Below are 72,089 nucleotides of genomic sequence, written 5' to 3'. Positions count from 1 at the left end.
GGTATACGATAAGGTCTATATTGTGCTCAAAAAGAAGGCTCGGTTGGGAAAACTGTAAAACACTTACTCCTGAGGTTATTGCATGACTCAGGTGTCAATATGTACAATGCATAGTGATAGCTAGAACAATATCAGTTGTTCCCCTCGCTACTTCAGTGTTCTATAATTTATGAAATATATTACACCGCTATACTTTATAAATAGTTGATGTCTGAATTTTGATGTGCAGTCTTATGTACATTCCGGTTATATTATGATTCATGAGAGTGAAGAAATTTAACCCATAGTCGGCAAACATCTAGTGAGCAAATCTTTAACTTTCAATCCTAAATGAAACAAATTCAACTTAATTAAAATAAGTATTCAGACTAATCCCTTCTCTTTTTACCAGATGTACTGACAAAATGTGCGGCCGTGGTTAGGGAAATGTATATATCCAACTGGTATTGCTTGCATGTAAGATATTCGAAGTCTTCCGACGATATTTTGTATATGGAGCTAAGGAACACAAAACTTCGTTAGGTAAATAATTCCAATTTAGCTATTTTTATGATAATTGGTAATGACTGTTTACATCCCAACAAACCTGTTCACTCTTTCTGTTTATTATACTTTAACATTTCTCATAAAAAGTTATCAAATTATCCGTATCCGGGTGCTAATTTAAGGTGACACAAAGAGCATATACTGATTAAAATCACGAATATATTTTTCGCGCAGCATGGCATTAAAAAAATAATATTATTATAGTTAGGTTAACACGTGAGTCAAATCACCACATTGGAATGCTAACGTGAGAATGGAACTACATTCATATTTCAAAAATGCATTGGTTTCATGTTCTCTTTTTCGTCAGGTAATGTGAGTTGTCTTACAACATTGGTCATATATGACGGCATGTGACTATGAAGAAGTAAACACCTGGATAATATACATGAAATTGTCTTTGTTCTGTTTAATAGTGTCTGTTCTCGCCAGAATACGTGTACTATTTCGCACAGTCTCACCCTTCAAGTATGTAGATTTCTCATGGAAGCAGAAAAAAGTAACGTCGTATTGAGGGACAGGAGAAGGTCGAGATTGCGATTTGTCATCTGGCTTTTTTATGTTAGACTCTAATGTTACAAGGTTACCTGTTTAATCCAGTTGATATTATATGCCTGACATTGCCTTTAACATCTCATGATGACATTTTATGTATTGGGATAATCTTACATTTTATATGCTGGGGTATTCTTTTACCTAATGAGCAACATACCATGTCTAAATAATCGCATCTTATGTTAAGTAAAGGTCACCGGCCATACTCCAACATTTTTCTTTTTACATCAGATTTGCATTACATGATTAAAGGTAGTTATACTCGCACGAGAAGAACAAAATAATTATAAAGTGTAAAGAAGAAATAATAATTGAATTACTCGAAATGGAAGTATTCAAGGACGTTACTTTCCCTGAGCTAGGATTTCCCATCTGTAGAGGACGTCGACCAAAAATAACGTACATTTATCCCCACAAGATGAAGTACATGCATCTTCTTGTCGAAAAATAAAGCATTATAAACTCTCGATAAGGAACAGTTAGATGAAACTACTGAAACCTAATTTACTTTTCAGCCTTAAATTGATATGCATCCAAGATGCATTAGATTGTGTCGCTTTCAACGCTTGCTTACCTATGTCGACTAACTTTATATAAAAGAAGAAAACGGCACACTTAAAATAATATAAAGGAACCAAATCTAGCTTCATTATTTCGGCCGACGTCATCAGACAAAATCGGCACACGTCAAAGATACCAAAGACAGTTTCCGGGGTTATTTTGCTTTGTAATAAAATAATCATGTCAGTAAGTTTAAGCAAGGAGTTTATTGCTCGCTGCCAGTTATGTTCATCACCCGAGCTTATATTTGTTTGATTTACAGGGCAAATAGTATACAAAACAATACATTGCTTTAAAAATACTTTTGTAATCCATGCTGGCGAAAAGAATATCATTTGCACTCACAGTGAATGTTATTTAAAATAATAACTTTAATTTGCTAGATACTGTCGTATATTTAACGCGGATACAGTACAATCTTTGTCCGTTTGCACCTTGTAGCTTATCATGCGTGAACGTCAGTTGCATTCATGCGATTGGGTGATAGTGTCCTCAAGTGACACCATCAGAGGGGTGACACCAAATTGATAGTCGATAAAATGTTTGCATTTTTGTTTAGGAAGATGTCCATGGGGTGACACCATGAGTACATGAGTTACTGCACATGACTGTCTGTAAACGTTTTAACTGTTTGTGCAAAAAGAGGGTCCATGGTGGTTACACATGAGTTACCGTACATGGCTGTCTATAACATTTTTGAATTTTTTGTGCAGAAGGAGGTCCATGGTGGTGACACTACGAGTTACACTAGATACTGCCCATGACTGACTATAACATTTTTGAATTGTTGTGCAGGACGGAGATCCATGGGGGTGACATCATGCTTTACCGCAAATGACTGTCTATACATGTTTTAAATATATTTTTTGCAGGAAGTAGGTCCATGGGGCAAACACAGTGAGTTACAGCACTGGGTGACACTAACACTTGGGACGCCACTGCAAGCTTTCAGTTTACGCGCGCACACACTAAGACATCAACGTATAAAAAAAAACAATATAATTAATTGGTAAAAGCTTCATATTGCAGCGCTAAACACTGACAAAATGCTTAGCATTATTCTCTCATTATTATTCATTATTATCATCCTGAACATTATTAATGTATTATATACAGCAACGTTGCAACCAGAAACTTATTATTAAATATAATTGTTATAATATCTCATGTACACTACCCTTAGAAAAATGTATAAATATTCTGTAGAATATTATTAGTTAAGTATAATTGTTTTATAAATCAATATTGATAATTTGAACGGAAGATTTAAATTGAGAATGTCATTGCGCAGATGCATATATGGTTTAGCCTAAAAATGTATATAAATATTTTAATTAGAACGAGTAAGATATGTCAGCTTGTGTTTGCTCTCATTTATATGTACGTTACAAAGTATGGTTATTTACTGTGAAAGTATATCAAGATAGTTTGTTTAAATATTTTTCCTAAAACCTGTCTTACATTGTATCTACTTGTTGTTTGAAGAAAAAGAACTTGTTCAAACTATTGTTAAGTTAGGCCAAATTTTCTTTCGATTTGGGTCGAATTGTCTTTGGACCAAATTGACTATAATCCGGCATAAATTATACAACTTCCCCATCCCTCACCGTATTCGATCCCACAGCTTGAATGCACCTTTTTCTGATAATGAGGGTCTTTCGAAAAAAAGAAAGAAATGCATTCCCCATCATCACCTTTTTGGTTACATCCATATGCAACACAGTGCACCATATTTGCTGTGAAAAGCACGATCGTAAAATATATCACATATACATTTACTTGGGGATATTGAAAACTTGAATGGCTAAGTTGAATGGAATGGATAAATGTACGTCAGATCCGTTTTTTGGCACGCGGAAACTACTGATTCTTTACGGAGAGTGCAGAAATAATATTTCATTTAAAAAACGGATTTTTAAGTCTAATTGAACATTTTTATGGTGTGCAAACATAACAAGTGCGTTTTGTTTATGACTATAATAATATCAAACGTTTGTACAGAATAGGTGGTCAGTGACCTTTAACTGCGTAGCAATAAATTCTGCCCCTCTCCTCTGCAACACTTACTTCTAGGGCCGCCTCTCAATAAAATAAGTAGTTTGATAGGAAATCTATGGCCCTCACCGGACGTTATGGATCTACCATTTTCGGAGATGCGAGATTTCCATGGACGTTTTCTACGCCATTGCGTTCATAAGAATATACCCTGGGATATCTTAAAAGGAAAGATCACCGCTATGAGAAAGTACATGTAAAAGCTGTTTGAGCCCGACGATTTACATGGATCCAGCTACATACACAGAAGAGGATAACGTTTCGGGTGTAAATGCTAGTGTTGATAAGCTCTAATGCTAAATATTGACTTATAATAGAATACCTTGTCAATTAAGTCAGTTGACATACCTAACAACCCTAACAAGCCCCAAGGCGCCAGGCTAACATATCATTATGACACTGAGTCTCACGTGAGTATAATGCATTCCATCTAGGTAACGATGGATCACACACCCAGTTTTTAAAGGTCTCGAGCAGGGACATGTTACCTAATTTCCATGTTTAGGACGAATATAATACATGACAAAACAAAAGAACGTAAAAATGCTCCATAGATAGCCAACCATTGTCATAGATATTCAGACATAAAGAATACATAACAAAGCAATAGGAGAACAAACTAAAATGTACCATATATAGCCTCCACCTATTCCATAATCATCAACGCCACAATTGCATTACCAGCAGATGTGGAACATGCTACTAATTGTTGGTAGGCTGTGGCAAAAGCGTGCATTTGGAGGTGTGTGGTGGATTGTAAATCACTGTATGTAGATTGGGGTGCATATAACCCAGAAACCAGTATATTTACCCGGTCCACATTATCAACAAACTTAAATTTACATCAGTTATTATTGCGATGTTACTGTAAAATCGGATGTGTATCTGGATTGTGTGATGGAAGAGGCATATTTATTGTATTTAACATAAACTCAATAGCGTCTTGCGGTTGATGCATAGCCAAATAATACCTGGAAGTTAATATCGAAATATATATATTTACCCGGTCCACATTATCAACAAACTTAAATTTACATCAGTTATTATTGCGATGTTACTGTAAAATCGGATGTGTATCTGGATTGTGTGATGGAAGAGGCATATTTATTGTATTTAACATAAACTCAATAGCGTCTTGCGGTTGATGCATAGCCAAATAATACCTGGAAGTTAATATCGAAATACTTCAGCTATGAATCGGTTTAGGACATGTGCAAAAATGTTGTCGTTCGCTTTCGTCGCATCAGCCAATTTCGCTCTATTTGTAGAATAGTTATGTTTTATTTTTATAGTTCTTATTGATCGAGTGATAGACGGAATGCTTATTGGGTCATCTATTAGATGGGATAGTTCTCTTTTATTTTTATAGTACTTATTGACGGTGTGATAGATGGAAATGCTTATATGGGTCCTCTAGTAGATGGGATATATATGATGTGCTCGTTTTAATAATGAATGTGTTTTCCCAAAGTCGGACATTGTAGATCTTATGTTTTCTTTTATGTGACTTTTCAACAAAACAGGTAAATATCGCCTCATTCTAATGCAGACATCATAATAGATCGAATGACATCCATATCATTTGTTTTGCATAGTCAGCGTCAGTAGATAATGTTTATCTTACAACAGATCTCTTACTGCGTGCTGCTACTACCTAAATGGCATGACCATGACCTTTCTGTGTTGCTGTTATGCCTATTTGCACCAGTAAACGAATATTATTTTACTCATGGAATGTACTGATGTCGAGTTTTTGCTCATCACCGGCTCTAGACAACGAAATAATAGCTTCTGAAAGATAGTTACAATGTACAACAGTAAAATGTATGTATGTATGTATGCATGAGATGGCAGTGATCCGTAACGGAGAGAGCTTTAGACCACTCGGGGCCCCTCTATGAAACGTTATCGCTTTATTATCTTTAACATTTCGGTGTATGTGTTTATAACTCAAATCGTATTTTTACAATTTTGTTATGTATGTATGTATGTATGTATATATGTATGTATGTATGTATGTATGTATGTATGTATGTATATATGTATGTATGCATGTATGGATGGATGCATGTCAATTTACAACAGCCGAAATTCATGGAAGCTCTGCGATCGGAATTTGTGCTCCATTAATTATAAATCTTGTTATCATCTATACTTTTTGTTTTGCTATTTATAAAATCAATGTTTGTGCAAAAGCTCCAAACAAGACAAGTTTCCTCTTTACGTCATTCCAATGTCGTAGGTTGATTCAAACGTTCACATATCGTCCTTATTTTGTATTGTACATATATATAGTTAGCTTTTTCTAACTGAGGACCTTACATTTACTTTTTGCCGTGTAGTCGACATGACCTGATTTCATGATGTTATGACTTTCCATATACAGTTTTGTGGTTCTCCGTTTTACGTATAAAAATGTTAATGTATGATAAAGGCAAAATATTTGACTAATCAATTTGAAATTCAGCACAAGATGAACTTACAACAAGGTTTTAAATAACTGACACTCTGCAGTTGCCTGAAAAATAGCGTGATAACGGTCAAATGTAATAATGGTATGGCCACATTATCGGAAATGAAAACAAACGTGTTGCATATATTTGAACAATATTTCAAAGCAGATGTCACAAAAAAGCAATTGCTGCTGCGCAGTATATTTTGTACTAGCAGTGAGAATTGTCAGCACGTATTGCGCAACTATATGAAACAACAGAAAAAACATATCACAACCTTGGTGTGTACCCTTTCAAAAAAATTAAATCTAATAGCTGAGCAATTCTGACTGGACTAATAATTTTCAATGTTACTTCTTCTTACTAGACTAGGACGTTTAGCTTATTTTCAAAAGACCATCAATTTCAACTTTTATGCTGTCCTTGCTGAACATGTTTTACGGGCTAGAGAATATACAGTTTCTAAACCAATGCGAATCTACCACGATAACAATATGCACACCTTTATGTGCTCTAGATGTATACACACTTTTAGATCACACTAAATTATATTCATTTCTCTTTGAACATGTTTGATTGCTTCTTGTTTTTTTGTGAATGTCATTCAATAAATGCAAGGTACAATTTCTAAAATTATATTAGTTGATTTGAAAGAGAACAGAAATATATACATTTTGGGATTTTTATTTGTTTCTAAATTTTCAGCATAACTTATGAGAAATAAATAAATAAATCTGTCAATGTATCTATCTATGTAACTATATATATAATAAGTTTGGTTATAGTGCCCCGGTTAAAGGAATTCTTAAGTTTGAGTGATTACTCGTGTGATTATTGGAATTCGGTGCAATTGAAATATTCTTGCCCAAAATAATTAGCCAAGTGCGTGGTGCAAAGGTTACGGAGTGAAGTGTTAATGAGATTCCATGATGCCATGGTTCAATAGTAGTGAATCCAGGTCAAAACTGAATGAATGACCCTGTACAACATAGTCCCTATTAAAATCTATTAGTGTACATTGGTGGTGTGATTGCTGTGGCAGTATTTACGTTAGGAAAATGGTATATTACACATTTAAATCAATAAGAAATTACCCGGCCGATACCATTTATGTCACCATGGTGGCAAATGTAGTGCAGTTATTCTGGCAAAATGTGCCTGGAACCATACATTGACAGGCCTAAGTTGGCGGACTTAAAATAGTTCTCTGCGTTAGGGGAGAGTTGTATAATTTCTATGGCGAGAACTGCTGGCGGTACGGAAACCTAGAGAAGAGAAACCATGCATATGTGCGGTTGATAGATCTCTGACAGGTTGAGATCTGTGGTATTCCATTGATTAGATTAATTTTTTAATATAAAACGGACACGTCGAGCTTTCTGATTTACAAATGAAGTTGCATGGAAGTCTTTGGAAAGTGGAGGTAAACTTATGACTTCTAGCGGGAATCATGCCAGGGTTTGACACCGCTCTGTCAAGTAAAGACCCCTGGCTTGTAACAATATATACATACATACATTTGGCATTTATGTACTATTATTATTATTATTATTATTATTATTATTATTATTATTGTTGTTGTTGTTGTTGTTATTTTTTGTCACAGATTGTAGCGTATTTGCTTTGCACCTCTGCGGTCGTTGGTTATTTCTCCGGCTCCGGCATGTGCGAGGGTAAAGTAGTTTAAAAGGGATTCTATTGTTTCTTAAACAATAAAAGGTCACAGAACGTGAACAGCTGAACAATCGAAATTGTTTATCATAAGCAGGGAGAAGAAATCAATAGAAGATAACATAAGTTATAACGTATAAATATGAATTACTTTGTATCAGGAAGCTAGTTTAGGCATACAAAAATACGTGTACGCATTTAAAGATGCGAGTAGTGAATGGGGGCACTAGAGCGACAATGGGAATTAGCATTAAAAACACCCCTGGGCAAATATAGCGACAATGGAAATTTAACATGGAGAAAAATCGTGGGCAAATATAGCGACAAGGGGAATTGAACATGGAGAAAAAAATCTTGGGTAACTCTAGCGACAAGGGGAATTGAACATGGGGGAATAAAGTGTGGGTCTATCTAGGGACAAGGGGGAATTGAACATGGGATTTTTTTTTTAAAAAATATTCTTTTAAAAATTTAAAAAAGGGGTAGGCAATTGAAAGTCATTCTCTTTTCGAGAAATATGGGTGGCCCTGAAAAGGGCCTTTGGGTTTATGTTAATGTATCCATTAACATAAAGGGCATCTGCGGCATCTTCTTGTCCTCAAGCTGCGTCTTACTCGAGGGCCATAAATCAGTGTCCTCTTGAGGCAACCTTGTCTTTCCACATACACTCTTCGTATCCACAGACTGGTGTCTGACTTGTCGACAACGGTCCACTTGGACCGGACATACATGAGCATGTCCGTCCTAAACATCATGGAAGACACAAGGGTGGATGATTCGACTGTGGTCCACATCTTGAAGCGACTAGAACAGGTGAATCAGTGCAGTGAACTGCGCTTATTTATAGGTAGAGGAAGGATTGAAACGGATTGAGTTCATTCACCAATCCGAACACGTGTTACAAAATTCAGTCAGTCCGCATCCAATCCGAAGAGAGCAGTCTGTGACGTCACGTGGTCTATATAGATTCGCTAGCGCTTGTGTACAGTCAATCTATGCGACAGTGATTCAACATGACGGAAACTCAGAAAACGATTCATTGGGGTGCACCAGCAGGGGAGACTGCCCAAGGGAACCCGGACTTACTTTCAGAAGAGGTGAATTGGGATTTTGTGGATTTTCTTACCTCGCAAGAATTTGTTCCGGAACCTTCGTTACCTTCTTCATTACCGCAAGTGGAGAATTTTAGACAGAGACAGAAAGAAGAAATGGAGAAATTTATACAACGACAAGAGGAAGCGGAACAAGCTTTTCTCCTACAGCAGCAGCAAGAAGAAGAGGTAAGAAAAAAACAACAGCAAGAAGAAGTAGCAGCAAAGAAACAACAGGGTGAAAATCAAACGGTCACGGTACTGTTGGACATTTTAGCGGAGTTAAGAAGTCTGAAACAAATGTATCAGACTTCTTTATTACGACCAAAGAGAATACGACCTTCCCGAGCTAAACACGTTAACCCTGTGACTAAGCCTACCGTACCACCCTTAGTGATTTCAACGAAATCATCATCAACATTACGCAGTCCAGAAGTAGGCCTTGGCCGTGGCAAAGGCTTAAGGCAGTTTAAGTTGATTGCTTAAACTCATCCCTACACCAAAATAAAAAGGCCCTTTTCAGGGCCACCCACATTTCTCGAAAAGAAATACAATTTCAATTGCCAATAACTCAAAAAACAACCCATTTTACCCCCTATAGTACGTGTCTTTGTATGAGTGCATGAGTGTACGTTCTTATTTTAAAATCATAACTCAAAGACACTTACCTTGTATCATTAATTTATTCTTTTCTTCATTGTTACAATCCAATTCACAATTCACAACAGAACACTTTAATTAAAAGTTCATTGACTTCTTCTTTCTCCTTGTTTAGTCTCTCTGTTTTTTGAATATCTTCACCGTGTTTTTCTCTTCTTTCTCCTCATTTTCTTCCCTTCTTCTTTTCTTCTCCTGTTTCTTTGCCTCTTGTAAATAGAATTGTCTTCTTTCTTCCTCTTCTTCCTCTGAAGAATCCCTCTCTTCCTCTGAAGAATCCCTCTCTTCTTCTGAAGAATTCCTCTTTTCTTCTTACTCCTCTTGTTTCTTTTTTGGGCAATCTGGAGACCAATGTCCTTTTTCTTTACAATAATAACAGGTATCTTGACTTTTGTCTTTTTTAGCCCTTTTTTTCTTTTTTGACGGTCTGGACACTCTGAAGACCAATGCCCTTTCTTCTGACAGATATATCAAGTGTCTTGACTTTTATGTCGAAAGGAAGGAGAGTAGTCCGTCGGCTGGTCTGAAGAGAATTTTCTAATGACCCCTCGCAAAGCTCTGACGAAACGTTCGATTTGGTTAGTCTCTTCCATCGTTGTGCTCGGCTTGAGAGTGAAATGAATAGTGAAAGGAAAAGACACACACCCTTTTATATACGATGGTCTGCCATGACTATAAATTAGTCTATGGTGTTTAAACTTGAGTCATTTGACGTTTTTCACTCAAGATGAAACGATCCTATTCATTCGAGAAGAAAGAAGAAGAAAGTAAGAGGCAGAAACGTGATCTATCGCCTCGTACCAGGGCTGAAATCTTGGCACAAATTCATGCCAGTGATTTTGAAGAGGACATGAGTGAACCAGAATCCGAACCCTCTAAACCAAGTTCACCACCCTTAGTCAACCCTGAAAAAATACTATTCCATTCGAGAGACGGAAAAGCGCTCCTCTAGAAAATTTAGAACCACGGCTTACAAATACACGGTGAAGTTTAAAGATTTCAAGGCTGAAGTGCCGTTAGAGAAAGCAGAAGTGTTCATCACTGGGGTGTGGGATTCTTTGCTCACGGCACTCAAGCGACAATGTCAACCCAAAGAAGACGATCGCTTGAGACTTTCCATACAACATGACGGTTTGAAATCCCCTGTTTGGATCGAGTTTAGCACCCCTGCAGAATTGACCGCTTCCAAGGTCATGGACAAGATTCAACACGTGTAACAATCTAATGACCAGTTTGACATCACCGATGGAAAAGCCACATTGGACATGACCCACGTCTCTCCTCCTCAAGGGGCCGGACGCAAAAAGATGTTATTGGTGAACGAGCTTCGCAGCATTAAGCGTAGCCTTGTCCAAATTCACAATCCTCAAGACCAGATGTGTTTAGCTCGAGCCATTGTGGTGGGACGAACCTATGCCAACAAGAACGACACGGTAGAATGGAAAAGAGCCTGGAAAACTATTCAACGATCCGATCGAGCCAAACAGCGAAACGAAGCAGAACTCCTGTTACAACAAGCCGGACTGTCCAAAGACACACCCTGTGGCATTCCTGAGATGCAAAAATTGCAAGATGCCCTAGCTCCACTCTACACCTTGAAAGTGCACCCTCAAGAAGTGCGCGGGTCTCTGTTGTTTCGAGGCCAAGACTTTAAGGACGGAAAATACATTCATGTCTATTATCAGGATGAACATTTCGATACCATTACCAGTATCACCGGATTCCTGGGATACAGTTATTACTGTGAGAAATGTGACCATGGTTATAATAATCGAGAGCAACACAAGCATTGTGGATTGAAATGCTCAGGATGTTTGGCCTCTTCACCCTGTCTGAGCGAAGGACCAGTGCCTTGTTCAATTTCTCTGCGCACGTTTGTCAGCCCTACCTGTTACCAACAACATCTGAAGACGCAAGGTTCACAGCAGAAATGTGCTTGTCAACTCCTGAGATTGTGCCCTACGTGTGGACAAGGCATACGTACCAATAGTACCAAGGCACACGTATGTTCAGGAAAAAAAATGTCACATTTTTCATCACATCGTGGACTTGGAACACCAATGCTACGTGCAAAATTACCAACCCCCACCAGAGAAAGAGGACGGTCACAAGAAGAAAGGCAATTTCATCTTTTTCGATTTCGAATGCATACAAGAGACCGGCATTCACATTCCTAATTTCTGCGTGGCTCATCGAGCGTGCGAGAAGTGCATTCAAGAACCTATCTTCAGTCATTGAACTCACTGCAGCAAGATTCCCGGAGGGCGTGAAAAAATCTTTCGGGGACCGAACACGTTAGCCGATTTTGCCCAATGGGTTTTAGACCCCGTCGACAAGACGTGGAGCCAAGAGGACATCGAACGTTACGGAGATTGTCATCGTCATGCCACGGTGATGGCTCACAATTTCTCCGGATACGATGGACAGTTTCTTTTGAGATACTATACGGAACAAGGTACCGAACGTCCTAAAGTGACTTTGAACGGAGCCAAAATCATTTTCATGCAAGTGGGACAAGTGCAGTTTAAAGATTCGATGAGTTACTTGGCCATGCCTTTGAGTCGAATGCCTAAAACGTTTGGAATGACAGAAATGGCTAAAGGGTACCTTCCACACTTTTTCAATACGGAAGCTAATCAACACGCCGTTCTACCCCATTTACCTGAGGCCCACTATTACGACCCCGACAACATGCGTACCGAACAACGAGAAGCTTTTTACGCTTGGTGCCAGGCTCACGCCTCGGACTCTTTCGACTTTCAGGAAGAAATGCTAAAGTATTGTCGTTCCGACGTGGACATTTTACGGCGTTGCTGTGGAAAATTTCGAGAACTGTTCATGGAACACGGAGGGGTCGATCCTTTGAAAGAAGCTTGCACCATTGCCAAAGCGTGTTCCTTAGTGTACCGGCAACGATTCATACCTGAAAACACCGTGGCTGTCATTAGCCCTCAAACGACCCACTTTGTCAAACGTCAATACTCGGTCAAAGCCCTACGCTGGTTACATTACTTGTGCGACAAGGAAGACAAATGGATTCAGCATGCCCGCAACGGAGGAGGCGAAAAGACCATCGGAACGTATTTGGTAGATGGCTGGGACTTAGAAAACCCCAAGATCGTGTACGAGTTTAACGGTTGCTTATTTCACGGATGTCCCGTCTGTTACCCTGACCGTGTCACTAAAATCAGTTTTTGCAACGGACCATGGAAGACTTGTACCAGGACACTTGTCAGCGGCGCCTAAAGTTGGAACAGGAAGGATACCAAGTGGTGGAAATGTGGGAACACGAGTACGATCACTGTATGAAAACCGATCCCGAGTTTAAACGCCTCGTGGAAAGTTACCAGTTCATGGACCCGCTGAACCCGAGGGATAGTTTGTACGGAGGAAGGACCAATGCCACATGTTTGCTGTACCAAGCCGACGAAGAGAAAGGAGAAGAAATCAAATACTTGGACGTGTGTTCGCTGTATCCCTACGTGTGCAAATATTGTCGCTTTCCTGTAGGGCACCCGCAATTGTTGACGGAACACATCGACCTGAAAAACATTCGACAATACGAAGGCTTGATCAAGTGTAAACTTTTGCCGCCCACGGACTTGTACCATCCCGTGTTACCTCACCATTGCCAAGGCAAACTGATGTTTCCATTGTGCCGTACTTGTGCCGAAACGTGCAACCAAGACCAGCCTTGCCATCACACCCAGGAAGAACGTGCCTTGACGGGAACCTGGGTCAGCGTAGAATTGTTCAAAGCTCTGGACATGGGATACCAACTGTTAGAAGTGTACGAAATTTGCCACTTTCCCAAGACACAACAATACCACAAGGGTGATCCCAGTCAGAAAGGCATTTTCGCTGACTACGTGGATGCCTTTTTGAAACTGAAACAAGAAGCCAGCGGCTATCCTTCCTGGTGTCACACTTCCGAAGACCAAATAAAATTCAAAGAGAAATACTATGAACAAGAAGGCATCTCTTTAGACCACATCGAGAAAAACGAAGGCAGGCGATCGTTTGCCAAAGTGATGTTAAATTGCTTGTGGGGTAAAATGGCACAACGACCGTGTTTACCCAAGACGGAATATTTGACAGAACCTTCCCGCTACTTCCAGATGATTCACGACAAAACCAAATACATGAAACACGTGGACGTCGTTCGAGAGAATTTGATCTTAGTCAATTACGAAGAAGATCTGGACTTTGTACAAGACGACCCCTTTGGAAATGTCATCAATGCGGCTTACGTGACAGCCCATGCTCGCTTAAAATTGCACGAAGCTTTAGAACTGTTAGGGGACCGCGTCCTGTACTTTGACACGGACAGTTGCATTTAAATCCATCACCCGAGTCAACAGCACCCTGACATCGAAGGAGACCGTTTAGGAGCCTGGACAGACGAGCATCCCGACGACAAGATTCTAAGTTTCGGCAGTGGCGGTCCCAAAAATTACGGTTACGAATACCGTGATAAACAAGGAGAAGTGCACACGACGTGCAAAGTGAAAGGACTGACTCTGAATTATCGTACCAGTCGTGTGGTGAACTTTGGGGTTTTGAAAGAAGCCTTGCAATCGGGAGAGGATGCAAACTTTAAAGTGACCACCTATCAACAGAACAAGATTGTACGTTTACCCGCTCACCACATCGTCAGTCGGCCCTTGGAAAAAGTCTATCAAATTGTGTACCAGAAGCGAGTTCGACTTCCCAATCATTTCATCTTACCGTATGGACACGTCGGTATTGGTCTGTATATAAAAAGGAACCCTAGGCAAGATCGATAGTTCATTGTGACTACCAAGACCAAGCGAACAAGATGAATACTTTGAAAGAGACATCGTTCCAGTTTGGGGATTGTAAAAAAGTTGTATCTTCCTCTAGTGTGACTAATATGGGATGGATAAGACCCATGCATTGCGACGGAAAATGTCCGGAGGGAAACTGCGATTGTCCATGTGGTTACCATTGTAATTGCGTAACGGAGTTTGCAGACGAGTGCGATTGTGAGCCTTGCGATGGGAACGATGCTGTACGCTGTGACCTTAGCGATGCCGTAAAGCATCATGGGAACTTTGTTCTCACTACCCCTATCATGGAAAGTGATGCTGTGCGTGTCAAACCTGAGGGATGCGAAAGTGATGACACTCGTCCTCTTGGACATTTTACTGGGTTTCGTTTTAAAGGGGGATGTTCACCTTCACGTCTACCCCCTTACGGATGTCATCCAGCCCTGAGCAAACTCCTGCCCATGTCACTCAACCCTCATCGAAACGAACCTGTGAAAGAAGAATATTCGTTCCCTTTGCGTTTGACGGAATAGTGCGACTTTGAAAATCGTCTTGAATCGTTCAAAGGAAAATGGCCTAAGTATCTGGGAGGACCGACCCCCGAAGAATTAGCCAGAGCCGGATTTTTCTACTTGGGCGAAGGAGATAAAGTCAAGTGCTTCAGTTGCGGTGTGTCACTTCACCACTGGGAACCGCAAGATTCGGCCTACGTAGAACATGCTCGATGGTCACCGAATTGTCATTACTTACCCTTAGTGGGACCGAGACATTGAAGTAACTTACCATAATCTGTTCATGGATACTTTACAAGAGAACATTCGTGCTTTGCCTGTGGAGTTGAGAGAACGCATTTACCGAGAACTGGTCAAAATACAAGTGAAACGTAAAGAACAATTGCATCCGTTACGTCACCGGTGTTTGAACCACTGGTACATGAAGGCTATACAAGGATTGATTCAATTGAAAGTGTTCCATTGGACAGACATTGATCAACGATCCCCTAGTTTTAAAAAGGATTGGTTTGTTATGGACGATTATATCTACTACATCGTTGTAAACATACTGCATCGAATTCCAGAGGAAGAGTTAATGAATTACCAACATCTTGAACAAAATGTCAACTTAGTGAAAGAGGAAACGTCTGAACGAATTGTAATGTGTAGATTAGTGACTAAACGATTTAAATTCGACACTGAAGTAAAACCATGTTTGTGCAAAGAGTACATTTCTTGTGCCAGACCAAAGAGGATTTAGTATGACCTATTCATGGATACTTTACAAGAGAACATTCGTACTTTGCCTGTGGAGTTGAGAGAACGCATTTACCGAGAACTGATCAAAATACAAGTGAAACGCAAACGCAAAGTTATTCAACCGTTTTTAAATTATGCTCTGTTCCAAAGTATAAGAAGACTGATTATGAGTGGATATTACATCAGGCACAAAGGTAAACGAGGCTATTGGCCACCACCCAAGGATTCCAAAAACAGTGTATATACTTATGGATACTTTACAAGAGAACATTTTGGGCTTGCCTGAGGAGTTGAGAGAAAGGATTTACCGAGAACTGGTCAAAATACAAGTGAAACGTAAAGAACAATTGCATCCGTTACGTCACCAGATCTTTAACCACTGGTACCTGAACGTATTGAGGAAGACGAGTTAAAGGATTACCAACATTTGTTACATGGAATCTGCTTAGCGGAAGAGGAAACATCTAGACAAACTCTGACGTTTCAGTTACAGTCTGTAACATTTAAATTCCCTACTGGAGAACGAACATGTTTAGTTAGAAATTACCTTTATTGCTTCCGAAACAAAGGCACTATAAAATCAAGTTGCCATGCCACGGATTATGCCACATATTATTGAACAGATTCCGTGGAAGGAACTCAATGACCATATTGAAACCGTGGATCATTACCATCGATTATTACAAGAACTGTATTCATTCAATTTGGGACGACAAATGGTGTGTGTCTTAGTGACTTGTTTTCTGAGATTTCGTTTACCAGCCGATTCTTTGTGGACTCTTTACCATCAGTACTTACCACCTCAATGGCCTTAAATGGTCACGAAAAACTCCTTTTGCTCAAAGCCTTGCGTTTTCATCTGGATACTTCTCGACCTTTACGGGAAAAAAAGATTCGTCAACTTTTAGCTACCCAAGACGTGTATGACGATGTGTGTGTAGCTTGTGACTTACATCCCCATGGGACAGATGTCCGTGCCTGGAAAGAATGGGATTTTGAGGCTTGGACCCAAGAAGTGGCCCAGTATGCACGAGAGTTGTTCAAGGAAAAAAGTTACTTTTCAACCCGTGTTAGTGACGGTGACAGAAGAACCCGTCACCCAGGACGGGTCTGTCGTGGACAGGCCTGAAAGACCCTTTCGGGAGGACACTTGTGTGACCTTACCCCCTACTATAGAACTGGTTAGAACATTACCCAAAACATGTTGTTGTACAGACACTTGTGTTTATCCCACGTTAATGATTATCATGTGCCTTTTATCCTTGTACTTAAGCCTTTGACTTTTATGTATTTTTGTCTTTCGTATTCATGTTTGAAACATTCAATAAACTTGTTCTGAAAAAAGTATATAAACTCTTGTCTTGTTTGTTTTCGTGTCACAAGTGACATTTCTCACACTATGGCTACCTCTGCTGTCTCTGCTCTCTCTTCCTCTACTGTCAAAGTCATCGACGAACACTTAGATCGTGCCAGTTGGGAGGCTTTGTATCTTCGCCATCCTTTTAACATGCTCATTGCTGGACCTAGCGGTTCAGGCAAAACCGAATTCGTCAAACGTTTGATCGAACATAAACATCATTTGATCGATCGGCCACCTCAACGGATCGTGTGGTGTTACAAAGAGTGGCAATCGGCGTACAGCCTCTTGCGAGAAAGTCAAGGCGATTCCATCGTGTTTGTGGAAGGCATTCCTAAAGAAGTTGACGGCATCGTCTCTGACTCCCGTCAAACCCATTTGGTCATTTTTGACGACATGTTAGGAGAAGACGAAGAAGAAATTAAACTGTGGTTCACGCGCAAAGGGCATCACCGTAATGCCAGTGTCGTTTACATCACCCAAAATTTGTTTCAACAAAGTAAAGCCCATCGCACCATCAGTCTCAATGCGCATTACGTGGTCTTGTTTAAAAGCCCTCGAGATAAATCGCAAGTGCAAGTCTTAGCCAAACAGTTAGGAACGCCTTGGCTGACTCAGGCGTACGACTATGCCATTCAAACGCCACACGCCTATTTACTCGTCGATTTGAAACCTACAACCCCCGAGGATTTGCGATTTCTTACCCACTTGTTTCACCACTGGTGCCAAGACGGAGGGCCTGTCCTGTATACGTCTCCGTCCTCGACTTAATTTCACTCCACATAAAAAAATCTATAAAAACCTCAGACCCTTTTCGTCTGTCTCACACAGTGTGAACATGACGTCCCTTCAGTCGCATCTTCCCGTCAAATTGATTCGCGTCTTGTATGGCATCAGTCGAGAAAAAAAATCCACAAATACGAGCTCGTGTCTTAGAAGCTAGTCTCAAAGAAGTCTTACGATGGTTCACGGTGACGGCACGTCAATTACTCCAAGGAATCATTCAGATTCCTCATCAAACGAAATGCTTTTTCGATCGAAACAAAGTCGCTTTGGTCCAACTCGCCGATCCCCGCATCGACACTCAAACCAAAAAACAAATCATTTTGAAACCTGGAGGGAGTGGTACTCTAGGAGGGGTCATCATTCGCTCTCTCTTAAGATGGGATCCTAATGCCCCCAAAGTTCTCCCCAAGGAAAAAGTCCAACGAAGCCCCAAGAAGAAAAAGAAAAAGTCCAGGTCCCCAAGGAGAACTTCTCCAGTGGCGGGACCCTCCTCCTATCAGACACCACCCCGGAAAAAGAAAAGAAGCCCCCAGAAAAAGAAAAGTCCACAGAAGAAAACTAGTCGCAAGAGAGGCACTTCGGCCAGGACGCAACTTTACACTCGCAAACCACGACCTGCCACGGCGGTGACTGTGTCTCCGGCAGCCTCACGTTCATCCACTTCTCCGTTGATGACACCAAGAACTGAAGAGTACTTGGAGACGTTGATCACACCAAGAACTTCTCCGTTGATGACCCCAAAAAGAACTTCCCCAGTGGCAGGACCCTCCAATTTCGTGGCAGTGGCTGCTGCTCACAAAGTACCTTCTCCCAAAATCAAAGTTCAAGAAAGATCGGGCATGTTACAAAGTTTACTGGATTTGTCCAAGCAAGAACTGGCTCGATTTAGTCCGTTACGTACCCCTGCACGACGTGTCATGCCTGTCCTCAAAATAATACGACGTAAAGACAACCAGTGGCGACGCGTTCCAGTATAAAAAAGGTGTGTGACCAAGTCGGGGGTATCAGTGTTTTTTTTGGTGCTCCTGAAGACTCAAAGATGTCACCCTCCAGAAAACCCCAAGGAAAGAAAAGAAAAGGACTACCACCACGTTTAGCCAAACATGGGGACATGTTATCTGTCCTGTCCAAAGCTTCTCCACCTCTACGAAAAAAACTCATTCAATCGGCCTCCAAAGAGGTCATCGATACCGTGTGCGAATGCTGTTTGAACGTTTTGAAAGGCACAATCCCTTTGTCCAAACACCAGAAACAATGCTTAAGCAAACATCGTCACTTTCTTCGCCAAATGGTTCAAAAGAAAATTCCCATTCGTCAAAAGAAGATGTTGGTCCAACGTGGAGGCATTTTGCCTCTCTTGTTTAGGCCCCTTACTGAAAGGAGTCTTGGGAACCATGTTGGGAGGACTGGTGGGAGCAAGATAAAAAGACCCTCGGAAGTCCCAAGATCTCAGAATCGACCCCTGACAACCCCATGGAAGGACGAAAACTAGCTTTAGTGCCTTACAAACGATGGTTGGAATAACATCGTTGGCAAGAACAACGCACCCCGCATTTACCTCCCAATCCCCATTTGAGCGAGATGTCCCAGTTACAACACGAATTGCAGTCCTTGATGGATCGCCAAGATTTGTCCGAAACAGAAAAATCGCAAAAGTACGGTCAACTCTTGCAACGACTGCAACTCTTTCACCAGAAAGCTTTAGACGAAACAACTCTACCCACTCTGAAAGATTTTAAGACCTTGATGAAAAGTCCAGCACCATCACCAGTACCAGTACCACTACCAGTACCACCACTACCAGTGACTAAGACAGAAAAAGGAGAAGAAGAAGAAGATGGGTTTCAAACTCCACCAGAAAAAGTACGCTAGTTAACAACACCACCTACCTCCAGAATTGGATGGATTAAAAAGATGATGGCCACCCCTTCTTCATCACAAGAGAAAAAGAAAGTGAAGACAGAAGTGAAGACAGAAGTGAAACAAGAACCGATATCCCCCCTCAGACATCCTCCTCTTCAACACCTATTGCCGGTCGCACACGCAAAGCATTGCAATCCAAGAAAATACCCCAAGAGAAAAAGAGTAGCATCTTCCAAGAGTGGGTGCCTTATTAACACACCAACCAACACAAAAAAATGGAAAAAGTCTTAGCCAGCATTTACTACGATCCCTCGCATCCTGCAGGTTACGCAGGAGTTCAAAAATTGTATCGTGCTGCCAAAACTCGACTGAAAAGTCTCCGTTTACCTCAAGTGCAACGATGGTTACAAGAACAAGCTACCTACACTTTACACAAACCCATTCGACGCAAGTTTGCCAGAAGTCGCACCCGAGTGGAAGGCATCGATCATCAATGGCAAGCCGATTTAGCCGATGTCTCTCATTTGGCCAGCTACAATCGTGGCTACAAATATTTGTTTTGTGTCATCGACGTCTTTTCCAAATTTGCCTGGGTCGTGCCCTTGACTTCCAAATCGAGCAGCGAGTTAGTGCGAGCCCTGCAACGGGTGTTGAAACAAAGCGGTCGTCATCCTCTTCGATGGCAAACGGACAAAGGCACCGAATGTCTGAACCAAGCTTTCCAAAAGAATTAAAGAAACGTGACATTCATTTTTTACCACCGAGAATCCTGAAACCAAAGCCAGCATCGTGGAACGTTTTCAACGCACATTGAAAGAACGCATGTGGAAATATTTTACGCATCACCACACTCTGAAGTACATCGACATCTTACCGCACCTGGTGCAAGCGTACAACCAATCTTACCATCGAAGCATCGGACGTGCCCCGCAGGACGTGACTCCCGACAACGAAGTGCTAGTGTTTGAGCGCCTGTTTGGTACGTCCCCGACGAGGGCTGTCCCCAAGAAAAGTGGAGTGTTGGCCGTAGGAGATTGGGTACGCATTGGCAAAACCAAACGCACTTTCGACAAAGGTTACTTACCTAACTGGACAACCGAATTGTTTCGTGTCACTGGACGAGTGCATGGCCGTCATCCTGTCGTCTATAAATTGGAAGACATGAACGGAGAAGTGCTCAAAGGAACGTTTTATTTGCCCGAGTTACAACGTGTCACCAAAAAAGAAGACGACGTGTACGACATCGAAAGCATTCTCGAACGCAGAACCCGTAAAGTGGGCAAACGACGTGTCAAAGAAGTCAAAGTACGTTGGAAAGGATATCCACCCAGTTTTGATTCTTAGATCGACGCTTCGCAAGTCATCGACTATAAAAAGAAGTGACCATCATGCCTTTCCACACAGACGCAGCTACGTCGATCACTCCTCCTTCACCCAGTTCTTCTGTGCAAGATTTACAAAAACAACCCTTGTGGGTGTGGTGTGGACAACGTGTGCCTAAAACGCAAATCGTCTTTTTCTGCCAAATCTTCGTGGTGTATTGTCTCATTGGGGCAGCCATTGCCAATTTGAGTTTGCAACAAGGAGACAAACAATTGTGGACCATTTTATTGAGCAGTTGCATCGGTTACCTGCTTCCTAATCCCTCCCTCAAATTCACCTCGAACGGGAACCACGGGAACCTTGTGTCCAGTGCCAGTGCCAGTCACCACTCCAACAACAACCACAACCAGAACCCCATTTTGGGCGGAGACACGCCTCTGACGTCCAGTAACCCCTCGGACAACCACAGAACTCTGGAATTATGAGTCACGAAAACCAATTTTACTTAACCTTACCCAGTGACAGTTCCATGGAGGTGTTTCCCCACAACACGTTGTGCTGTTACACGGCAAAATTACCTCAGGCCATCCCCTTAGATCACGAAGCCCATTAGGAAGTGGCTTTGGTAGAAATGATTCACCCAACACAAATCAAAAACATCACTGAAACTCAAAACACTTTTGACGTCGGAATTCTGGACCCAACAGTACAGCAAACCATGACGACCACTTCTCAACATAAATCACTTCCCAAGGCCCCAATACTCAACAGTGACACTTCTCCTCCTCTTTACGTTTATCACTTTAAAATTAACTCAGGCCATTATTTTAGTATTCAACATCTGGTGGAGGCCATCGCTGACAAATTCTATGCAGCATTTGACAAAGTTCTGACCGGACTAAAAAAACGTGTCACCATTGAGTACCACAAACTGTCTCACCGTCTACTCATCAAATTTGAAAGTGAGGAAAAAAGTATATTTATTAAATTTTGCCCTGGATTGTATGACATTTTGGGTGGAGACCTCAATATGGTCACGGATAAGCAGACCAAAAGGATTCACATCGCAGACATTGACAACAACGGGCATTTTGCAAGGTATTTTCGTTTCCCGGTACAACTGAACCAAGGACTGAATTTGATCTCGTGTACTCCGATGTGGTGGAGTACAACGTGGTGGGACACACCTCCGTGCCGTTACTGCGTGTCATTCCTTTCAAAGTAAATTCTGCCACGGTCACTGACGAGGAAGGTGGAAACACTTATCACGTCCACCGCGAATTTGTCCATCCTCACTATTTGCCTGTCAGCAAGTCGTATTTGGACACGGTCAACATTGCTATAAAAGGAGATTTGGGACAAAATATTCCATTCACCAAAGGAAAAGTCACGGTGAAACTCCATTTTCGAAAACGGTTCTCTCACGATTCGTAAGTCATGTATCCAGTGTAGCGAGGGGTTGCACGACAGCGAGGACACGGTTTAGGAGATATGTTAAAATCAGCCTTTCGTTCGGTGGCCCCGGTGTTGAAACCGATGGTGACACGCGGATTGCACGCCTTGAAAGATGTGGCACTGACGCAAGGCAAAGAATTTCTCCAAAATGTCATCATCGACAAACAAAACCCCAAAGAAGCCTTCATGAGGGCAGGCAAAAATGTCTTGCTGCAAACGGGTAAAGACCTTTTGGGCCGACGAGACACACCTATAAATGCCCTGCACGCTACCGAGTCAGGCATTCAGCAAGGACAAGGCAGAAAGAGACGACGAAGAAAACACCCTTTCACCAGACTTCACACGTCTAAAGCTAGAAAGGCCAAGAAAAGAAGAACCGTTCGAGACTTAGACGTTTTCGATTATTGAGACACAGCAACAACAAAAAAATGATGCACCGAGAGTCTTGCGCCTGTTCCAAGTCGGAACTGGATCTGTTTGTCATACCCCCCACCATGATGAGGATGCAAGAATCCCAATGGGTCGAATTTCACCCCGTCTCCTCATTGACAGATTCCGCTCCCATCGAGTTTGAAATCAAGGGACAGCCCGAAGATTACATCGATCTGAATAGCAGTTACTTGTACTTGAAAATCAAAGTTCTAGATAAGGATGATGGTGCAGTAGAAGACACTGAGAATATAGCTCCCGTCAACAATTTCATGCATTCCTTGTTCAGCTCAGTGGACTTGCACTTGAATAACAAACTGGTCAGCAGCAGCATGGATACTTACCCTTACCGTGCCTACCTGGAAAATCTCTTGACGTACGGAATAGATGCCAAGAATACTGATCTCAATTCTTGTGTGCTATGGGAACCTGACGAAGCGACCAAGTTTGACGAAATAGATAAAGACAATGACGGCTTTGAGGAAAGACGAAGCAAAATCTTAAATAAGAAGAGTTTAGAACTGATGGATCGTTTGTATTTAGACATGTGGTTGCAAGAGAAATATTTGCTGAACGGTGTCAATGTCCGCTTGAGACTGAATCGTAGCAGTGCTGCTTTCCATTTGTTGGCTGATACTACTGCTGGCAATCCTAAAAGCCAAATCGAGGACGTCAAACCCTACGTACGACGCGTGGAAGTGTTACCCAAAGTGGGAAATGATATCAGTCAAACGTTGAGCAGAACGACCGCCAAGTATCCCATACGACGCGTGGAAGTGAAAACGTTCACCATTCCCGCTAGCCATCATTCCATGATCGAAGATCATCTGTTTCAAGGACAGTTACCCAAACGTTTAATCCTTGGTATGGTCCTGAATTCAGCCTTCAACGGAGCCTTCCATCAAAATCCTTTCAACTTTCAACACTTCAACGTGAAGAAAATCGAAGTCAGTCGCGATGGCAAGACCTTGTGTACCCGACCTTTCGAACCTAACTTTTCTCCCAATAAAATGAATTACTTGAGATCGTACTTGTCCTTGTACGAAGCCACTGGTCAGTTAGGAACCAACACCAGTCACGGTATTACGTACGAGGATTATGCAGGAGGCTATGCTTTGTGGGCTTTCGATTTCACTCCAGACCAAGGCAGCGACGAGGGACATTTCCACCCTATAAAATCAGGCCAGATTCGTGTGGAACTTCAGTTTGCAGAACCACTGGACAAGACAGTGAACGCCATCCTGTATGCAAAATTTGATAATACCATAGAAATCAACAGTTTGAGAGAAGTCATTCTAGATTATTAGAAGCTATGGAAGACTGTTATCCCTCTTTACCTAGTGGAAAAACTTTGGACATGGAATGTGAGGAAACCGTGGAAGGAGAATCCCAAGACAAAGACGAAGAAGTTGTCATGATGAAGTCGAGATGGCCAGAACAAGAAGCCCATTTAGTCTCCTGTTTTGCCAAATACTTGGTGGAAAAAATGACGAAATTGATCAAGAAAGATTGCTATGGATGTCAAAAAGATCATCCCAGTCAAATTCAACACGATAAATGCCTGATGCTTAGTCAAGAAGAAAAATTGGACGAGTATCTGGACGATGCTTGGAGTCTCATCTCGGACGAAGACGTGTTGCATCAGTGGTATAAAGACTTGCGTGAACATTCTTGTCCACCATTAACCACTCAAGAGATCGATCGTATCGAAGCTCTCCTGAATCAGAGTGAGGAGACGAAACGAAGAAACGGTTATTTGTCAAACATTTTCAAGCAAAAAGTCAGGATCGAATTGATGACTTATTATTACCTGTGAAGAAGAAGAAAAAAACAACACACAAAACAATGGATACCTGGGAACTTTATTACCTTTTGAACCACAGTTCGTATACGTCTGCTTGGAATCCTGTCGTCTGTGCTAAAGATGAACTCCCTCATCGCAAACCTCAAGACCATCTAGCTTATGTGATCAACACGGACGACAGTCATCTTCCAGGAACCCACTGGGTAGCCGTTTACTTTCCTCAAGAAGGATGTGTGGAATATTTTGATTCGTACGGATTGCCCCCTTTGGAAGACGATATCATTGACTTTATGATAAGAAATGCTCAGACCACCCGATTCAATAATGTGAAATTACAAGGCACAGATTCCTTGGTGTGTGGACAGTACTGTGTGTATTTTCTGCATCATCGCAGCCTGGACTATTCCTTAGAACATTTAGTGACTCATTTTGATCCCCGTTCTTCTTCTAGAAACGATGTGGAAGTAGATCGATGGTTTTGTGACCATTATGCTTATCTTTTGTCTCAAGCTAGGAAACGTAGTGTCCATCAATGGCCTAATGATTTCCAACAGTGGAAATCACAACGTTGTCAGCCCTGTTTAAAGTAGAGTGTGAATTGAGAAAAAATGTTTGTCATTTTTTTGAAGAAAAAATGTTTGATGTTATAATGTTGGATTATTGTTTAAAATATGTTAAAGTTGTTGTTTAGTGTTAAGTGATTTGTGAACAAAAAAATGTTGTGTTTTGAAAAAATGCCTTTGTCTTTTGTTTGCCTATAAGAATGTTTGATTGATGCTCTTTGACTTCTCTCTATCCCTCTCATGACACTCGTTGAACGTTGCGACTCAAAAACCGTGTGGGGGATGTTTTCCTTCACGTCATCGCTTTGACTTTAAGAACCGGGTTGTTTCCAGTCTAACCATCCATTGTCGACTCATCCTCCTACGAAGATGTGTTCCAAACTAGCTAAGCTAAACGAAGCCTACGTGAATTTGCATAGGGTCAGACACAGTCTGATACCGAAGCCAGAAGAAATAGAGAATGCGAGAATGTTAAAAGTCACTGAAGACCTGATAGAAGAGCTCTTCAGAGAAGAAGTGAACAGGGAGAAAGAAGAATGGACAGAGAAGTACAGACTTCAGAGACAGCAGCAACAGCAGCGACAGCAACAACAACAGCAACAGCAGCAACCTGAACCTGACAGAGGCTTTGTCGATTGTCGTATCGACACCAAAGAGTTCTTCTTCTCTTTCCGAAGAAGCAGACCTATCGCCAGAAAGTCTATCCTCAGAGGACATCGCATTCTTAGAAACTAAAAGATTGCCATAGCAAACACCCCCCCCCCAAAAAAAAAGCCCTTTTCAGGGCTACCCCAATACTCTAGAAAAGAAATAACCATCAATTTGCCAATGTGTGCAGTTAGAGTAGTGTGAATATAAACACTAACTCTTTTTTTTAATAGTGTGAGTGTATGTGTTTATGTGTTTGTGTGTTTGTGTTTGTAACCGCTCACGTACGTTGGTGTGGATAGTAGATTAAGATCATGTCTTTTTTTAGGTGTTTGTGGTGTGGGGAAAGTAGATTTGGGGTTTGATTGCTTTGCGTATGTGAATAGTATATTGAAGTGATTAATGAAAATTTTTTAGAATAGTGATGAGTAGTATAAAAAAGTGAGTGAGTGTCTCTTTTAGGTCCGCGCGTTGTTTGGTCATGATCTAGGTAAGATCAATTTTATGTTTTTTAGGGGGATGTATTCCTTCACGTCCGCGCTTTCACTATAAATTGAAACTCGCTGGGCAGTCTAGCTACCCTGTTCATTCGTTGATAAAACAATGAATACCAGAATTGTGAAACTGCTAGAACTCCAGATGCACCTGGAACATGCCAGGCGCATACTAAATGAACTGGCCGCGGAGGCCATTGTCGAAGAAGCAAGGATGAAAGAGGAGGAGGAAAGAAGAAAAAAAGAAGAGGAGGAGAGAAGAAACAAAGAAGAGGAGAGAGGAAATTTCAGAATCCCAGAGACAGAAAATTGGGATTCTGAAGCTACATATCCCGCCTCTGCACTCCCAAGAAGAAAGGTGAAAGGAGACTGGGGAAGAAGATGCGTGTGTGGCGCCAGGCCAGGAAGGTGCCATCATTAGAAAGGTGCATCTGGAGTTCAAGAAAAACCAACAGCCCTTTTCAGGGCTACCCAATACTCTAGAAAAGAAATAACAATCAATTTGCCAATGTGTGAAGGTAGAGTAGTGTGAATATAAACACTGACTCTTTTTTCCATAGTGAGAGTGTATGTGTTTGTGTGTTTGTAACGGCTCACGTAAGTTTGTGTGAATAGTAGATTATGGGTTTGTTTATTGTTTCTTAGCGTATGTGGAGAGTATAGTTTGGGTTTTATTATATGAAATGAGAAAGTAGGGGATGTTTTCCTTCACGTCCGCGCGTTTTAAGTAATGATCTAGGTAATATGAATTTTATGTTTTTTAGGAGGATGTTTTCCTTCACGTCCGTACTTTAACTATAAGAACCCACAAGGTTAGTCGTTCGCACCATTCTACGGAAGAACCCAAGAAAATGAGTATTGAACTATTTAATGAGCTAAAGGATAGTTGGTACTGGATGACAGATGCAGCCTATGTGGTGGAAAGGCTAGAGAAGGAGTGGATGCATGAAGTTACTAAGGACTTTGTCAAAAGTCAAGTGACGAGTCTAAAACTTGCCAGGGATCTGATTGGGGACATGATTGAAGGGGAGGTTAAAAAGTTAAGAGGCTTCATACAACTTGACTATGTGAAAGTAGGTAAACTGAAAGAGGCCCTTGATTATGCTATTGAAGTGAGGTGTTTTTTAACAGATATTTTGGAGTGGACTGAGTGGTCCTATGTGAAATGGGGTTTAAACCAAATGATGAAAGCAGAGGAGATGATGAGGAAAGTGATGAGAGAACAAGTCAAGATAATAAAAGACATTTGGACTGTAGAAATAAAAGAAAAAGAAAACAAAAAGAAAAGGAAGAGTTTGAGCGGCTTAACAACAATTGGATGAAAATCCAAAACAAGTTCCGAGCCATGGGTCACCCGGACTGGATACCGGAAAATGAAAAGAGAAAGAAGAAGGGAATTTGGGGAAAAATTAGGGGCTGGATGAGGAAATGGAGGAAATAGAAGAAGAAGCAGAAGAAACCCAAAGGCCCTTTTCAGGGCCACCCATATTTCTCGAAAAGAGAATGACTTTCAATTGCCTACCCCTTTTTTAAATTTTTAAAAAAATATTTAAAAAAAAAAAATCCCATGTTCAATTCCCCCTTGTCCCTAGATAGACCCACACTTTATTCCCCCATGTTCAATTCCCCTTGTCGCTAGAGTTGCCCAAGATATTTTTCTCCATGTTCAATTCCCCTTGTCGCTATATTTGCCCACGATTTTTCTCCATGTTAAATTTCCATTGTCGCTATATTTGCCCAGGGGTGTTTTTAATGCTAATTCCCATTGTCGCTCTAGTGCCCCCATTCACTACTGATGCGCGAATACAATCGCGTTGTTATGTACATACAGACTTATGATTTAAGAAACTCTTATGTATAATGTTAGAGAAAAAAATACAAGTGTCATCTGATACGAGTTTAGTAGCCCGGTAGAGCTGAAACCTTCCAAAGTCATCGACAAGATTCATCACGTGCAACAATCCAACGACAAGTTTCGCATGTCCGATGGAAAAGCGACACAGTTCATGGCCCACGTTTCTCTTCCCCAAAGGACAGGATTCATAAAGTTGTAATTGGTGGACAGCCTTCGTAGCATCAAGCGTAGTCTCGTCCGAATTACCAATCCCCAAGACCAGATGATTTTAGCCCATGTGACCTTGGTGGCACGAACGTACGCCGACAAGAACGACATAGCAGAATAGAACAGAGCCTGTTATACTATTCAAAAATCGAACCGAGTCGAACAACGAGTTAAAGGAGAACTCCTGTTACAGCAAGCAGAGCTATCCAAAGACACACCCTGTGGCATTTCTAAAATGAAAAAATTGCAAGAGGTTTTGGCTATTTGATACACGTTGAAAGTGCATCCTCAGGAAGTGCGTGGACCACCGTTGTTTCGAAACAACGATTTTAAGGATGGAACATACATTCGTGTCTATCATCACAATGAACATTTCGATGTCATTACCAGTGTTGTCCTATTCCTGGGATACAGTTATTACTGTGAGAAATGTGACAATGACTATAACAAACGAGTGCAACACAAGCATTATGGATTGAAATGTGAGGGATGTTTTGCCTCTAAACCCTGTCTTGACGAAGGACAAGAACGAGTGCATTGCAATGCTTGTCAACGAACTTTTGTCAACCGTGCCTCTTATCATCAACATCTAAAGACGCAAATTCACAGCAGAAAAAGTGCCTATCAATTCCTGAGACTGTGCGCTTATTGTGGCCAAGGCTTACATACCAATAGTGTCAAGTTATACGTCTGTCAAGGAATGAAACGACGTCAGAATTTGCGCCAAATCGTGGACTTGGAAGAGGAAAGCTGCATTAAAAATAACGTTCCAAACAAGAGGAGGAAGGTGACCAGAAGAAATGGAATTTCATCTTTTTCAATGTTGAATGCATGCAAGAGACAGGCATTCACGTTCCTAATTTCTGCGTGGCTCAACGAGCGTGCCTTACGTGCATCCAAGAACCTATCTTTAGTTATTCCTCTCACTGTAGCAAGATACCTGGAGGACGTGAAAAAATATTTCCTGGACCGAACGCGCTAGCCAATTTCGACCGATAGATCTTAGATCCCATGGACAAGAGGTGGAGCCAAGAGGGAATCGAACGTTATGGAGATTGTAATCGTCATGCCACGGTGATGGCCCACATTTTCTCGGGATAAGATATAGAGTTTTTTTGAGATAATATACGGAACAAAGGACCGAATCTCCGCAAGTCACTTTGAACGTAGCCAAGACCATTTCCATGCAAGTGTGACAAGTACAGTTTAAAGATTCGATGAGTCACTTGGTTATGCCTTTGAGTCGAATGCCTAAAACGTTCGGAATGACTGAAATATCCAAAGGCTATTTTACCGCACTTTTCAATACCGAAGACAACCAACACGCTGTTCTGCCCCATTTGACTGAGGCTTACGACTACGACCCCGATAAAATGCCCACCGAACATCGAGAAGCTTTCTACACTTGGTACCATACTCTTTCCTAGAACCCTTTCGACTTTCAGGAAGAAATGCTAAAGTAGGACAAATTTACACAGTGGATAACACATTAATAAAAGCCGCAATCTACTCCCTGAATAAAAACGCTCTCAATATAAGAAGAATTCTCAGAAAAAGGCAAATGACTCGATAATGAAATACTCTGGGAAGCTCCAATGTCCTGTAAAATTTTAATAGGGATGGGACGGGCTGAATTTTCTATGAGTGATATATATATATACCTTCGACAAGAATGGTTCATAATTCTCCATAATAATATCAGACTGGGATTTATTAGACCCAACAAATGTATTGCTTCAATGCATGACCGTGACCTTGACTTAGAAATAAGAGCATTTGGGTTAGGTCTGTCTTGTTTCTGATGCTTATTTTTCAATTTGTAGTAATCAGAAATAACGTGACCATTCGTCTTGCAATATGTACACGTAGGAAGAGATTAGGATTTCTGATGATTCTTATCAGAAATTTGGTTTCTAAAAGTTGTACCAGACTGAATTTTAGAAGGACTTGCATTAGACTGAAATACTTTTTTTTACCACAAGACTGCTGAGTGGAAGACTTATTTACAAAATAAACTTTATAGCTATGAAATACTCGTCAGCAGTAGGAGCAGCGTTTTCCATGGTTTCGACCTTATGCACATCAAAGTACGTCTTAATGTCACAATGGACACATATTTTGACCTCCTTAAGTAAATACAAGGTGTCTAAGATTCTCGTAATCCTAAACAACGTTCTTGGCTAAGCACCACCTATAAAATAACTGCTGTTTTATCGTGCAAGTTTTCTTCAGCTTCTTTCTTATAGTTCCTGATTTGTTTGCCGACAAGCCTCAGAGATTAACTCATAACCATTTAAGATTGATTCCTTAACCTGATCATTGTCAGCACTTTGCTGTACGTATAGGGATGCATATATATATATATATATATATATATATATATATATATATATATATATATATATATATATATATATAAAACGGGCTTCGCCAAAAAGTACACACTGTAATAATTGAGTCCAACGCTCCCATGGCCATTTGGAAATTTCAGCACTTTTTTGAAAATAAGGAAAATATTTGTCTACTTAGTTTTCCTAATATTGTTAGCAACATCAAATGTTGAATTTGTATCTAAAGTGGTAATGTGTATGTTCTGTATATATATATATATATATATATATATATATATATATATATATATATATATATATATATATATATATATGCGTGCTTTGTCTTTGAATTTGTGCATCTGAGCAGAGCAATTCGACGTATTTACCACATAACTTCCCGATAGCATGCTTATTATTGCATTATATTTCATAACAAAGATAATAGATCCCACATGTAAGTTTGATAGGAGCCTTTTGGGGAATATCAACCCAAATGACGTGTTACATTTATAATGAAGACAATTTGAAAGAATATGACTGGTTCGCAACACTCTAATGTACGGCAGTGTGCCATTATATAAGGTTAGATTGTGTACGCTTGTCCACACGAAAAAATGTTTAGGTATTGGTCTGTGGTCTCGAAATACAATACAAAACGTGTACGTGGAGTCTCTACGAAAACGATGTTTTTCCCGCTGACATTAGTACTATTTTAAAGAAGAGAGGTACCTTGAAGGCGACTACAGAGAAGAACTCAAGGTAATTATATAAAGATATAACGTATTATTTGCTTAGACGAATACTTGTCAGTCACTTTGAAGCCTGAAATACATACGTACATACATATCTAGATACATACATACATATATACATACATACATACATACATACATACATACATACATACATACATACATACATACATACATATAAAATTGTAGAAATACAGTTTGAGTTATAAACACATACACAGAAATGTTAAAGAAAATAAAGCGATAACGTTTCATATAGGGGCCCCGAGTGGTCTAAAGTGCTCTCCGTTACGGATCACTGCCATTTCACTTCTGTCAGCGGCGGTTCGGGTCTCGTATTTAGCCAATGTGGGTATGTGAGAAAGCTTGCCAATAGCTTCTCGTGGGTCGTTGCTTCTTTCCGGGTTTTCCCGGGTTCTTCATCCACCATTAATACTGACCGCCATGTATGGCATATTGTGTGTTAAAAAATGGCGTTAAACCCCACAACCCTACAACAACAATAACAACAACAACAAAATTCCATAGAAACAAATCAGTCAGAAGTAAATATGTCAGTTTAAATCTTCAGTTCATTTGACATAATTCATGTTAATGACATTATAAAATAACACGCACTGTAAAATAGCACACGGTCTGTCTATTCTAGATGGCGCTTTGAGAAGTGTGTCTGAATCAATTTACGTATATAAACTCAGAGGCTCTCAAGTGTCATAGATCATCATCCAGTGTCTCACCAAATGTACGCTGACGACACCCAGATATACAAACCTAGCCACCCAACTGAAGTTGATGCTACCATCCAAGGTGTAAAAAGATGCATTTGTGATGTGAAATCATGGATGACATGTAACATGCTGCACATGAATTATGATAAAACTGAGGCCATCCTGATCACAACATAAATAAATGTTAGCAGCACCAACATTAAATTCACACAGTCAGTACGAAACCTAGGTGTTACGCTGGACAGTAATCTCACATTGCACCAACATGTCATGAACATATGCAAGGCTGCATATCTTGAGCTGAGTCGCATCAGCTCCATTAGCAAACACCTTTCAGTTGATGCCCTGTAATACATTTGTATGTTCATTAGTATTTTCAAGACTGGACTATTGTAACTAAATTCTGTCTGGTTCATCTCAATATCTACTCCAGAAACTTCAAAAAGTTCAAAACACAGTTGCTCGGATCATACTTAGAGTATCACTATCAGAGCACACCTCCCCATTGCTCTGTACCCTACACTGGCTATCCATTCGATCCAGAATTAAACACAGAATGTGTTCTCTGTGCTACGTTTCACTGACAGAGCAGTCCAACATACCTATCCGACCTCACCCATGTTTATGCACCAGCAATATACTTACGCTCCTCTTCTGACAATCGTATACTCATTATTTCCACTATGGAAACGAAGTCATATGGACAATGTTCTTTTGCATACCCAGGGCCCAGCAACGAGGAATGAACTGGCCATTGAACGTAGACGCAAATACACAGTGACCCCATTTAGGAGTGCTCTTAAAACTCACTTATTTCGACTGCAAGAACAAATTTAAAGACCTAATACTGTTTCCTTCCTTAAATATTTTCATTGTTTTATTATATTTTCTAATTTAATGGTGTTTGTTCTTTGTAATTGTATCATTATTTATGTTTTTATGTTAGAGATATTGTCTATGTTTTCTAATGTTGTAAAGCGTTTTGAATACGCAAATATTTTCCATTCTTGTTTCAAAACAATGTACTTATACATCCTATCATAATCAAAGTTGGCATCAGCCGAGAAGGGGAAGTTACTGCCCTTTATCGCTCGCTACGATAATTCGTCAAGGTAAACGTTTGAAATCAATGGACGAACATGATCTACTCTGGAGATATGTGATTTCTATTTCGTTGCAAAAGGTATCGTCTATGAATATTTTCATGACTAATATTTCGGAATATTTCACTTTGTTTCATGATTGAGGTAACAGTTTAATTTGCATAAATGGATTGCAGTAAGCTGCATTTTTCACATTAACACCTCACGCACGGCCGCAGGCGACATCAAGACACGCGATAAATATGACAAAATTTAACGCATGTTTAAAGACATATTTATGTGTATATAAACTACACAAAACACCTTTGAAAATAAAGAAAATACAATATGTAAATTTTCTGAAGCCATTACAGGGCTCTAGAATCCCAGTCCTTTGGGGAATATAATTCAACTGAATAAACGTTGATAAGTCTTTTTTGTTATGTCTCTGATTTCAAGTACAAGTTGTGAAAGTAACAGAAATTAATCTTTCACTTTCTTTCACGGCATGACAGAAGTGCTAAGGAAAGGAGTTATGATCCTGGGATATAATTTTGAGTCTCTTGCCCATACCTACAACTGGATTTGTGTAGAAAAATATTGTATTTCTCTTGATGCCTCCGCCAGTTGCTAATAAATGTTATCATGATGATAGGTTTAATGTACCTGGCGGAAATTCAGACAGTCAACTTTCCAACAACAATATCAAATGTCTCATTCACGTCCTACCCTTTTCTATCTCCGTTATTATAACAAACATTCTGTTTGATGTAAGTTTCTCTAAATTGTCCGTTTCATATATTCGTTCCCTCCTCTAATCATTTGTAACTTTATTCCTGACTGCATTTTGTATTTTCCAATATTTGCTATATTCGGTAACTATAAAATTACATTTATCCTCACTATTACGTTATAGCTTTTTGGTAAAAGATAAAGGAATATTGCACCTTCTTGCTCTTCAGTTCCTATCAACTGTTATAACAATTTCTTCAATTTTCCGATCGAAAGTTATATTTTCGAATAACGCGGAGAGAGATTAATGCTACTCTACGAAAAAGGAGAAAATATTTTTTTTCTTCCAATTATCTATTTCAATAATCAACTCTTTGGGCAAAACGTTTCAAAACTTCTCTTTGAGTTTGTTGTGGGCTTATTCAAAGACGCCCTGATTATATTATTGTCTCTATTGGAACATCAACTGATTCAAGAGTATTTGTACATCAGCATCTTCAAAACTATTGCGGTTCATTTGGAGTGTTCTATTCGTTTGGATGTTTGATTGACCACTTAGGTTTACTTGAGACTTAATTTCCTTCGTAATTTTCACTTAGTTATTAGGGAAAACATTGATTTGTTGAATTTTACAAAACATTTCGATTTTGCTTCTTTCTGTTGTATATTTTAAGACCAGCAGATGTTTATTTCATATTGAGAGATTATATTGTTATAGAAAGGTTCACTGCAGACCAAAAATCATGTCAATACTGGCGTTCTCCAGGGATCTAATACTTAGATTACAGTTTTTATTATTTACATTAACGGTATAGTCACTGAGCATTCAGTTCAGCAGAAAACTGTTTATTGATGATACATTTTCGTCTATTATCATTGAACATAACTCTCCCTGCAGCGTTTTGAACGAAGACCTTATTGAAAATAAAGTGTGGGCTAAATAATTGTTAATTGATTCATTCCCAACCGAATCTAATTAATTAACATATATAGAAAAAATCTAAAAATGCACAATACCCTCTTTTTCGAATGAATGACGCGATTATTACGAATTAAATTTCTCCTAAGCATTTATGCCTAACTTTAAATAAATCGTGATCGTAGCATATACATATAGTGGAAATTAGTCGTGGAAAAGGTTCGACATATTAGGAAGTTTGAATTTAAACCTTTAGGAGATTAATTAGAATCAAACCTTTTCTTTATTTTATTTATGTATTTGGTAGGTTCAAAATAAAGAAAATATTTGATTAAAAAAAATTAGCTAACGTTTGCCTCCTAAGTCTCTTTCCTCCTTTGTTGTAAATCGCATTGGTTTTTGGCCAGGTGTTCCGTACTGGAATAAATTATGTGATTCACTAGAGTAGGTCAAGCTTGTTTTTCTGCCTTTATTTTTCTACATGTTTTTCTCTCCTCATTTGCACTAGGCGTGTAAACATCAATTTATAAATCCACACTTATAATCAAATAAAGAATTTTAATAAATAAATCGCCAGAAGTAATCTTTAACATCATTCATCTTCTGTGCTCTATATATTGTTCGAACCAATTGAATATATATAATTTGTCACCCAATATAATTAAATTGCCAGTACACTAAGTAACTTAGATATATACACTATCAGGTTTGACGATGAATGGTATATCCTATAGATATTTAATAAGCCTAAGCAGATATAACACCTGTAGTGCAATCACTCACATGCACGTAGAGGTGCTTTTTCACACACAAAGAGGAATCATAAATATCCATTTACATGGAAAAAAAGATATATTTTGTCACACACATAATAGAAATTATAACCCGCCAATTATATGCACATATAGATAGTTTGTCACAAACAAAAATAATTAATTCTCTTATAAGTTTAATACGTGAACTTGCTCTTAAAGGTGTCGTAAACATTTCTTCTGTAGATAGCAGGAATGGGCACTTTCGGAGTTTGGGAACTGCCTTGCAAAATAAGTTCTAATAAATAACATAAACACCTGTTCTCCTCAACAAGTTATAATAAATAAAATAAACACCTGTTCTCCACAATAAGGCTTAATAAATGAAATAAATACCAGTTCTCCACAGTAATCTCCACCAGAGATAGCGAGTGAGAATTACAAAGTGGGAACATGACTGTATAAGAATTTGTGTTACTTCTTGTGAACCAATACATATCTAAATATATTTCTCTATCAACATGGGTTAACTACTATGATTATTACCTTGGCATGAGCCAAGGACAAGGACATTGTGTAGTGAAATTTCAAACAGGGAGATATTTTTAGATTGTATTATAGTGATCCAAGAAAAGACTGTTGATACGTCAATATGACACTGACCACTACACGCACAACAACACTTCAGCGTTGAATTTATTTTGGATTAACACTAATGTTTAGAAGTTCTAGGATAATTTGGGATGAAATTTGCAATACCGTAAGTTAATTTTTTTTTAACAATTTCACTTTCTATTCTAGGGAAACTCGTATTAGTTGAAGTGTGTGGCTTCTTAATCGTTTCTATTAATCATTGTAAGACCATGGAGTTGTAGTAATGGTCATATTGTAAGACCACAAATTCGTAGTAATGGTCATATTGTAAGACCACAGAGTCGTAGTAATGGTCATATTGTAAGACCACAGAGTTGTAGTAATGGTCATACTGTAAGACCACAGAGTTGTAGTAATGGTCATATTGTAAGACCACAGAGTCGTAGTAATGGTCATATTGTAGGACACTGATTAGTGTTTCCACGAAAGCTATTTGCAATGTTCTATCCTGTCTCACTGTGTCGCTAAGTTCTTAAATTGAGATTTGTTCTCAGGGTAGAGGGAAAACAGTCTTTCTTGTTCGCATTGGTACAGAAGTATAACGATTTCCTTTGTACTCCCATTTCTCTGTACAAATACAGGGAATATCATGCGCAGAAAAAGGTATGTTTATGATATATAATACAGTTTTCGTGTGTTTACTGAATCTTTCCGTCTTTTTGGGTGTTTCATGCTTGGTCGGTTAGTTGAGGGTCTGTTGTATACAGACAAGGCAATTTGTTTGATAACTATTGACAAAAGGGCGAGTACCACTGCAAAAGTTACGTGGGTGATGCTGCTCTGCTCTAAAATTCAGTTTCTTTGCCACGTAATACATCATCATACATTTTATAACAATATATATATATATATATATATATATATATATATATATATATATATATATATATGTGTGTGTGTGTGTGTGTGTGTGTGTGTTTGTGTGCGAGTAATGCGTTAAAGTTAATAGTTCTGTTGCATTATATCATATCATGAGTTTGGATATTCAAGATTTGATTGTATTAGTTTCTTTCCTGTGATAGGCTGGATATTTGTATCTTTTCAGACATCTGTACACAAACTTTATAATGCCATTCAATGACTATAACATTTATACAAGAAATGGAGATTCATAATAATGACATACATGAAGACTCAATAACGTTAGAGGTATTTCATACATGAATGATACAGTATACTAAGAATATTTTAATGTTATTTGGTTAATGATATGGACATGCATGCACAAGTTGCATTTTCTGTATTCTGCTTGATAGCTGCACTGATGACATTCTTGGAAGCATCTTCGTCATGCATTACAACTGATACCTCTCTTGCCTGTGGAGGAATTGTCACGTAAGAGGACTTCCCTCTTTCAATTCCTTTACATGTACGAAGGGTAAAATTTTATGGAACAGAATTTCATGCCAAGAGGTTTCCAAAATTACTTTTTTCAAACACAACTTGGAGGAATGTAACAGAACTTGTTATTGTTGGCTTTCTCAAATGTAAAAAGTATAAACAACACATTTCTAGAAGGGCTTGTTGGATTGAAATATATTTCAGTATCATCGTGTTTTCGGATAAATCGCATCGAATCCGAGGTGTTCCGACATACTCCTATCCTTGAGGCACTGCATCTTTAAATGTTATAGGTGTTGACTATATCTGTTGTGGAGAAAGCTCTGGAGGGAACTCTCACTGGTCTAAAATATTTATCTTTGATTCGCCTCCAAGTCAATGCTAATGATTCAATACTTGGCAAAACGTTTACTAAAGCTCTTAGTGGTAAGAACCTTACATATCTGGAAATTAGTCATTCGAAACTAAGTGGATTTGAGTATGATGTTTATATGAAAGTACTCTTTAATTAACAATATTTGAATATCTCTAGCACAAACATACTACTTTTAACAGCACTCTGTATAGGGGAACCAGAACCGATACTTACAGAAAGTGTTCTTCCTATGAGGGAGGTGTTTGACGCAAGTGGATGTCCATCGCTTTTACACTTGAGAAATATAACTAAGACTTTACTCTTCTCGGAAACAAGCGATTATTTCAGTTTTAAATTTTAATATATGTTTCTCAGCAATATAATGATCCCTGATTCTAAAGTGCTGGTTAACCTTATTTTTAATTTGTCCAGTTTCAATGTACAATCGGACCTACCTTGCTGAAGATTCTGAATATGGCACAAAATAATCTACTTAGCATGCAAACATTGGAAGATTTTCGTAATTTGTTCCATTCGAACACAGAACTTCGAGTTTTATCTCTGCGAAATAACCATCTGATTGCCATACCAAATACATGTTTGTCTTCCAATACCAAACTACAACGTCTTGACCTAAGACATAATGATCTGAATGACTTCGATATTGATTTGAGCAACATGTAGAACCTGAAATATATTGATTTAAGTAACAATCGCCTGCACAGTTTACCCTTAAGACGCATTCTTAAGCTTGAAGACATATCACGTCATCAGATGACAAAGACAAAAAGCAACGAAAGCCATGCTGCTGATATGTTGCTGGCAAACAAATATGGATATAGACAAAGTCTTGATATGACAAGAGAATTGTTGGTACGAAGTCCTTAGTATGCAACTATGGAAATGACCAATATTCTCTAAACAGGGAAACCTTCGATAAAGTTCACTTTGATTGTGTTTCTTGACCAGCATTAGTAAAACTCATAGTTTCATCAGTAATTATTGGAATTGTTTGTGTAAGTGTCTTTGCCTTTCTTGCTCTATACATACGAAGAAAGTCGAGAAGAAATGAAAATATGGAGATTTTAAAGCGATTGATTGAGAAGGATGATAGCGAGTTCAAATTCGTTGTATTTCTTCCATTCTGTAGCCAGGACCAGGACATCGTCGAGAAATATATACGTCCATTATCAAATAATTTCTTAAAACAAAAGCTAAATATTGACGCTAGAATGGAAAGGGACCTCGTATGTTGTGGTGAAAGAAACTTTATACCTGGTATTCATATAATAACTGAGATACACCAGTGTATAGTTGAAAGTCTTGTGCTATTTCCCGTTATAAGACCATCTTTTCTCAGGTAGCGTTGGTGCAGGTCAGAATGTACAGTTGCCATTCAAAAAGCAAGAAATGCAATGGTTCTAATGGAAGAATAGACAGACACATCAGATGCCGATAAAATTATTAAACGATTGACACAAAACTACACGAGGGCAAGTTGGGCAGTTAAAGAGGGAGAATTCATGATTCGCCCCAAGTGGGACATACTAATTCAGAGCATCATTGACAAAGCCATGGAAACTGCATTTAGGGAAAAGAACGCAAATGTGTTGAAGAGGAGGGAAGAGTCTAACGACATGGCTGCTATCCTGGATTTTGATGAGGAAGAGGATGAGACATTTTAGAGATGAACAATCTTTGGAGCTCGAAAGCATAGTTCTAGAAATTGAGGAATCTTTGGAATCATCTTGTAAATATGAAAGAAATAAATGTACTCAAGTCAAGTGATAAACCACATCAATATGTGTCACGTGACTGTAAGAAAATGTGTAAACTGTTGCAATAGTGTAGCAACGTAGAGGATATTAAAGTGACCTAATTAGCAACAATAAGATGCATCGGGGTTGAGTTCTATAACATATTATATAATTTTGGTTTTGATGAAATTAGTTGGCTATAAACGAAAATTTAATTCTATAGTGGCTATCGATGCAATGCTAGTGCTAACGTACTGCGGTGTATAGCCTGTCAAGTGCTAATTAATGCCGGTAAACCCACAATACAAGACCTTCAGAAGTAAATTGACTTTTGATGAAGTTCTAGTGTTACAATGGCAAAGTGACTATGGATAAAATACTAGTGATATATCGGGAAAGTGGGGTTTCTGCCACATTGTTCTTGCATGATTCAGCCATTGTTACCTTGATAAACACGCTTTCTGGACGATAGCTTCATTTACACGCTCGCTTAGTGGATGTTAGCGTGTTAAACAGGCTTACTGGATCCTAGCTTGATAAACATGCTTGCTGGATGTTAGCTTGATAATCACGCTTAATGGATGTTAGCTTGATAAGCACGCTTTCTGGATGTTAGCTTGATAAACACGCTTAATGGATGCTAGCTTGATAAACACGCTTACTTGGTGTTAGCTTGATAAATATTCTTACTTAATGTTGGCTTAATAAACATACATTATGTTAGCTTGATAAAAAATGCTGACTGGATTTTAGCTTAATAAATACGCTGACTGGATGATAGCTAGATAAACAGGATTACTGGAAGTTTGCTTGATAAACTCGCTTAATTGATGTTAGCTTAATAAACATGCCTACTGGATATTATCGTGTTAAACAGGCTTACTGGATGTTAGCTTGATAAGCACGGTTATTTGATGTTAGTTTGATAAACACGCTCAGTGGATGTTAGCTTGATAAACATGCTTTCATTATGTTAGCTTGATAAACATGGTTACTGGGTGTTATCTTGATAAACATGGTTACTGGGTGTTAGCTTGATAAACATGCTTGCTGGATGTTAGCTTGATAAACATGCTTACATTATGTTAGCTTGATGAACATGCTTACTGGATGACAGCTTGATAAACATGCTTACTGGATGATAGCTTGATAACCATGATTACTGATGTTAGCTTGATAAACACGCTTACATTAGATTAGTTTGATAAACACGCTAACTTGATGTTATCTTAAAAACATGTTTACTGAATGATATCTTGATAAATATGATTACTGGATGTTAGCTTGATAAACAAGCTTGCTGGATGTTAGCTTGATAAACAAGCTTAATGGATGTTAGCTTGATAAACACGCTTACTTGATGTTAGCTTAAAAACATGCTTACTGGATTTTAGCTTGATACACACTCTTAATGGATGTTAGCTTGATAAACACGGTTACAACATGTTAGCTTGATAAACACGCTTACCTGACGTCATCTTGATAAACACGCTTACTGGATGTTAGATTGATAAACACGCTTACATTACGTTAGCTTGTCAAAATCGCTTACTAGATGTTAGCTTGATAAACATGCTTACTGATCATAGCTTGATAAACATGCTTACTGGATGTTAGCTTGATAAACATGCTTACTAGATGATATCTTGATAAACATGCTTAATGGATTTTAGCTTGATAAACACGCTTACTTGATGTTAGCTTGAAAAACATTCTTATTTGATGTTAGCTTGATAAACATACTTACATTATGTCAGCTTGATAAACATGCTTACGGGATTTTAGCTTAATAAATACGCTTACTGGATGATAGCTTGATAAACATGCTTACATTATGTTAGTTTGATAAACATGCTTACTGGATGATAACTTGATAAACATGATTACTGGATGTTAGCTTGATAAACACACTTAATGGATATTAGCTTGATCAACACGCTTACTGGATGTTAGCTTAAAAACATGCTTACAGGATGATAGCTTGATAAACATGCTTACTGGATGTTAGCGGGTTAAACAGGCTTAATTGATGTTAGCTTGATAAACACGGTTACTTGATGTTAGTTTGATAAACACGCTCAATGGACGTTAGTTTGATAAACATGCTTACATTATGTTAGCTTCATAAACATGTTTAATGGGTGTTAGCTTGATAAACATGCTTACTGGATGATAGTTTGATAAATATGCTTACCGGATGTTAGCTTGATAAACATGCTTACATTATGTTAGTTTGATAAACATGCTTACTGGATGATAACTTGATAAACATTGTTACTAGATGTTAGCTTGATAAACATGCTTAATGGATATTAGCTTGATCAACACGCTTACTGGATGTTAGCTTAAAAACATGCTTACTGGATGATAGCTTGATGAACATGATTACTGGATGTTAGCTTGATAACATGCTGACTTGATGTTAGCTTAAAAACATGCTCACTGGATGATAGCTTGATAAACATGATTACTGGATGTTAACTTGATAAACATGATTACTGGATGTTAACTTGATAAACATGATTAATGGATGTGAGCTAGATAAACAAGCTTAATGGATGCTAACTTGATAAACATGCTTATTTGATGTTAGTTTAAAAACACTCTTACTGGATGTGAGCTTGATAAACACGCTTAAAGGATGTTAGCTTGATAAACACGGTTACTAGATTTTAGCTTGATAAACATGCTTACTAGATGTTATGTAGATTAAGTTGCTTACTGGATGATAGCTTGATATACACGCTTACATTATATTAGCTTGATAAACACGCTTACTGAATGTTAGCTTGATAAACACGAATACTGGATGATAGCTTGATAAACATACTTACATTATGTCAGCTTGATAAACATGTTTAGTGGACGTTAGCTTGATAAACATACTTACTGGATGATAGCTTGATAAACATGCTTATATTATATTAGTTTGATAAAGATGCTTACTGAATGATAGCTTGATAAAGATGCTTACTGGATGATATCTTGATAAACATGCTTACTGAATGTTAGCTTGATAAACATGCTTACTGGATGTGAGCGGGTTAAGCAGGCTTAATTGATGTTAGCTTGATAAACACGGTTACTTGATGTTAGTTTGATAAACGCGCTCAATGGACGTTAGTTTAATAAACATGCTTACATTATGTTAGCTTCATAAACATGCTTAATGGGTGTTAGCTTGATAAACATGCTTACTGGATGATAGTTTGATAAATATGCTTACCGGATGTTAGCTTGATAAACATGCTTACATTATGTTAGTTTGATAAACATGCTTACTAGATGATATCTTGATAAACATGCTTAATGGATTTTAGCTTGATAAACACGCTTACTTGATGTTAGCTTGAAAAACATTCTTATTTGATGTTAGCTTGATAAACATACTTACATTATGTCAGCTTGATAAACATGCTTACGGGATTTTAGCTTAATAAATACGCTTACTGGATGATAGCTTGATAAACATGCTTACATTATGTTAGTTTGATAAACATGCTTACTGGATGATAACTTGATAAACATGATTACTGGATGTTAGCTTGATAAACACACTTAATGGATATTAGCTTGATCAACACGCTTACTGGATGTTAGCTTAAAAACATGCTTACAGGATGATAGCTTGATAAACATGCTTACTGGATGTTAGCGGGTTAAACAGGCTTAATTGATGTTAGCTTGATAAACACGGTTACTTGATGTTAGTTTGATAAACACGCTCAATGGACGTTAGTTTGATAAACATGCTTACATTATGTTAGCTTCATAAACATGCTTAATGGGTGTTAGCTTGATAAACATGCTTACTGGATGATAGTTTGATAAATATGCTTACCGGATGTTAGCTTGATAAACATGCTTACATTATGTTAGTTTGATAAACATGCTTACTGGATGATAACTTGATAAACATTGTTACTAGATGTTAGCTTGATAAACATGCTTAATGGATATTAGCTTGATCAACACGCTTACTGGATGTTAGCTTAAAAACATGCTTACTGGATGATAGCTTGATGAACATGATTACTGGATGTTAGCTTGATAACATGCTGACTTGATGTTAGCTTAAAAACATGCTCACTGGATGATAGCTTGATAAACATGATTACTGGATGTTAACTTGATAAACATGATTAATGGATGTGAGCTAGATAAGCAAGCTTAATGGATGCTAACTTGATAAACATGCTTATTTGATGTTAGTTTAAAAACACTCTTACTGGATGTGAGCTTGATAAACACGCTTAAAGGATGTTAGCTTGATAAACACGGTTACTAGATTTTAGCTTGATAAACATGCTTACTAGATGTTATGTAGATTAAGTTGCTTACTGGATGATAGCTTGATATACACGCTTACATTATATTAGCTTGATAAACACGCTTACTGAATGTTAGCTTGATAAACACGAATACTGGATGATAGCTTGATAAACATACTTACATTATGTCAGCTTGATAAACATGTTTAGTGGACGTTAGCTTGATAAACATACTTACTGGATGATAGCTTGATAAACATGCTTACATTATATTAGTTTGATAAAGATGCTTACTGAATGATAGCTTGATAAAGATGCTTACTGGATGATATCTTGATAAACATGCTTACTGAATGTTAGCTTGATAAACATGCTTACTGGATGTGAGCGGGTTAAGCAGGCTTAATTGATGTTAGCTTGATAAACACGGTTACTTGATGTTAGTTTGATAAACGCGCTCAATGGACGTTAGTTTGATAAACATGCTTACATTATGTTAGCTTCATAAACATGCTTAATGGGTGTTAGCTTGATAAACATGCTTACTGGATGATAGTTTGATAAATGTACTTACGGGATGTTAGCTTGATAAACATGCTTACATTATGTTAGCTTCATAAACATGCTTACTGGATGATAACTTAATAAACATTATTACTGGATGTTAGCTTGATAAACATGCTTAATGGATATTAGCTTGATCAACACGCTTACTGGATGTTAGTTTAAAAACATGCTTACTGGATGATAGCTTGATAAACATGATTACTGGATGTTAGCTTGATAACATGCTGAGTTGATGTTAGCTTAAAAACATGCTCACTGGATGATAGCTTGATAAACATGATTACTGGATGTTAACTTGATAAACATGATTACTGGATGTTAACTTGATAAACATGATTACTGGATGTTAACTTGATAAACATGATTAATGGATGTGAGCTAGATAAACAAGCTTAATGGATGCTAACTTGATAAACATGCTTACTTGATGTTAGTTTGAAAACACGCTTACTGGATGTTAGCTTGATAAACACGGTTACTAGATTTTAGCTTGATAAACATGCTTACTAGATGTTATCTAGATTAAGTTGCTTACTGGATGATAGCTTGATATACACGCTTACATTATATTAGCTTGATAAACACGCTTACTGAATGTTGGCTTCATAAACACGAATACTGGATGATAGCTTGATAAACATACATTATATTAGTTTGATAAAGATGCTTACTGAATGTTAGCTTGATAAAGATGCTTACTGGATGATATCTTGATAAACATGCTTACTGAATGTTAGCTTGATAAACATGCTTACTGGATGTTAGCTTGATAAACAGAATACTGGATTATAGCTTGATCAACAGGCTTACTGGATGAGAGCTTGATAAACACGCTTGCTGGATAATAGTTTAATAAACATGCTTACTAGATGTTAGCTTGATAAACACGCGTACTGGATGTTAGCTTGATAAACATGCTTACTGGATGTTAGCTTGATAAACACGCTTGCTGGATGATAGCTTGATAAACATGCTTACTGGATTATAGCTTGATAATCATGCTTGCTGGGTGTCAATTGACTAACGGCGCAGATATCATATTTGTTTCGAATAATTTCTGATAACATGAATATAATCGAGCAACATCATTCAACTTAAAAAAATAAACACCTAAAAGGCTCTTAATCAAATATTCATTAGATATCCGACTAAAGTTCTTTAAAGAGTGAAATAAAAACACAATCAAATTATACTTTTATCAACATATATACTAATCGTTGGTCAAGTATAATAATGTCTACATTATATAGTGTATACATTACAGTTTTATCAACATATATCCTAATCGTTCGTCAAGTATAATCATTTCCACATATATAGTATACAAATTACAGTTTTGACAATATAAGGGAGAAAGCCAGGATGGATGACGAAATATACAGAGAAATCTTCATTTTTTATCACTACGTGGAATGAAGAAGCAGATTTTAAAGATTACGTTATGAATGAAATTTTACATTTGTTAAAATAACAGCATCCATGAAACAATTTATCCAGCGTAAATCACATGAGATAGTGTGCAAAATCACCATGTAAGATACAGGGGCAACAAAGTGATAGAGATTATTAAAAATCTATTCAATACATTGCAAAAAATTCTGTACTATTTGACTGGAAAGTCGGCATCGTTGTTCCAATTCAAGAATCTTCACGTAAGACCAGGTCTATATTGAGTGAAATCATGCTTGGACTGAACAGAATTGTCCCTGAAATTGGTGAAGAAGAAAAATTATCTTTGCAAGCTATATCATATGCCTGAGAATACGTCTTCTAAACGAATATTTTTTAGTGAGATTGTTTCCCTTTTTTGCATTATTGACCGATCGAAACAAATGGATATTTTACTTGGTGCATATCTTCATAATATATGACGAAGAATTCGTTTAGCATTTACTAGGGAGGGAATACCCCTATACCAGCGGACTGAATAACCCCAAAGTCTACTGAAAATGTATGACATTAGCTGTTGTAAATTTAGCATTTTAACAGCTAATTTGAATATTTGTTTGTTTCTTACATTTTTGATGGAAAAACGAAACAAAGATAAATTAAGAAATTAATATTTAAAACAATTACCCGCAGGGTTACCTCACAAGTAATTTGCCCGCACAGCCCCCATTACGTCGTTATATAACTGATCATATATTTTGATGGAAAATCGCTGAGTTCTCAAATGATAATTGTATTGTATATCTCGTATATTACGTTGAGCTAGAGAATGGTATTTTAGATATAAACTGTGTACCTATTTATTTGAGGATGTTGTAGTTGTTGTTACTGTAGGGTTTATCGTCATTTTGTAGCACAAGATAGGTTATACATGGCGGCTAGTATAAATGGTGGAGGAAGAACCCTGGAAAACCCCGGAAAGAAACACCTACCCACGAGAAGAAACTGGCTTACTTACGTACCCACATTGACCGAATCCGAGACTCGAACGCTACAGAGGTGAGATGGCAGTGATCCGTAACGGTGGGCGCTTTAGACCACTCGGCCATTCGGGGCCCCTATATGAGGTTGTTATTTCTATGTGTGATTATGTTAGTATATGTATGAGTTTGTGATTTAAATATGAAATTGTACGTCTTGTTCTTGACATTCTCGTGCATGTTAATAATTTCCGAAAACAAATGGATATGCATACAAATCTACTAATTTTCATTCCTCAAAATCTGAGACTGCCGCTCACGGTACCAAACAAAGGTTATTTGAAACCATTTAATGACCTGATACCTTTTTTTTAAAAAAAAATAACAGCAACCATAATGGGGAACTTTATGTCCTCCATCAAACAAAATTCACTTTATTGTCATTATGAGAATTCCTCCCTACCCACAGTACGCAAATGAAAATGAATATACCCTGAATTAATGAATAGAGACCGGTAAATTTTAACAACTTAAATAATATACCTCGTCTAATTTAAAAAGGCAACAGCAAAGCAATCTCAACAACAAAAATACACGATCGATATAATAATAAGGTAGGTTTTGGCCTACACTAAGTACATTTTAGTGCAGAAGTGGCCTAATGCCATACTCCCTCACTACTTGTATTAGCGTCCAAATCCACGACCTAGAACAATACTGATGTGCTTAATGACTGGTTACCTTCCATTAGTTGATATATTTAAGTTGATAACATTAACAAAATATAATGAAATGTGATATGTTTTGATCAATAAAAACGGTATGGTTAGAATACCCGATTAATTCATTGACTAAATATAATTCTATATAGATTAAGGACTAGATAGAAATAGCACGTAGATGAGTATATAAAATATTGTATACAGGTACAGTGTCTAATGAATAATATATTCAATAGAATGAATATATGACACTTTTAACTAAGACAATCGAATTAACTAAATATAAAATGCAGTAATAATCATAATATATTACATTTTGTAAATTACCAGAATCAAATTAACAATTTTCTTTTGATCAAAATTATTAACTGGTCTCTAATATATTGTGTTCGTGGCAAATTCCGTACCTGAAGGAGACCAGCGTTTATAGTCCCACCGTAGATTAATATATGTTTGCTCAAGGTAGATTTGCCACATCAGCAATGTATAAGATTATGAAAATACATTAGAGTAAAAATATGCGAAAACAACCTCTAGGTTAATTTCCATAAGTTTAAAGGCAAGCGCTTAAAACGCCGGAAAGGTAAAATACAAAAGGCGGAAATGACAAACAAATTAATCTAAATTGTACAAATGCATGAAATGAAAATGAAATACATGCCAATTCGTCTTGAAAGTCAAATGTTATTTCTCATGCGTATATGTCTTCGAGTGGAAGATTTTAGGATTGATGTGTTCATGGATGATGTAATATATGAAACTCACATTTAGCGTTGTCCAGATTGAATTCCATTGCCTTTCTACGACTCAGTCATGGAAACTGTTAAACAACACCATGATGATATGTTCCCGTGCATCAGATTTCTCTCCACTTCCAAAAATGTCTCAAATGGAAAGAAAAATCAAAGAGGTGTCTTCCACCTGCAATTCCATTTTTAACTGATTGGGATGTATCGCTGGATATGGTTCATGTAACAATATTAATCCTACATGTGGTCGGCGGCACACCAAGTCCAATGAATGTTTCCGAGACGATGCTCAATTTGGAGCAAAGAAGTTCACTTTCATCAGAACTTCCATAGGTGGATGTTAACGCTTATCTGGCATAGTGTCCAGTTTTAATCACTAGTGGTGGTGATATCGCGGTTACATTAATAAAGTTACCAGGGAACCTCTGGAGTGAACATCCGGGCGAGAAACATCTTCAAGGTTTCAATTACTGAAGACATGACACTCGCCTAGATCAATGACTCAATTCTCACAACCAGTCAAGGCCTGGCCAATCAGCTATCAATCACACGGCTGAGGCGTGCTGCTGACAGTATCTTGCATACCAAGCATCAAAAGATATCCGTGGACGACAACGTCCTGACGTGGGTATCATCCTGGACTTGAATGCGGTTAATTCAGCATTTGGAGAACGAATTGCACGAGGTGTCTTTCAAAGAGGCATGAGAGCCAAAATTGCACTTGAGTGGTCTGTTTCTCGTGATGAACAAAGTCCTCTTAGAGTCGGAAAAAACAAAGGTAAACCAGTATAAACAATGACACAAAGAGCCGCACAAAATGTACTACAACTAGCGTAGATATTGGAGAGGCGAAGCCACCGTGGAACAGTTAGCCAGTGCAGCCAAGGTCACGCACGGGATCACTGTGATCAGTTTATTTTCCCTTACCAAAAAAGATTTCTCGGACTTTTTTCGATGTAGAGATACCTAACGACGCTCATCAAAGTGATTTGCTATTTCTTCCACACTATCGTATCAGTCATCTAGTAGGTTACGCACCTACTTACACGCGCTCATCATTGTCGTCGGAGCCATTGACGTCGAAAGATTTCGTCTGTGCAACAGATGGATTTTAATGCATTTATGAACGCTGCACGCCCACGTGGCCATGGATCTTGCAAGTGGATCCTGCCAAAGAGTTTATTCAATATGTGGTCCCGTTGTTAACGAACTATTGTATGCGAATAAGTTTTGGACATGTCAGGGGTTATCATGACTAGGCAATTGTGGAACGATTCAATAGCACACTTGACGACCGGTTATTAGTTCACCAGTATGCAGAAGAATTGCTGATAAGACCAGAGCGGTCTCAGAAATGCGTAATCGGAGTTCCATTGTTCATAGCAGCCTTGAACAATGAAGTCACACACACGAAGGAATTAAAGCAAACCATTGCGATTCGACAAAAGGCTGTCACAGCTACTCAAAGATAATTTCACAGCTGGCACCATTGCAATCACTCATAGGCAACTTTGTTCAGTATTTGTATGCGCCTCAAGAATTGGAATGTTAGTCAAAACGTCAGGCGAATGGCCCGGTATGTTCCGTATACCTGGTGGACAAAAACCTACCAACCATGCGAGAGGAAATGTCCTTCCAGTAAATACGGAACTGTCACTAAGATTTTTACTGACACGTTAACCTGCGTCATTTACAATAGTACGATGACCAAACGCGTAAGTGGTGATGCCATCATGGAGTCTCCATCGCCTGATATCTAGAGGGGACAAACTCGCTTTGGTGGGTTGTCATACACCCATAGGATGGTTTTGAGACCGAATCATCTTTACTGTTTGTGCAAATTCACGATGGTCTCAAATGTATTCCAGATATAGTTCATGTTTGAGAACTATATGCACAATCACCAGAGGAATACCTTTGGTCCTTCGAATGTTCTTGGAGCTAATCACATTCTAGTACATTTTGGTTCGCAGTCCTATATACTCTTCGATAAGTTTTCCGAGCATTACTGCTTGAACTTGACTAGGGCTTAACGTAATATTTGCGTGTGTAAATTAATCGAGCTAACACCCTTTGAGACTGAATTGGTATTTAACAAATAACAAATACACATGCGACTGACCATACAAAGATGTATTATTCTCTCACACTAATGATGAAGAAACATGACATCAAAATAAATACAAAGGTACATAATATTGATCCGATTGAAAACCACGATGAAGATCATATATAATTATTTGAAATGTTCAATAATTATAAAGTTGTCTCAGATAATTAAACACTACCGCGCTTTTTGTCTCTATGGTCAAACAATATGCTGACCTTTACTATATAATCAAACGCTAATGGCATTCTAATAGTCAAACCCTGTAATGAAATTCTCTTGGTTAAAACTGTAACCTTTTTATAGTCAAACACAATAATGGAATTCTTATAGTCAAACACTATAATGAAATTCTTATAGTCAAACACTATAATGACATTTCTCTTGGTCAAACATTATGACCTTCTTATAGTCAAACACTATAATGAAATTCTCTTATATGTATGTCCAATGTTTACTTGATATTTCATATGCCCATGGCCCGCTTCAACCATCCAGAATTTTCATGCACATAAACGTTGGCACTTTTATGGCGGTCTTTCATCACTATTGCTGCGGCGTCCGGCTACATCTAGCCAGTCCGCACACAGTTATCTACACCTAGACACGCATATCTAGGTATCCACAACTAGTAATCCACGCCTATTTATCCACACATAGTTAGCTGAATATGAAAAGAAATACCTTTCCAAATAGTCTGCTTTCTGTGTATCTAGATTAAAATATCTGAACATCTCAAAGGTATTAATACTAACACACCTGACATATTCCTTATATACGACTGTGACGTACGAAAGGTATACCATAAAAAATATGATATACTAAAACTCTAATACATGCATAGTACGTCTTCAATATTAGTTATAATAGCTACCAAATTATATCAGCCATACACTCTTGATGAATTAAACTACAAATACGATAAAACAACGCAAACATATAATACAACATTGAACTTGTTTTGCAAAACTGAACATTAATTAAAAAGAGTTAATTAGATGCATCAAAGAACCTATCTTTAGCCATTCCCCTCACTGTAGCAAGATTACTGGAGGACGTGAAAAAATCTTTCGGGGGGACCGATCATGCTAGCCGATTTCGACCGATAGATCTTAGATCCCATGGACAAGACGTGGAGCCAAGAGGAAATCGAACGTTACGGAGATTGTTATCGTCATGCCACAGTGATGGCCCACATTTTCTTGGGATAAGATGGAGAGTTTCTTTTGAGATACTATACGAAACAAAGTACCGAACGTCCGCAAGTGACTTTGAACATAGCCAAGATCATTTCCATGCAAGTGGGACAAGAACAGTTCAAATATTCGATGAGTCACTTGGCCATTCCTTTGAGTCGAATGCCTAAAACGTTTGGAGTGACAGAAATAGCCAAAGGCTATTTTTCACACTTTTTCTATACCAAAGCCAATCAACTCGCCATTCTATCCCATTTGCACGAGGCTTACGACTACGACCCCGACAAAATGCATACAAAACCACGAGAAGCTTTCTACGCTTGCTACCAGACTTTTTCCTCGTACTCCTTTGACTTTCAGGAAGAAATGCTAAAGTACTTTTGTTGTGACACGGACATTTTACGACGCTGTTGTGACAAATGTCGATCACTATTCATGGAACACGGAGGGACTGATCCTTTCAAAGAAACCTGTACCATTGCGAATGCGTGTTCCTTAGTGTACCACCAACGATTAATGCCCGAAAACACCATGGCTGTCATCAGCCCTCAACCGACGGACTGTCTCAAACGTCAATACTCGGACAAAGCCCTACGCTGGCAACATTACTTGTGCGACAAGGGAAACAAATGGATTCAACATATCAGCAGGAGGAGGCGAAAAGACAATTGGAACGTATTCTGTGGTCGGAACGTATTCGGTGAATGGCTGGGACTCAGAAAACACCAAGGTCGTGTACGAGCGTAACGGTCTCTTATTTCACGGATGTCCCCTCTGCTACCCTCAACGTGACTCAGTTTTTATTACGGCACATGGAAGACTTGTACCAGACCCCGATCTCCATTTGAAAACTGACCCCGAGTTTAAACAGATCGTGGAAAGTTACAAGCTGGTGGACCCATTGAACCCGATGGGCAGTTTGTACGGAGGACGGACAAATGGCACCTGTCTAATGTACCAAGACGACGAAGAGAAAAGACAAGAAAACAAATATTTGGACGTGTATTAACTGTATCCATACGTGTACAAATATTGTCGCTTTTCCGCAGGGTACCCACACTCTGGTGAAACCTTTCTACTGATGTCTGGCTGTCAGGGTGATAGGCAGAAGATCTGAATTGTTGGATGCCTTATTCGGTTATAACTTTCTTGAATATTCCAGAGATAAAATGCGACCTTGATCAGATAGGACAGATTTGGGAAGGCCATACTGAGTTAAAAACTTTATCGAAGCTCATACTATTGCTTTAGTTTTAATATCTCTCAAAGGAATTGCCTCTGGGAATCTTGTTGACGCACAATAATGGTCAACAAGTATTGGTTACGTGACTTGGTCTTAGGTAAGGTATTAAACACAATCTACCATTATTCTGCTTAATGGTTCACCAAATGCAGATATAGTTTGCAGATGTGCCTTAGGTGTCTTCTGATTGGGTTTGTGCTACCATATGACAAGTTTGAGAAGATCTGCAGTATTTACAAACATCAGTTTTAATTTGGTTCCAGTATAAGTAATTCAAGAGGTACTTCAGTGGCTTTAGTTTCACTAATGGCCCTTTAAAAGAAACAGGAGATCTCAGGACGATAAGTGATTGTCGTTTATCACCCTGATTAGAATAAAGAGAATGATTAGTTAAAAGGGGATTCATGTGTTCAATACCTTTAGATTGATCCAAAGAAGGGGTAAATGTGACCTCATCAAAAGCATAACCAATACATGTGTCAGCTAAATGAATGCCCTCCTGATCAACATCATTCTCATGAGCTTTCTTTTTCATAGCTCTAGTAACTGCACAAGCTGGATACAAATCAGGGAATTAAGTTTGGATAGGATCGACTTTCTGATCAAAACAAGGCTTGTCAGTTACAAGTTGAATAAACACAACCTTATTTGCAGCAACGTCGTTCCCTAGTAACAAACGAACGCCCTCAGCGGGTAAAGAATTCGCTGTTCTAACTGTCATGGGTCCTGTTTCTAAGTCTGATGACAAATTTACACAATGGAGAGGAACATTTAACAAAGCTGCAATCTACTCACTGAATAAGAACATTATCATTAGAAGAAGACTTCGCAGTAAAAGGCAAATTATCTGATAACAAAAGACTCTGGTAAGCACCAGTGTCCCTTAAAACGTAGTGGGGATGGGATTGGCTCAATCACTCATGAGTGAATTAGAACCCTTCGACATTTATGGTTCATAATTCTCCATAATAAAATCAGACGGGTTTATTAAACCCAACAAATGTATTGCTCTCAATACATTACTGTGACCTTGACCTCTTAGAAATAATAACATTTCGGATAGGTCTGTCTTGCTTCTGATGCTTAATATTCAATTTGTAGTAATCATAAATAATGTGTCCTTTCTTCTTGCATTATGTACAAGTAGTAGAAAATTAGGATTTCTTAACATTCTTATCAGAAACTTTGTTTCTAAACGTTGTTCCAGATTGAATTTACGAAGGGCTTGCATTAGGCTGAAATACGTTTTGTTTCACCAGAAGACTGCTGAATGGAAGACTTATTTGCAAAATAAACTTTATGAGCTATAAAATACTGGTCAGCAGTACGAGTAGCATTTTCCATGGTTTCGACCACATGCTCATCAAGATAAGTCATAATGTCACTATGGACACAGCTCATGAACTCCTTAAGTAATACAAGCTGTCTAAGATTCTCGTAATCTGAAACAACTTTCTTGGCTAAGCACTACCTATCAAATAACTGCTGTTTTTATCGTGCAAATTCAGCATGAGTTTGTTTAAATTATTTATTATGGTTCCTGAATTTTAGCCCAGAAGCCCCAAGAACTAATTCATAACCCTTTAAGATGGATTCTTGAACCAGATCATAGTAGTCACTTTGCTATACTGACAGGGATGCATATATATCTCCGGCTTTGCCACAAAGTGCACACTACAATAAATGAGTCCAGTACTCCCTTGGCCATTTGAAATTGTCAGCAATTGTTTGAAAATAAGGAAAATATACGTATACTTCTTTTTCTTTAAAAGGGCTCACTAACCTAATATTCTTAGAAACATCGAAAGTTGAATTCGCATCTAAAGTGGTAATGTGCCTTTAAATTTGTCAGCGCTGTTTCTGTTAATCTAAACTGATAATCCTTTTCTCCCTTCTCTCTTTGCAATTGCATTTGCATCTGTTTGTCTCTCTCATGTTTCTCAAAATGCAACTGCGTTTGTTTGGTTTCTTTCTGTCTCTTTCTCCTCAAAAACTCAGCATCAAACTGGGCACAACATGAAACAACTTGAAGTCTCAAGTGTTAAAACACGACTGGTATAATTCTTATATTAACATCAGATTTGAGACTAACTAAAACGCAAAACAAATTCACGGATGAGGGTCAAGAGTTAATCCTTCTGGACAGAATATAAGCTTCTTACGTGATAATTATCACGTAGTCGAGATATGAGCTTGACTCAATGATTCTTACTCTGATACTAATACAAAAGGATTGAAAAAACTGTCGCTGACTCTGGAACAAGGACAGCAACTAGTTACAATGTTTCTATTATTAATTGTTTACATCAACAATAAAAAAGATATTAAAAAATCAGGTGAAACATAATTGAATTCAATTCTAGACAATATCAAATCCAGTAAACAATCTTTCATTACAATAACATGTAATGGAATACAAATATTTAAAACTAATAGACAAACAATTAAATTAAATATACATAGCAAAACCATACATTATCCATGATCACCTAAAGAAGCTTTACATTTCTTTTTTGATATCGTTCTAGGCACTTACTTGCCATAATAAACTTGTTGAAGTTTAATATTAAATGTATTGCCCAACAAACAAATTGATAATTTGTCCAATTTATGTTTCCAAAAGTGCATATTCATATATTGCCAAAAGGTATATGTTTCATATTTATTTGGATCTTATTTAATATCGATTTAAAATGCAACCATAATTTTTAATACATTCCTCTCAACAATGACATATTAAGATATTATTCTTCACAATAACAAGTTGCTCCATTTGCATTCGTCAAATGTCACAAAAATTCCGTCAGGTTTCAGATTTATTTGTTTTCCGTGAAACATTTATACAATTTTCTCTTCCATTTGAAAGCCCTAAAAATATTTGCTATCTGCTGCACAGAAATGTAAAATTGTAATATTTATGAAAACATATATTTTGCTAGTATCAGAATGAAATTCTACAATCAAATCACAGATATGTGTGTGTGTGTGTGTGTGCGTGCGTGTGTGTGTGTGTGTGTGTGTGTGTGTGTGTGTGTGAATCAATCCTATTTTTATTTGGTGGACTGACAGAGTGGGACAAAGCATCAACACCAAACACAATGCAATTATATCATTACTGTCAGTAACACTGACTTAACTAAGTATGTAAAACCCGTATTGTATGATATAAAAATGGTACAATAAAACCACGATATATTTGAAACAATATTATTTCGCGGCTAGGGAGACAAGCAGATAGCGTCAACACCCTAACTATTGAACTGCTCAGATATGTGTTTCAGAATATATACATTTTAACAACTTACTTCAATGGACATCATTAAATGCCGATTAGTGTATGTGCATTTCCGCGTGTTGTATATACATAAATACATACATATAGATGTAGATACATATATGCAAATATATACAAATATATATATATATATACAAATATATATATATATATATATATATATATATATATATATATATATATATATATATATATATATATATATATATGTCAGGTGACGTTTTAAAAATAAACATAACGACTCACATCCTCTTGTTACGCTGAATGGAACATGTCTTTCTGTTGAAACTGGAACTATGTACAACGATAACTTATAGTGACAAACTTTTAACTTGCGTATCCATTGCCGAATTCGATTCTGAGGAACACGTTTATAGAGCCTTTATTATCATGTTCATCAAATTCGTTAGCATGAAATGCACTTAAAGCAAATTTTGATATTATCTCACATCTAAAACAGGAACGGTAACTCTGCAAATTCTTACATATACATTAAGATACATTCTGACAAACAAAATCAGGAAGTAGGAAAGATAACTATATTCTTACTTGAACATTAAGAAACATTCCCACGCTCAAAACAGGAGTCAGTATATAAATACATACAAGGACATTGAGAAAAACTATCGCACAAAAACAGGAATCAGTATATAGATACATACAATGACATTGAGATATACTATCGCACAAATAAACAAGAGTCAGTATATAAATACATACAATGACATTGAGATATAACTAGTTTGGATTTGGTGATCCGTTCAACTTCCTTTTCAAATATATAAATCATGGGCAACTAGCCGTATTTATTGAAAAAGGAATTTTTCTTTAGGACAATATTACATTTATATTTGAAATTACTATACACAATCAAAATGTAATTCAAAACTAAAGATTTCTTTGATTCTGATTTGTCAATTTTCATTAAATTGGAGAGATAGAGATGCTTTGACCAAAATAAAAAACGAGAAAACCGTTGTATTTCCAGCAGCTTGACTTATGAACACTACTCCCAAACAATAGAGATAAAATAAATTATAATCTTTCATCCATTATGACAAACAGTGACATTTGTCATTAAATTTGATAAGACATATATATATTTTATTAAAGTAAATAGTCATAATGCAATATTTCAACATCCGGTATGCAAGAAGTTTCCCGTGGTAGGTGGGTGTTCCCAAAAATGGTGTTAACAACAACGACATCCAATGATATTTCTTGGTCTTTTGGGTATAGTCCCTAATTTTCAATAACAACAACAATTTGATTTCCATCTCAACTTCTGAGACTCTACTGTTTTCCTTATTTCTTCTAACAAATATGTGGAATTCTTCCAAAATAGCAAAGTCATTATTGTGTTTCACTAAAGAATAATCAGTTTGTATTTCAGATTCCTTTTTTCTGCAAGTTTATTTCTCCTCTTTTAAATTTGCATGTACTTCCCTAATTGATTCATACCTTAGAATCATTTCAAGAATTTTCAATTGGTCATAATGCACGAGGTCTACCTATTTTGTACAAATCGAAATTAATTTAAATTAGATACAAAACCACTTTATTGCGTGACTTATAGTTAAATGCAAACCATACTCAACATATCAATATTTAAACTTCCGTCTATATATGTATACCGATTTGCCTTGCAACTTAATTTCTCTGAGGAAATGCAGTGAACATCCTATGCAGATACAGGTAAATGAGTGATACAGGCTAGAGGATTCATGTATTTCATGCATACCGCTTTTCTTTTTAGTGTTACATGTGATTGGTCGGTATACTGACGGATTGTTATATGCAGTGAAGGCAAATGTTAAGATTCATGTAAACATAGTGGCGAATTAGGATTTAAAAAAATTGGTGCACGGAATGCTGAATGTGTTTAACTTCCGAATGCCGCCTGGAACATTACTTTATATGTCGAAAATATATATTATTTTCGACGTAGTTTGTCGTTTGCAGCATAAAAGCAAACAAATTCGTTTAAACATTATATGATGTATTCTATTAGTCTTTGTCGTAACAAAGCATATTCATCTCTTTTCAGACCACGTGACCCAAACGTGCTAATGCAATTCGATGACTATTTTAACAATAAAAATGGAGAGATTGACAATAATGCATCTGTGATGAGTAACCTCTCGTCCTTCTAATTGATGAATTTGGAGATATCGCTTCCTTTTATACGTGAGAAAAATATTGATCTAACGAGGACTTTATTTTTCTGAGGTCCGTCATACGGATATGCCTCACGTTTCTCAGTTGCTTCCTATTGATATGCCTGGAAAAGTTGCATTTCCATTATTCTGCTTGATAGCTATTTTTATTAAAGACTTGGAAGCATTTCCAACATGTTTGGAGGCTGACACATCTTTTGTCTGTAGACGCATTGCATCAAGACAAGACTTCCCAATTTCAATTCCATCATATATACGAAGAGTTACATTGGATGGAACAGATTTTCCTGCTCAGGATTTTCCAGAGGGACTTTTCGTTGACGCAAGTTGGAGGAATTTATCAGAACTTGTTATTGTTGACTTTCAGAACATTAAACGTATAAACAAAACTTTTCTGGAAGGGCTTGATGGATTGAAATATTTTTCAATGTCATCGTGTTATGGGATAGATAAAATCGACTCAGCGGTACTCCGATATACTCCAAACCTGGAAGCATTACATCTTTACATGTTATGGTGGTTGAATATAACTTTTGTGGAGAAATTTCTGACTGGAACTCCCAGTAGCCTAAAATATTTATCTTTGATTGGCCTTCACATGAGGCAGATTCCCATAGTATTGACCAAATCATTTGCCAATGCGCTCAGTGGTAGAAACCTTACATACCTGGATATAAGTCGTGCGAATATTATTCAGCTTGAGAATGATGTTTACAGGAGAGTACTCTTTAATTTGCGGTATTTAAATATCTCCAACACTAAAATACAACTTTTCGGAGGACTGGGTAGGGACGAGAACGATCTGCCTGAGTGGGAAGTGTTTGATGCGAGTGGATGTCCATCTATGGTAGAAACTATACAATTCTGGGAACCAAAATATTTCGTCCTTTCCAAAGTTAAATACATTTTTCTCAGCACACTGCCCGAGTTTAAATTGAAACCCAACATTATTTTGAATTTGTCTAGTTTTAATGCACAAACGGCCTTTAGGGTTATAGATTTGAGCAATAACAAACTGGTTTATGTAAACATGACTCTTCTCGGAGCGTATAATTTTCAAGAACTGCAGAAATTAGACCTATCTCGTAATGGCATGGAATATATAAATCCTTCACTGCTCAGACTTTTTCCCTCAATGAAGGTTCTCAATATGAACGCAAATAAACTGTTTAGCATGCAATCAATGGACGATTTTCGTAATTTACTTTATTGGAACAAAGAACTTCGGTTTCTATATCTACAAAATAACCATCTGACTACCATTCCAAAGACATTTTTGTCTTCCAATACCAAAGTGCAACTTCTTGACCTGAGAGAAAATGATCTCAATGACTTCAATATTGATTTGAGCAACATGTGGAACTTAAAGTATATCGATTTAAGCAACAATCGCCTGCACAATTTACCCCCAGAAAGAATTCTTACTCTTGAATTAATATCACGACATCAGATGTCAATGACGGAGAGCTATAAAAGATATGTTGATAATAGTTCGTCGTTATATTTCTTGGATAAAATCGCGGTGACTGACAAATATGGATATGGACAAAGCTTTGATAGGACCAGAGAACTGTTACAGAATGAGGAAGTAATGTCTAGGCATTTGACAATTGGGCTTTCTGGAAATCCTCTGCAATGTGACTGTAAAAGTATCTATTTTTTAGAATGGATAATATCCACCAATATCATAATTTCTCAGATGGAGTCCTTAAGATGTACATATGGAAGTGACCATTATTCTCTGAACAGAGAAACTCTCAATAAAGTTCACTTTGATTGTGTTGCTCTTCCTGCAATAGTAAAAGTCGTTGTTCCATCGGTAATTATTTCAGTTTTTTGCATAAGTGCCTTTTCTATTCTCGTTGTTTATATGAGAAAACAAAAACGAAAACGTGAGAAAATTCAGATGATTAGACAACTGATTCAGAAAGAAAACAATAAGTTCAAATTCATTGTGTTTCTTCCATTTTGCAGCCAGGATGATGATATGGTCAGGAAATACATATGTCCACCATTAAACAATCTCTTAAAACAAAAGCTGAATATTAAAATTGAAAGGGATCTGGAGCTCGTATGTTGCGGTGGAGATTACTTCATACCTGGTATGCGTATTATGGCAGAGATTTGCCGATGTATAAGTGAAAGTCTTGTGGTAGTTCCCGTTATAACACCATCTTTTCTTAAGTCTCCATGGTGCACGACAGAGAGCATGGTTGCTATTCAAGAACACGGGAATATAGTGGTCCTCATGCAAGAACCACTAGACATATCAGGTGCCAATGTAGTAATTAAAAATTTGCTGGAAACTTACACGAGGGCATCATGGGCAATTAAAAATGGGGAATTCGAGATTCGTCCTCAGTGGAATATATTAATTCAGAGCATTATTGACAAATCTATGGAATTCGCTTATAACCAAAGGGATGAAACAAATGCGATTGCCGATCCTTTACTTGTTGAAGAGAATTTATAATACGGTATAGAGCTGAAGAATCTTTGTAGCATGAGATAAAGAAAATAAATATACAATGTAGGTAGTCACGATTTTGTGAGAAAAAAATACATTTATGGAAATGTATTGTAAAATCACGTCAAGATGCATATTCTACTGTGACAGAGTAGCAGAAGGTGCTACATAATTTGTATAATATTTGTGACTTATGGCTGTACTACAACTCGTCAAATGGTTTAATAATATTGCATTGTATAAAATGTGTAAAATAAGGCAGAGCCAGTTTAAAGAAGACGCATTTTGGATGAATTTCTTTGACATGTTATTTATTTAGCTTTTGAGGAATATTTTTGGCTATAGATGAAATACCAGTGCTTTAATGAAAAGTTGGCTATTACTGAAACACTAGTGCAATAGTGACAAAGTTGCTATTGCTGAAATGTTGGTGCTAAGGTGAAAAGTGTCTTCCGTTGATATGACAAAGTGGCTTTCGATGAAATGCTAGAGCTATATTGTCAATGATGAAATAATTGGGCCATAGTGACAAGGTTGACTTTTGATGAAGTGTTAATGCTACAGATGCAAGATTGTTATCGATGACGTGTTAGTACTAGAACAGCAAAGTGGCTATCATTGAAGTTCTAGTCATCAACATTTAAGTTTGAAAACAATCTAATTACATTAATATTACGATGTATATACCTTCAGATTTAATCTCATTCAGAACGCCTCTACTTTTTCTTAAGAATTTGTTTGACGAAGTTTCCAGAGTTTGGAACGAATTTGCAGAATTGGTTACGTTTGTAGAGTTTATAAATATGTGGTTGCAAAACTTCTAATTTTATCTTGTTTACATTATCATTCACCATGGTTTAGGAAAGTTATAGCTAAATGTGACACATTTGTTTTCGTGAACGAACTATGCATATGAAGGGGAACAGTAACGATATTTAATAAATATGCTAATATACTTCGAGTAATCCGCCGGTATGTGCTTATAATAAGAACTAATGAAATATATGTTGATTTAACTTCATCGCAGATCATTAGGAAATGAATATGTGCCATGCAATTAATAGAAATGTGCCATGCAATTGATGGAGAATGTGTCATTCAATGGATGGAAAATATGCCATTCGATAGATTGTTACGAGTCTAGCCGTTTATAATAAGTAACAAAAAAGAGTGAAGACAACAATCTTTGTAAAATTTGCCCAATAATTTATTTCCCTAAAATAAAAATTAAGTAAATGAGAAAAAGGAACTTTTACGAATCAAATCCAAAAATATCCAAGAATTACAAAAATAGAAGTCCTAGTAATACAAATTTCTGAATGAAACTGAGTTTGAATCCTATGAAATTCAGAATAGAATAGGAAGACATCTGTTGTTACCTGCGAATAGCTGTTATGCCAACAGTGTCTTGTTGAATCACAGAAAATGTTTTTCCAGTTTTGAATTCAGTATAACCTTCAATAAATATTTTTGTCCAAGAATTTTGTAGGAGTACTTATGTATTTCCAGGGAAAAGAATCCAATGAAATTCACCTAATTTGAAGAAACTAAAATAATTAGCCTAAACTCGACACAACATAAAACAACCTGATTTTTTCAGATATTAAGGCACGACTGAAAAATTATATAAAGACAACAGTTATATAGAAGTTTAAGACGCAAAACAGATTCCCCGAACAGAGTAAACATTCTACGAAATTTAGAAGCTTGTAACAATAAACGCATGTTTCATATCAGGTACTCCAGGTAAGGCCTTGAAACCACTTAATAAACCTTACTCTGACAAATAATATAAAATAGTGTTTTATTTTTAAAAATCAAATCTATCACTAGTTCTGAATCAAAGTCTGAAATTAAATACAATGTTTCTATTATTAGTTGTTTATCAACTCTCAGGTCAAATAGATCTGAACAAAATTCCTTGACAATGTCAATCCAGTAAATAAATGTGCATTACAATAGGTGGTAATGAAACATAAAATTAAAACTAACAAACAAACAATTAAATTAAATTAAATCAAATATGCATAGCAAGATGGAACATGTACCATTCAATGGATGACAAATATGCTAGCCAATGCCACTCAAACACTTTCTGTGACTAAGAAAATAAAACACGAAAATGATATAAGCAATTTAGAGAAAGTTGTACTCGAAAAATGTGACGCATCAATGAGTTGAACTAAAATTACTTAAAGACTTGCATGCACAGGTACTATCAGTAACAATTAGCACCAAAAACACTAATTCCTAGAAGTAATGCTTAATAACGTTGTAGAAGGAAGTATATACTGATTAAAAATTTCTAAAAAGCAAGAGCATATAACGAGAGAAAATGTAAAATTTAGAACGAGTTTTGAATATACAAATATGTACAAAGGTATGTTATTTTATAAACAACACTGCTTAAAACCCTACTTCAAAATGAACATAAATTTAACCAAAATAGTTATAGTTATAGTTATCTAAGTCAGTACGATATGTATCTAGTATCTGATAAGAAATTGGAAATAATTGTAAGCGTAGCAAAGTTTGAATAGGTGATGATAGTTAAACAAATTCATCGAAACTTAATTGTGTTTGGATGTAGAACAGTAACTGATTGCATTTTGTGTTACAATAACCCTTAATAAATTACCATTTATTTTGGAGTCTTTACGTAATAACGTGATCAGGTACAAACATTAGTTACGTATACAGAACTATTATGTATTTATGTCGAGAAAGAAAATATAAAAAATATAGTATTTGAGTTATTATTCAACAGGTCTTTTGTATTATTTGATAAAACATATCAGATCGCCAGGAACCAATTCTAACCCTTTAAAATTAGTATTTGTAATAAAGAATTATGAAATAAATGTTTCCGACAGAATAATAAAATATATAAGAAAGAACTGCATAACATCTGAAATGTTATAAAATCGTTTGTTTTACCGAAAGGAAATAACTAAATGAGCTGAATCTACTTTTAAATTTGCATCATTAAACAGCGTCTTCGTTCCGTAATGAATATTGACTAGTGACAATATAAACATGATACACTTTGTTCATGTAATTACCATGAAATCAAACGAACAGTCTCATGAAAACATTCATACGTTAAGCTTCAGAGTGTATACGAATGCGTCTTTTAGAGAAACCGAAGATTTTCGTAAAATAGTGTTGTTTGAAATGTCTTCTCTCATTCAAGTATTTCAATACTGTATATTTCTGCAATTATTTGTCAGGTGCTTTATTTCAATGTATGTTACGTTTGTCCCTTAGTTGGTTTTCTTCTTATACGTAAGAGCAGTACGCAGTTAAAAGCACTATATCTTGATGATAAACATTTACTTGGAAATATAATAATTCATGTACTTTACATGCAAATTATCAACCTATTCTAAGATTTACTAAGAAAATATATTTAAATTCCTGATATAATTAAATATAATTTTTAATCAGTTTGTTTAAAGTTTGTGAAAGGTTTGTTTCAACAGGTTCTGACACGATTTCATGTCATATCTGCTCATCATTTTGGTACTTCCGTTTGAAATATACGTTGGTAAACCCCGTTAAAAACCGCATCGACCCCAATATGCGCAGTGTATCAGTTTGGTAAAAAGTGATTTTACTGGGAGAATATTTATAAGTCACTACATGCCTCTTGGGGAGGAGGGGATACGCTATTATGAAACCTAACATAGATTGATGTCTAGTAAGAAATTGACTTAATGAATCAGTTTCAAAACTAAATTTATTAAGATGCTTTTTAGGAGACACACTAAGCATAGTCAGCGTGGAAAGCAACAAGCACAAAATGAACTAACTGATCTACTCTCTTCATATACTGATTCAAACATTGTTTATAATAGTGTCATTGTTTGCCTTAAATGACGAATTCATACCTTACGAACTTTATAAGGACTGGTGATTTTTAAAGTGCTGATATTATTTCGAATTAAGCATTTGGTTGCTTGAATACCTTTCTAAGCATTACGTTTTCAGATTGTTTTTATACCCTTAAAAATATTTTTAAATTGGAGAACAGGTTGTTAGACTACTTGTCTATTCATTACTTCTGATTGTTGGAATATGTACCGAAGCAGTACATTGAATTCGTTATCTGATATGGAATATGCTTCATACCCGAACATGTGAAAAAGTAAATTAATTAATAAATGTTCAGATTTATGCAGATATCTATATATATATATATATATATATATATATATATATATATATATATATATATATATATATATATATATATATGTCATCAGTGTCGTACGATTTTTACTCTGTAGAATGTATTATAATCTGATCTGCAATCCTCACATCCACCTAAACGCATGGATGATTAACATATCAATTGTGTAATCACTTTCATTACTATGCAATTTTGTTGATTTTTGATTTTGTTAATCAATTCGACATCTTACTGACAAAAAATATGACATGATATATAATATATTACTTGATTTCAGTATGTTTGTGTTTATCTCTGACTTAAATAAATTTATCTACAATTATCTCCACTTTTTTGTAGCAAAACAGCATAATGTCTTGTCAATGAAGCACAATTCATAATGTCTTCTCAATGAAGTACAAGTCAATTTCTAAATATATAGGATTTATTTTCCTCTGACATCATCGAAATCTGGCAATATTAAAAAAGAAAGAAAAACATATTCAGTGATTTTAACTTTATTTGAATTAAAGACTTTCAAAGATGTTGTGACTCTGAACCTAAGCGTGGGTTTCTACCTCAGTAGTAGTAAAGGGGTATACTTTACGTGGATTTCTTTCTCAATAGTAGTAATGGGGAATAGTTTACGTGATTCCTTCCTCAATACATTTCAAGAATATGCGCTTAGTCACCTTCTTTTTTGACGCCTGAGGTTTTATCAATTGCATTTCTAAATCTAAACTCCATAGTAATAGAAAGGGTACAACGGACAATGATATATATAAGTATCTTAAAATCAAATGACCTTCTAACTGTGTTATCACTGTTGCCTGTCAGGGCTAAGAAGCCCTTAACTCAATGTCCTTGAGTATTTTCGTTCGTTGCCAGAGAAGCACAATCTTCCAGGGTGTTAGAAGATGGTAAATGATTGTTTCTAATTTTGAATTATGCCGGGAAAACATTAATTTTCATGCATAATTAATGTGTCAATCTTTATCTGGCTCTTTCAATTTATTCATTGACATCTGATCGATCACTGTTTGTGGTCCTTGACAACTCTCGCCTGTTCCAATTAGGTTATTGGGTTAATAAACAAAATTATCCTGTAAGCAAAATCCATAAAATGATGTGTGTGTGTGTGTGTGTGTGTGTGTGTGTGTGTGTGTGTGTGTGTGTGTGAGAGAGAGAGAGAGAGAGAGAGAGAGAGATCTGGATTTTTAACGTAGATTGAACTAATGTTTAGTTTTATGCCGCAGACATGTAGCATGATGTTCCACGCATTGATATTATCTTGACACCAAGCCGACCAGTCCTAACACTAACCTCTTAATGTACAGGATATATCTATTTTCGCCCAAAAGTCAGACAAGATTTTCTACTGTTTCTGTGAAAATATAACTGTACTAGTCACTTGATATATATAAATGAGATAGTGATACAGTTAAAACTTATTTTTAAGTCAACTTTATTTAAAAGGATGCTCAGGTGTTTAAATTTTATTTTTTTAAATATGTATTCGCGGTGCACCCTTTCGTTGACCTCATGTATATTATATATATCTTTGTTGGTTGCGTGTATGTTTATAGCACCAAACTAGATTTTAAGTTTATTTTTGATCATCATCGTTTTTACGTATATCACCGTTAGCATATATAGTGAAATACCAAGCCCCACATATTAGTTAAATATTTTGTCCACTTCTAGAATGGCCTAGTCAGGTTCCGGAAAATCCGTCTCTATATTTTCAAAAATAATTGCGGGTTTGCAGTTGCCTTACAACAAAGTACAGGGTATCTTAAACATGGTCAGTAAGAAAGATATCCTCATTGTCCAAGGATACTGGAATGCCAAAGCTGGCAAAGATGCTCTAAAAGAGTGGGAAGTACATTGTGGACCTTCTTACAATGAGCTTACAAAAGAAAGAGGGAGACGGCTGCTCGAGTTCGCAAGCTACAACAAGCCAACACCCTGGGACAACATAAAGCTTCACGATGCTGGACATGGCACTCACCAAAAGGAACACATCACAACCAGATCGACTACATACTGGTTCAAAACCCTTACCGATCTGGCATCAATAGAGCAAAAACAAGGACATTCCCAGGTGCTGATGTTGGGAGTGATCACGACCTCGTGATTATGAATTTCCGAGTGAGGCTGAGGAAAATTAACAAGCCAAAGAACATCAGGCTCAAATTCAACCTTGAACAAATGAAGGACCCTAACATCTGCAAGTCATTCCAAGCCACAATTGGAGGAAAATTTGCTCCACTCCTTGTGATGGATGGTGATGTCAATGAGATGACAGACACCTTCAACACAGTCATGACAGCAACTGCCAAGGACTTCATTGTCCTCCATCCACCGAAGAAAAAACCCTGGGTTACAGAAGAGATTCTGAAGCTATGTGATGCCAGAAGAGAAATAAAAAACACCAGACACACAACAGGGGCATTCAAGTACCGAGAAATAAACAAGAATATCAGAAAACACTTGAGCAAAGCAAAATAAAATTGGATTGGACAAAAGTACACAGAAATGGAGAACAGTCTGATAAAGAATAACAGCAAAAAGACATTCCAAATGGTGAAAGATCTCACCAGACAGAAACAACCAAGAGTTAGTACCATTCAAGAGAAAAATGGAAAATGCCTCACAGAAGCGAGTGACATTGCAGAAAGACGAAATGAGTATTGCAAAGAACTCTACAACCATCAATCAACAGTAGAGCCAGAGGTGCTTGAAGTTCCAAACTCTACAAATGATGATGACTTCCCCATTCTCAAAGAAGAGGTGGAGTCAGCAATAAGAGCACTGAAGAATGGGAAGGCAGCTGGAGTAGACAACATCCCAGCTGAACTTATCAAGAATGGGGGAGAATCAGTGAAAGAGCTATTAACAAAAATCTGCAACAAGATCTGGCAGACAGGTGAATGCCCAACACAATGGACCCAGTCACTTATTATAACACTTCCCAAGAAAGGTAATCTTCAGCTGTGCCAAAATTACAGAACTATCAGTTTGATCAGCCATGCTAGTAAAGTAATGCTGAAGATCGTCTTGAACAGACTCAAACCACAAGCAGAAGAAATAATCGCTGAAGAACAGGCCGGGTTCCGGAGTGGAAGAAGCACAACAGAACAAATATTCAATCTCAGGGTTCTGAGCGAAAAGTACTCGCAACACCAGCAAGACATCTATCATGTGTTCATAGATTTCAAAAAGGCCTTTGACAGAGTGTGGCATGGGGCATTATGGGCCACAGTGAAGATGTATAACATGGGACAAAAGTTAACCAATACCATCAAGCAGCTGTACGCCAAGGCTACCAGTGCAGTAATTGCCCAAGGTGCTGTGGGGGACTGGTTCCAGAAAACAGTGGGAGTGAGTCAAGGCTGTCTCCTGTCACCCACGCTTTTCAACATATACTTAGATCGCATCATGAGCGAAGCCCTGGAAAACCACTGTGGGACAGTCAGCATTGGAGGACGTAACATCACCAACCTCCGCTTTGCAGACGACATTGATGGGCTGGCAGGCAGTGAAGACGTGCTAGCCACCTTAGTGAAGAACCTGGATGAAACATCTTCCAGATTTGACATGGAGATAAGCGCTGAGAAGACAAAACTAATGATAAATAGTGGCAAACAAATCTCAGCCAAGATTAAAGTCAGAGGACATGAATTGGCAACAGTGAGCCAGTTCAAATATGTTGTTTCCATAATCACTGAAGAGGGATCAAGAGCAGAAATTTTGTCAAGAGCAGCACAAACAATGGCAGCTTTGTCAAAGCTAAGACCCATCTGGAGAGACAAGAATATCTGTCTGAAAACTAAAATCAGACTATTGCGAGCTCTAGTCATCTCAGTCTTGTTGTAATCATGTGAGGCATGGACCCTGACAACAGAATTACAACGAAGAATCCAGTCACTTGAAATGAGATGCTACAGAACCATCCTTGGCATCTCCTACATGGACCACATCACAAATGAAGAAGTGCGTAACACCATCAGGCGCGAAGTAGGCCAATATGAGGACCTCCTCACCACCGTCAAAAAGAGAAAGCTGAAATGGTATATCCATGTCACAATAGCCAACAGTCTATCCACAACAGTTATACAGGGCAGCGTCCAGGGTGGCAGAAGGAGAGATAGACAGAGAAAAAAGTGGACTGACAACATCACAGAATGGACCAGGAAAAGTTTTGCGGAAACACAGGCATTGGCACATGATGGAGACAAGTGGAGGGAACTGGTCAGATGTTCAGCAGTACAGTGCCTCAACGACCACACTAGGTCATGAGACTAATGACGAAAAAAAATGATGATACAGAAAGCACATTGTAATTACTACAAATGTAATGCAGTGATATGTAGAGATAACAGGGATCTAGCAGTTTAGCCAGTAGGAATAAGACTCCAAAGTATGGAAGAGATTGGTTTATCATGTAATTTGACTGAATGTGACTGTTGCTAGTTTATTCCGTCAATAACTCCTGTTGCAAACTGGGCCAAAATAGCTTGCAGTGACTCACATCATTCTTAGATATAGAACATACTGTAGATTAAAGATTGGATTTTGATTTAATTTGATGCAATTTAGGTGATGGAGATACTACACAATGCCACTCCATTTTAAGGGTGGGGTGTGTCTCGTATCGTTGCTTAAGGTAGTTTACCTATAAATGACTGACTATTTGGATAAACGTCGTTTTCTCCCGTCAGGACATGTACGACAATTACCTATAAAGATTATCGGGTACAGATAAAATACCCCCTGGACAACACCCACCATCACCTCTTAAAACTCAAAGACAAGACATAAATTTCTCCCCAGTACAAGTTTATCCCCTTTTAAACATTTTTTAACCAACACAAATATACATCTTTTTTGTGTCGCCATGGAGCATTTGATTCTGAAGCTTAGTGATGGCCTCCTTTGAGTAGATAAATAATTTGTTGTGCCTATTAAATGTTAGATCATAACTAATAGATAAGGAGATTAAGATGCCTAATGATATAAGGACATATTGTACGCATATTTTTTCAACTCATTTTTATAAGCATCATTACAGACCATTAATCCAAAGCACTAAATCATTCAGCTGTTCTTTAACACTTGTATTTTTAAAGTATACCATATCCATTGGAAATAGAGCATTCCTAGCATAGAGATAGACTAAGAATTGAGTGTACTCTGTTTGACTATTATTTTGTGAATTACATAAAATCTAAGCATAACATTATTGTATTACCACGAAATTCCTTAATTAAATTAATTATTAATATTTCAGATTTTTTTTCCCTCCTATCCCATTTTAAAATAGACTAGTATATTTCTGAGGGTTTCAAAAGTTAAACTTGTTCTGGCAGAGGGGATTATGTCATATCCTTCATTTCTTTGTATAGATTTTGTCCTGCACCCAATAACATATGGGTTATTAAATATAATTTATCGGTATATAGTACGCAACAAATGTGTGTGGTGCCAGGATTGATAAAGTTTCTCACATGTCAGAAAAATGGAAGTACAATTTAGTTTTAAGTAGTGGGATTTTTTTACGCTTAATCCAAATAATACAATGTAAGGTGTACAGCCTGATATTGATGTTGTATGGGTCTTTCTTACAAAACAAACAGTGTTGAGCAGCATGTTCCCTGATTGATAGATAATGAAATACCGTAGCCCCACATATTAGCTATATATTTTGCCCACTTCTAGATTTAACCTCCAAAGTGATACCTTCGAGCATGATGCACATGCTTATGTATTGGCCCCCACCTTTTCTCTATGTTGTTTACATGCATATATTCAGGTGTTGGTTATTACTGTTTTTACTTGAACTTTTCCTCTACAAAGTAACGATTGCATTAGTTATAAAAATGTTGATCCACAATTTCAGTTTTTTACATAAACGATGCTATGGTTTGGCTGTTATATATTTGTGACCATCTTTGAAGTCCAGTAAGGAACCAGCCAGTAGTGGAGGGAGGGTACTTTCAATAGGATATTTTGTTTTCTTTTAACTCAAGATAAATTTGATTTGAAACTAATAGATACATGTGTTATGCTGTTTTTCTATGTCTCTACTGGTCATATACAGAAGTGATATTGGATGGTCTGTTGACTCTTCAGTAGTCTATTGTTTGTATGTGTTAACACAAGTTTGATGCTGCTGCTCCTCCTATACTACTTGTAGGATTGACCTGAAACTTTACAATCACATTCCTCCCAGGGTCTACAAATTGGTGCTGCTCTGAAATCCAATATGACGACCACAGTGGCCATCTTAAAAATATTGTTATCACTATTCCTAAATGGAAGGTCTTATGACCATTCTGTTTTCACATGACGTCAAGCTGGTCCCTAATGAAAATGGTACAACTGAAAATCTTGAAATCCTTGTCACTGTTACTTCTCCTGAATGAACGGTCATATCAACATTTGGTTTTCACTTAAAGAATTCTGCTGCTGGCAAGTTGGTTCTTGATCTGGATGGAACCGGTTTAAACCGGTTCTAACTGGTCAAAAGCATTCAAAAGTGGACTAAAACCATGAAATCTACTTGGATTCAACCGTTTTGAACCGGTTATGAGGGAGGGTAAACTGGAATGAACTCATTTGAACACGATGGAACCGGTTTGATCCGGATGGAACAGTTTAAACCGGTTCTAACTGGTCAAAACCAGGCCAAAGTGCACTAAAACTAAGACATCTACTTGGATTAAACCGGTTTGAACGGGATTTGAACCAGGGAAAACTGAAATGAACTCATTTGAACACGATGTAACCGGTTGAACCCGGTTCTAGCCGGTCAAAACCAGTCCAAAGTGGACTAAAACCATGAAATCTACTTGGAGTAAACCGGTTTGAACCGGTTTTGAGCTATAGTTACTGGAATGAACTCGTTTGAACACGCTGGAACCGGTTTGAT

The 72,089-nt window shown here is 37.5% G+C and overlaps 1 protein-coding gene across 1 annotated transcript; it reads left to right on the top strand.

The window, feature by feature from the left end:
- Nucleotides 1-33,819: 33,819 nt before the first annotated feature.
- LOC149774646 (uncharacterized) lies at nt 33,820-61,126 on the top strand. Its single transcript, XM_089944966.1, has 4 exons — nt 33,820-33,913; nt 35,370-35,406; nt 38,928-38,951; nt 60,492-61,126. Exons 1-4 carry the CDS (start codon nt 33,820-33,822, stop codon nt 60,988-60,990), a joined length of 654 nt encoding a protein of 217 aa, XP_089801092.1. The 3' UTR covers nt 60,991-61,126.
- The last annotated feature ends 10,963 nt before the right edge of the window (nt 61,127-72,089 follow it).

This window comes from Sinohyriopsis cumingii, unplaced genomic scaffold, assembly GCF_028554795.1.
Source record: "Sinohyriopsis cumingii isolate HCF-2022 unplaced genomic scaffold, ASM2855479v2 utg000160l, whole genome shotgun sequence".
In the NCBI taxonomy this organism is placed as follows: domain Eukaryota; kingdom Metazoa; phylum Mollusca; class Bivalvia; order Unionida; family Unionidae; genus Sinohyriopsis; species Sinohyriopsis cumingii.
Note: the sequence above shows the minus strand (reverse complement) of the source record. Positions and strands in the feature narration are given on the sequence as shown.

Bases quoted from the DNA above. Each gene is read 5' to 3' on its own strand.
- LOC149774646 (XM_089944966.1), top strand. From the start codon at position 33,820: ATGACAGAAGTGCTAAGGAAAGGAGTTATGATCCTGGGATATAATTTT. The intron at 35,407-38,927 runs GTAGGTCAAGCT...TGATATGACAAG, and splicing joins AAATTATGTGATTCACTAGA to AGAATTGTTGGTACGAAGTC. The intron at 38,952-60,491 runs GTATGCAACTAT...TCCATTTTGCAG, and splicing joins TTGTTGGTACGAAGTCCTTA to CCAGGATGATGATATGGTCA.